The sequence below is a fragment of the Mandrillus leucophaeus genome, unplaced genomic scaffold (assembly GCF_000951045.1).
Source record: "Mandrillus leucophaeus isolate KB7577 unplaced genomic scaffold, Mleu.le_1.0 Scaffold641, whole genome shotgun sequence".
Lineage (NCBI taxonomy): Eukaryota > Metazoa > Chordata > Mammalia > Primates > Cercopithecidae > Mandrillus > Mandrillus leucophaeus.
Window position 1 is genome coordinate 50,387 of NW_012106931.1, and position 72,089 is coordinate 122,475.

The 72,089-nt window shown below is 47.1% G+C and overlaps 1 pseudogene; it reads left to right on the forward strand.

Moving 5' to 3' along the window:
- The first annotated feature begins 1,520 nt into the window (after positions 1–1,520).
- Positions 1,521–41,827, forward strand: LOC105554435 (annotated as a pseudogene).
- Positions 41,828–72,089: the final 30,262 nt, after the last annotated feature.

A 72,089-nucleotide genomic window follows, 5' to 3' on the forward strand; every position in this document is an offset into this window, starting at 1 on the left:
GAGTTTTACCCAGAGGTCAAACTCTGGAAAAACAAATGGATCCCCGCTCACCCCCTCCTGGGGTGCTGTGGGCTATTAGTGTATAAACTGCTGGCGGGTAGGTGGGAAACAGGCTGCCCACACTCCTCAGCAGCCTGGGCGCAAACTGCTCCTGTCCCCACAGGGCGATTGTGAGGAAGAGGGGGAAATGCATGGACCCACAGCTGAGAAGCTCCCACACTGCTCCTCCTGGTCTCTGCGCCCGGCACTGGGAGAGTTCTCAGCTCTGTTTCTGCTTCCTGGGCCTCTTGTGGAGGCCCTAACCTGAGCCTGCATTAACACGTCCAAGCTAAGGGTGCTCTCTGCACCAGGGACTCTGCCCCTTCAATACAGCCTGTGCCTGTGCTTCTGGATTCTGCCTTTTCTTCCATTCTGCCTGCGAAGCCTTTGCAGGCACTTACTATTCAGGGGCTGCAGAGCTGGGCCCCTGAGTCACCCTCACTCCCCAGCTCTCTCCTGCCCTCACAGTCAGGCCTTGTCCATACCCTTCCTTCCCACATTCCTTCCCCACAAAACATGCACACACACATTCACCCATTCTCTCCCAGACCCCTGCCACCATCCCCAGGCTCCCTCTCATCCCACCTCAACCAGATAAATTATCTCTATTATTGCCCCTTCCTCAAGGACCTCCTCATACCCCCACAAAGAACACGGGGACCCCGGACCCTGGAAACTTTTCTCACTCTCTATGAAGCATCTGTCTAGCTGCCCCCAAGCAGACTCCAGCCCCCCTGCAGAGCGTGAGCTCCTTCGTCTGATTTAGCCCAGATCTAATTGATTCCCAGGGTTTCTCAGGCATTAAGCCCCAACCACGTGTGCACATCCCTCCTTGAACTGACCAGAAAAGCCAGGAGCCGGCAGCCAATGAAGCAATCCTTGGAAGAGGCCAGGCAGACGGCACAGCGTCATCGAGGAACTTCTTACTTAGCACCAAGGGGCAAAAGCGGGAGAGGCAGCACCCCAAAGCCAACTCCCGGAGAAGACATCCTGAATGAGGCCTTGAGAGACTCCAATCACAAGGCAGGTTTTCCCTTAATGGACACATCTGTTTCCTTTTCTCACCCTGCCACCAGCTCATTCATTCATTCACTCACACATTCATTCACTCATAGGACCATTATTGAGTGTCTATCTCATGTCAGGGGCATTAGAGAGTAACAGTGCAATGAGATAAACCCTCTCTCCCATAAAGTGGCTGGCAACGCACATGGTTAACCCTCTCCATGCGGATCTGGGAAATACTCCAGACAGGGGATTTGATTTCAGCTTGAAAAGATGGGCAGGAGTTTAGCAGAGATAAATATATTCCAGGCAGAGGGAGCAGCAGGTTCAGAGGCACCCAAGCCCACTGTAGGTGGTGACAATAGGCAGATCAGTGTGTGTGGCACATAGGAATGTGGAGGCAGGAGCTAGGAGATAAGCCTGGAAGGGCATGTGAATGAGGTTGTGAATGGCAGACCAAGAAACCCACTGCCTCTGCCATGCCATCCAAGTTCAATCCCAACGAGATCAAAGTCATATACCTGAGGTGCACTAGTCAGTACTACATCTGCTCTGGCTCCTAAGATCAGCCCCCTGGGTCTGTCCCAAAAAAGGCCAATGAGGACATCACCAAGATAATTGACTGGAAGAGCCAGAGGATTCCAGTGAAACTGACGGTGCAGAACACACAGGCCAGATTCAGATGGCATCTTCTGCCTCTGCAGTGATCGTCAAAGCCCTCGAGGAACCACCAAGAGACAGAAACAAGCAGAAAAACATTAAGCACAGTGGAAATATCATTTGTGGTGAGATCATCAACATTGCCCAACAGATGCAGCACTGATCTTTAGCCAGAGAACTCTCTGGAACCATTAAAGAGATTGTGAGGACTGCCCAGTCTGTGGGCTGTAGTGTTGATGGCGCCACCCACCCTCGCGACATCACAGATGGCTTTGATAGCGGTGCGGATGGAGTGGCCAGCTAGTTAAGGGCTGCATATAGAAGTATTTCAATAAAGGATCATTTGACAACCAAAGAAAATTTAAAGAGAGAACTGTACTGAAGAAGGTAGGGAATGACAGAGGGAGCCAGTCAGGTCCTGGGAACAAGAGCAACTCAAAGACTATGTTCTAGCACTTGTTCCCCTGCAGACCCTCACCATGAGCGTCTTTGCAGCATGTGCTCAGATTCTGCCTCCGTTTACCCTTTCCACCTGGGGAAGCACGGAGCTCACTGACTCTTCCACAGGAGCCCTTGCTGAAGAAATATTTGTCATTCCGTCTATCCCCTTAGATTAGCTGGGAGGGTCAGTAGAACCTGCAAGCTTCCCTCTCCCTGCAGGGAGGCAAGGGACACAGAGGAACTTTGGGACAACTACCCAGGGCCTGGCAATATTTGCAGACAAGGGGATGGGAGGGAGTAGGGGTGGCAAGAGTGACAGCAATGCTCCCCGGGCCCCACACCAGCCACAATGCAGTCTCTGGAATTTTAGAGAAGGAGCTCCCAGGGGAGAGTTGGACTAGAGTTTCAGTCTCTCTCAGTGCCCACATTTCATGATGCCAGTGCTGATGCTCCAAAGCAGAGATGCCCATCCAGTTGCGTTTTTAGGCTGCTGCAACGCAGGAAACTTCCCTGGCCAAGCCTCGGCAAACCATCTGTAGCAGGACTCCCCATTTCTTCCAGGCTCTCCACAGAGCAGATTGTCCTGGGCATGGGACTTTCAAAGCCACAGAAGGAAATGGAGGACAAAACAAAGAGCAGGGCAGGGGAGCGAATGGTCCCCCGAGTCTTCATGTTTGTGATGCTACTTGGGACCTAGAAGTTCAATAACCTGCCGGCCACACATTTCACACAATGCAATTGACTCCGTGCAATAGATGTGTTCCCAGAAGCTGTCTGGGAACAGCTAAAATTTGAGTAATAATTGTACGTGGTGTTTTCATACAATTTGGATAATCTGGATAATTGTTACATATCGTGGTTTGGCTTAAAGCCAGGGTTAGCCCTAACAATAACAAAAGTGTTAACTGCTTGGGGCCTGGCACTTCCCACTTGGACTTGCGGTTTGTGAAAGGCTCCTCCTAGGTCTTGGCTCCCTACTTGTCTTCCCCAGAGTCTTGTGTCCTGGTGACTGCTCCGGAGTCATCCTCACAGCATCTTCCTCCACATGCTCTGTTGAGCATCCGAAGCTCAGGACGCACAGCAGGAAGCAGGGAGGGAAGACTCCACCCTGCCTTCAAGGAACTCCCCTGGGAGCTGGGTCTCCCCAGCTGCATTTCTGGGGGTGTCTGTGAAGCCCATAGCTGGACAGCCCAGACCGCCCCACACAGGAGGCGCTGGGCTCACCAGCTAAGGGTGGGAGCTCCAACTGGTCAGATCTTGATCCAGGTCACTTTTAAGGTTGCAGTGCAGGCACTGGGCACTGGCCTGCCTGAAGCATGCCTTACCCAGGGACTCATTTCCTGGCTTTGCTTCTCCTCTACCGAGCTTATGAGAGGAGCGCTAGGAGAGGGAGAGAAAACAGAAATCTAAACTTGCTCAGGGCTCCTATTTTGTATCTTCCCTCTGAGCTGTTTTGGTTTCAATCAAAGCATACTTCCCTTCTTTTCTGTGGACTCAAAACCCATGCCCCTCACTCAGACCAGGCCTTCCTCTTCCCACTTTGTCCACCAGCCTCAAGTCCCACGATGGAATCTCCCAGATAGTGTTTCTTTAACTGGGCTCGAGCCCCACAGTAAAGTCTCGGTCCTCCGCCGGCCAGAGCCCACATCTCTGATTCAGCAACAGGAGCAGGTGTTCAGGGCAATCTGGGTTAAGTCCACTGAAAACCAAAGGAAATAACATTGGTCTGATTCAAGGCCTTCAGAAATGAGTCAGCCCCTGAGCCCATCAACCATCACTGTTACCCAACATCACACCCACATTATTCATGAAGTATTGTCTTCGGCTTACTAGACAACAGAACCCCACCAGACTCTGGGAGGCTGAGGATGACTTATCGGTCTGCTGTGGGCTCAACATCAAGTACATGCCTTACCTCTGTCCAAAAACTGGAGTGGAAGAGCGCTGAGTCAGGAAGGCTTACGGCCCGAGGCATCTTCCCACAAGCCTCTGGTCACCCTGAACAGTCTGTTCTGGATTTCCCACCTTGGAAAAAAGTCCTCTGTGAGTGCCATGAGTGGAAAGAGTCCTAGAGGAAGAGTTGGGGCCAGGTGGCCAGGTATGTGCAGCACCTCTGCCCAGCCCTCCTTTGCCCGCAGTCTTAGGCTGGTAGCCTGCATCCTATGCAATAGCCAATGTTACTCTTGTTTTTCATTCCTTCTAAATGATCCAACTGAGGACCTGCCAAGTTAAAGTTGGATGTGACTTTCCTTCCAGTGAGACAGAGGGGGACTTTCCTGGGTGTAGTGGGAAAACACTATGGCCAAACACGTGACTCTCCAGTCCCTGAGGCTTAGACTCCAAGTTCCAGCCCTGCCATGTATCAGCTCAGCAAGTGACTTATCCTCTCTCGGCCTGTTTCCTCTTTGATAAAATGGGAATAATAACACTGTCCATCTGTAAGACTGGTGTGAGTTTTGAATGTCATAGTGCACATAAATGCCTGGCACCTCATGAGTGCTCCCTCAATGGCTCTGCCAGTGTTGTTGCCGCTGTTATTATTAGTAGTAGTAGCAGTAGTAGTACCACTCTCACTACCACTCTCCCTAGGTCGGAGTCTTCTTTCACATGAGAACCCTTGTCTTCCTGATTCTGGCATCCTCAGCAAACAGACACAGTCGGGTGCAATGAGTGGCAGTCCAACAGAACTTCTCAAGGGGCTGGCATGTTCAAAGGTCCTGCAGTGGGAAGGTGCATGGAGAATTTGAAGAACATGGTACAGAAAAAAATCCAATCATTAGCTACTGGCTCCCAGCAGCTACTTTAGCCAATTCTCCAACCTCCTCACTGGCATGGCAAGACCATGGAAGCCTGGAGCCCTGATGCCTACTCCAGCCCTTCTGCTCCTCTCACTGACCAGAAAACTTCCCTTACAGAAGCCCCAAGGTCATCTGAACCCCAGAAGACCAAGGAAGCAGAAATATACCAAATGAAGATCCTGAGGCCTTTGTGTTTAGTTACCATAAAGAAATAATTCCCCAAACCTGGCTATTTGTACTTGGCATTGGAAAATTCGAAGGTGGTTGAGGAAGGTACTGGGGAAGGAAGCCCAGGCAGGGGCTGTGGTTGCCAGGTGGGGAGGGAAGACTTTGTAAACTAACCCAAAAGCAAGCATGGGGTGCGCGCCTGTCTTCCATGTAGTTCCTCACCCCCTGCCGCCAACACGCCCATGATGCATGGGAGCAGCCCAGTGCCGCCAACCACAGTGAAGGCTTATCCTCCACCCCATGCCACTCTTCTCCAACCTCCTGGAAAACGGTCTCCGTTCCCATCCTTCCTCTGCAAGAGTCTGCCGTAACTTCAGCTATTAGCCCTCCCAGGAGCACTTACAGTTAATAAAAACAAGGACCTTAACACTCCACAGAAGGGGCTCGCTAATGGTTCCCTTTCTGGCTTTTGGAAACTGCAGGGAGCAAGGTTTCCGTAGGAGTTGCCTGAGGCCTCAAGGATGGGAAGACAGGGTCTGAGGAGGCAGAATGCCAATTAGGGACCAGGTTCAAGGTAGGTCTCCCAAACTCTGTCTTATGCCCTATAACCTAACTACCCTCTGTTGGTGGTGGTGGTGGTGCTAGTGGTGGTGGTCAGGTTTGTTGAAATTAAGTGTACATACAATGAAATTCATCCATTTTAAAATACAGTTGTTTGAGTTTTAACAAATGCATGCAATTGTGTAACCATCACCACAATCAAGATACAAAACAGTTCCATCACCCCCTAAAATTCTCCAGGGCTTCATTATAGTCAACCCCTTCACCCAGCCCCAGCCATTAAAAACTACCCATTAAGTATTTTGTCCCTTTAGTTTTACCTTTTCCAAAAGGCCATATAAATGGAATCATTGGGTGCACAGCACGCAATCTGCCTTCTTTCATTTAGCCTAATGCACTTGAGATTCGTCTATGCTACATGTATCAGAAGTTCCTTTTCATCAACCCCATTAAATAGTGGGCAAAGGACATGAACAGACACTTCTCAAGAGAGGATATGCATGTGGCCAACAAGCATATGAAAAAAAGGTCAACATTACTGGTCATTAGAGAAACGCAAATCAAAACCACAGTGAGTTACTATCTCATGCCCGTCAGAACAGTGATTATTAAAAAGTCAAAAATAACAGATTCTGGCAAGGTTGTGAAGAAGAAGGAACACTTTTACACTGTTGGTGGAAGTGTAAATTAGTTCAACCATTGTGGGAGACAATGTGGCAATTCCTCAAAGACCTAGAGGCAGAAATATAATTTGACCCAGCAATCCCATTACTGGGTATATGCCAAAAGGAATGTAAATCATTCTATTGTAAAGACACATGCACATGTATGTTCATTGCAGCACTATTCACGATAGCAAAGACAAGGAATGAACCTAAATGCCCATCGGTGATAGACGGGATAAAGAAAATATGATACATATACACCATGGAATACTATGCAGCCATAAAAAGGAACAAGATCACATCCTTTGCAGTTACATGAATGAAGCTGGAAGCCATTTTCCTCAGCAAACTAACACAGGAACAAAAAACCAAACACTGCATGGTCTCACTTATAAGTGGGAACAGAAAAATGAGAACACATGGACACACTGCAGGGAACAACACACACTGGGGTCTGTCAGAGGTGGAGTTAGGGGAGGGAGAGCATCAGGAAGAATAGCTAATAGACGCTGGGCTTCATACCTAGGTGATGGGATGATCTGTGCAGCAAACCACCATGGCACATGGTTTTGTTGTTGTTGTTGTTGTTGTTGTTGTTTTGAGACAGAGTCTCACTCTATTGCTTAGGCTGGAGTGCAGTGGCGCGATCTCGGCTCACTGCACCATCTGCCACCTGGGTTCAAGTGATTCTCCTGCCTCAGCCTCCCGAATAGCTGGGATTACAGGCACCTGCCACTGTGCCTGGCTAATTTTTATATTTTTAGTAGAGACAGGGTTTCACCATCTTGGCCAGCTGGTCTTGAACTCCTGACCTCATGATCCACCTGCCTCAGCCTCCCAAAGTCCTGGGATTACAGGTGTGAGCTGCCGTGCCCGGCTGGGCTGTTATTATTTAAGGATTGAGACCCCTTTTGATGTTTTCTGCTGTCAAGAAAATATGTGAGCACAGCTTCTTCCCCCCATCTGTCACCCCCACACACACACTCAGGCAGGGGTCAAGGCCACCTGAGCAGCTAGATGCAGCCACTGAGGCCCCGGCCCCCATTGTAGAGCTGCTGTTTCTAGGAGCCACATGCTAGGGAGCAAGCAGCAGCCAGCACTGGAAACAGGCTACCGCAGCCTCAGTCTCCGTGGGTACCACTCAGGTGCCCAGCACTGCGGGAATCCCTGCCTGAGGCAGCCGAGGCTGGGAGTTCACATCTTGGTGCCCCAGGGTCCTTGGAGAGTGATGTGTCAGTAACACTTCAAGCAGCCAGTTGAGCTACTCTGCAGGGAAGAAGCCCACTTGCAAGGCAGCTGGACGTTCCCCAGCCCTGGGAAACAGAGTCCTACTTGCTCTTGAGGTTGGGTCCCCATGAGAAGGGGGTCAAGAGAGGACCAAAAGCATCACCGGTTTTTTCTGGAGCAGAGGAGAGCCCTTAAAGCAAAGAGAACCATCTGCACACGAGAGCCACTGAAGTGCGGAAGGAAGGCCAGGGGAGGGGCATGGAGGCAGAGACAGGGGTTCAAGCCCCAGCTCCCCTTCTCTGTGTGAGTTATGTAACTTTCCTGAGCTTCAGGCTCCTCCCCTCTCCTAAGAGGATAGTGCCACCTCCCTTAAGGGGTACCCGTGGCTGTACGGAGCAATGGGAGAGCCAAGAGGAAACCCTCATGCATCCAGCCTTCCTTCAGAGATGGAAGCCACAGGCCCAGCCAGGTGATCTACCCAGGGCGGGCCAGCACATTCCTGGGAGTCCAAGTCAATGCAGACAAAGGGCTCTCTAGGGAACAAAGAACTGAGAAGAGGAAAGCCACCTCTGGTTCTTGGTGAGCCTGCCAACCTCCTGCAGCCCCTCATAGCCCAGGACCCCTGGAGGTGAGCCTGACTCTCAGCCCTGGCACTGGAGAAACTTACTCCTCCTTGCCCCATTGGTCCCCATTTCCTGTTTCCTTGGGCCCCTCTTCTTCTAGCCTGGGCAGAGCTGAGGAGGGCAGTGGGGGTTCAGGCCGCTGCCAGGTTGGGGAGCTCCCTGCATGGCTGGGAGAATATAGGATGGACAGCGTTTTGCCAGAGCCTCACAGGAAGCTTCCTTTCAGGCAGCTGAGCCCATTTCAGGGGTAGGGAGCACTGATGGGGCTTTCCCCAGGGTGGGGACATTGCCCTGGGAGGAGGACGAGGATGCTTCCCAGGCCTCCGCTGACTCATGGTAGTATTAGTCACTCCCTCACAAGAATCGGCCCACGTCCTTTAGTAGCCTCTTGTCTCCCAGAGGCCCCTGTCCCATGTTTACCTGCCTGAAGCTCCTCTCCCAGCTGCCCCCACCCACATCCACACAGTTCAGGCAGACACAAGAGCCCAGCATCACTTTTCGCTCAAGCCTCCTCTGTGACATCAGCTTCCTGCAGGAGAAATCTTCAGGAGGTTTCTCTTACAGATTTGGGGGTCAAAGGCTGAGTTCCAGTCTCAGCACTGCTGCCTTGTATCTCTGCTTCCTAGGCAAATTATGTCACCAATCTGGACTGTTGGTTTGTTTTTTTTTTTTTCCGCAAAGAGTAATAATAATACTATCTAGTAGGATTGGTATGACGATGAACTCATATAAAGTGTATGAAAGTTCCTGGCACAAAATAAGTGATCAATGCGTGGTAATGAACATTATTATTATAAATCAATAAAAGAAGAAATGTCCCTTATATATAGCTTTTTAAAAATAAGATAACAAAACCCTTGGCCCCCTGGCCTGTGAAACTGTGGGCTGACACGGAACAAAACAAAAGCAAGTAGAGGGTCAGGTGTGATCCCTCACACCTGTAATCCCAGCATTTTGGGAGGCTGAGGTGGGAGGATCATTGGAGCCAAGAAGTTGGAGACCAGCCTGGGCAACATAGCAAGACTCTGTCTCTACAAACAAGCTTGGCGTGGTGGTGCACGCTTGCATCTATGGTCCCAGCTGCTCAGGGCTCTGAGGTGGGAGGATCACTTGAGCCCAGGAGTCTAAGGCTGCAGTGAGCCCTGATCGCACCATTGCACTCCAGCCTGGGTGACAGAGCAAAACTCCATCTCTATTTATAAAAAAATTAGGAGATGGGGGGAGCAGGTAAAGAGTTCCTCTATTTTCATCCAATATCCCCTGGCTGCAGAAACTGCCCCCCAGCCCCCACTGGGGAGGTCAGGATGGCGGTGAGCAGTGAGACCTGGGACAGTCCGAGGAACTGTGGCTCCACGGGAGGAGCCCGGAAGGGGCAGAGAGGTTGCAGATGTGCCCTGAGGATAACAATCCACTCAGCTCAGGGAAGCCCACCTGAGCCCACCTCTCAAACATAAGGCCCCCATCCCGGCCGGCTCCACCTCTCTCACCGAAGCAGGGTTTCTCCCCTCAGCACTGCTGACACTTTGGACCAGATATTTTTTGTTAAGGGGCTGTCCTGGCCATTGTACAATGGCAAGCAGCGTCCTCAGCCTCCACACACTAGATATCTGTAGCACTCCTTTCCCCTGCCAGTTGTGACAAGCAAAGATGTCTCTGGACTTTGCCAAATGTCTCCCCCTGCACCCCCACTGAGAAGAACCACTGCTGTGGACGGTAGGCTGGTCCCTTGGTCTCCCCAGCTTCATCCCCCACCTCTCCTGAGCCTTCTCCCCACCTCACCCCAGCCCCGGCCTGGCTGAGATGTCTCCCCTAACACACACCGGAGGAGGCAGCGCCAACCAGCCCACTGCATCTCAGGAAGGCCGCCTGGCCCAGTTGCTGAGAACCAGAATGGAGAGGCTGTCTCTGTAAGCCAGGCCATTGCTGAGTCAGGGAGCGGTCAGTGGAGGAGTCTTGGGGATGAAAGAGGAATCAGTGCCTCCGAGAGGAGCCAGGAAAGGCGGAATAAGGCTGAGACAAGGCCACAGGTGGTGTTGTGTGAGTCCTGACCTGGGCACTTTCTGCTTGGTCAGACAGGGACCTGGGGAGGCCACCGGGAGCTGAAAGGTTGCTCAGAGCCCTAGCGGCATGGCACTGCCTCCCAGCAACCCTGAAAAGTCCAGGCCCCGGCTTGGCCCCAAGAATTCAGGAGCCCCAGGCTGGATCAGGAAGATGACAGGAACTGAGTTCAGAGCCTTATGTGGGACTGGGGCCTCGGGCATGAAGCTGTCAGTGCAGTGGGTTACATAAGTGCTCTCTCCCCAGCAAAGAAACAGAAGAGAGCCCTGAGAAGAAGGCATCAAAGGAGGAAACTGGCAAGCTTCACAGGGGAGGAGGCTTTGGAGCCAGTTTTGTCAGATGACAAGGAGTTCACCAGACAGAGAGGCAGGTGGAGGAAGGGCATTCCTGGGAAAGGGCGCTCACTGACAGGCAGAAGGTGCCCAAAGAACAAGGAAAGGTCAGCAGGTCCACACGCTGCTTCAGGAACCCTGGTTCAGCCCTTGAGTGATGGGGAGTGAGGGTTAAGTGGGTCTGTATCCCACGGGAAAGTGGCTGGCTGGCAGCGTGAGAATAAACGGCCAGTTCACCCAATGTCTCCCCTCCCATTCTCCTCATCAGTGAGGTTCAGGTCACCTTGATGCAAGGTCAGCGTGTGCTGAGGTGAGCTAGCTAGCCATAGTTCCCGCAGAAGACCTAAGCCCAAGTATGCCTTGGCCTTGGTCAGTTTCTCAAGGAACTGAAGCTCCCCTGCCTGCACAGCGACACTTGGCCCAAGACTTGCAGTCAGGAGGTCTGCAGTCATGTGTTTGAAATGGGGTCTGACTGTACTTGCTCGCACTGAGTACCCATCATCCTGCTGGGAGGTTAACATTCTCCCTTCCCACAATGCACTGGCCCACTGGGCCCACAGCTTTCCTCCAGGTCACCCTGGAAAGTCACCACTGCTGTAAGCCCAGCCCTCAATCACCCTAGGGCAGGGAGAAGATCAGATCAAGCCAGAGTACCCAGAGCCAGGCCCTGGCTGGAGGAGACTCCACCCCCCTGCCCTGCCCCTGTAGGTCTGTCCTGTCCCACCCAGTCCCAGGAAAGGGCTGGGACTGTTTCCATTTCCAACCTGTCTGGGCCGCTCCTTTCTTGCCCAGGTGGCTCTGCTGGGAAAACCTATAACAGCTGAGCGGGCTTTTCAGGATTGGCTTGATGCCAGGGCCAGGGCCAGGGATGAGCTGGCCACATAGCAGTAATCGCCCGTGCTGCTGAAGTGCTTTTCTTTAGAGGATCTCAAAACATTTTACCAGAAATAGGAGTTGTCCCAGCTATGAAAGGACACAGAGAAGAGGGGTCACTCACTAAGCTGGTAACAGCTTTGTCAGTAGAATGAAGGCTTCAAAAGACTGGCTCCAAGGGAAGTAAACAACAGAATCCAAGGCTAAAATTGTATCCTTAATAAATACTATCTGAAGTTAAAACAGGAGTCCACTATTTATGGAAATCTATGTAAACCTAATAAGCACAGAGTGGTGAATGTGTGTGTGTGTATTCAGGGAGGGAGTGGAATAGAACAAGATGTGGCACTCACTCTCTTCCTCCCTGTCCCTTCTGTGGTCACACTTCTCAGGGTGCTCCTCACATGAGAGTCTTCCCTCTGAGATTCTGTACCCATGGTTGCCTTCTCCTCCTCTAGGCCCAGCAGGGTCCAGGTCTCCCACTTGAGAGGAAACAGCCACTGTAAGCCATCTGTCCTCTTGCCAGATGAGACCATTCCTTTGGAATGTCCTTCTGGTCACCCTCCTCTCCCACTGCCATGGACCCCCACCCTCTCATGCTCAGTTCTCCACACCTACTCAACTCACGCACTCTTCCTGCCAATCTTACATGCCATCACCACACTCATCTTCCCAAAATCCTGCCAAAATTAGCCTTTCATCCTTGTCCAAGGACATTGTCAAGATTCCCTAGCAGAACCTTTGAGACTCTTCCCCCAGACTGATCTTCCACCTCCAGTCCTCCCTGGCATGAAGTCTCCTCAAGATATTTCATTGTCTGCTTGCTGGTCCCACATGTGCCTTGAGTCTTCCACCCTCTCTGCCCTTCCAGATCCTTCCCACCATCCTTAGGAACCAGCCCTGCCAGGAAGCCTTCCTATATCACAAGGCCCCTTCCAGAGACTGTTACTCAGGAGATCATGTTACCTCCCTGGGTTCAAATCCAGAACTTCTCCTCGAAAGACTTCATTATCTTACTTTTTACTCTGCCCTTATGGACACCCTGCCTGGGTTATGAGCCATCTTCCCAAAGAAATTGAGTTGCCAGATTTAGCCAATAGAAACACCAGACTTCCAGTTAAACGAGAATTTCAAATAAGCAACAACAACAAAAAATAGTGTTAGCATATGCCATGTAATATTTGGAACCTACTTATATTAAGAATTGTTTATCTGAAACTCAAATTTAACTGGGAATCCTATATACTCTCTGGCAACCTTACAAAGAAAGCATAAGCATGAAGCTTTCCATCTCCCTCAGGCTCTGACACTCAGAGGAGTTCTCAGGACCTGTATCGTTGATTAATTATTTTTTTGATTCAGCAAAGACTCCTTGGCTTTCATCTGCTCTTGGCCCCAAGACCCAGAGCCTGCTTAAATCCCTTTGGTCCAGTTGAATCATCTGCAACAAACTCCTAACAGGCCATCTAGGAGAATATCATCCTTTAGTACTTCATGTTCTCCTTAAACATTCATCCTCGAGACGCGCTAGCAGCAGATGGGTTTCAGGCAATAAAACCTCGAGTGTTTCTTGCTAACCAAAGGAGGAAGGAGCTCTGGAGCCAGGATGCTTGGTTTCAAATCCCAAGTCAACCACATGTGGTCCTGAGGCCTCAAGCAAGAGATTTACATCTCTAGGTCTCAATTTCCCCATCTACAAACCAGCAATCATAGCAGGACCTACCTGACAGATTGTTGTGATAATTAAATGAGATAGTACATGGAAATTGGTGAATACACTGACTCTTACATGGAAAGCACTCAATAAATGGCACCTGACATTGTCAGTGATTTCCTAAGACTGCCAGTGGCTGATGACATGGGCACAATCTCCTTTTGGGATCTCTTTCACTGGCTGCTTACTAAAATAGTGGTCATGTGTCAATCTCCGTAAGCAACAGAGTTACGGCAGAGTCACAGAAGAGGGTCCCCTGGTGAAGGTTCTCCGTGGGGAACTCCCACCTCTAGGTGAGGCAAAGCAAGACATACAGGGACTTCCTCAAGAGTGTGGTCTGTCCCTACTTCTCCAATTAAACTACAAATCATTGCCCTCCCTTTTCAAGTTCACATCTTTAAAAGACTGGTAAGAGCTGCTCTCCTTGATGAAATGGGTGACCGGTTTCAGACCCAACTGGATGTGGACAGAGGAAGAGCTACCACTGGCCTTCTTAGGACTCTGTGGGTGAGCCTTGGGGATTCAGTGGAGAGAGATCCCATGCCTAGATCCTCCTACATCCTACCAACCCATCTTCAGCCTCCGAGGTCACCAGCCAGCTCCTGAACCTCAGCATTGGGTGGGGGGTGCCTTGGGTTTTTCAAGGAGACTCTTGGTCAATTCAATAAAAGTTCAATCGCCAAAGGACCAATTTGCTAAATGGCAATTCTTTGAGTTCATGAAACTCACAAATTTCATAGGAACTCTTTGAATATTCTCTATGAATATGTGTTTCTTAACAGCAATTTAAAGAACATTCAATTTGTCAAAAGCTCAGAGGCTGAGAATGGTTTAGTTTCCTTATAAGTATGTTCTTCTTTTGAATATATTTTTAATGTGTCATTTTAATGAAAATATTTTCTTTTTCTTATGAACATATTTGTAAGAAATATATTCATGACAAATACATTTAATCAAATAAGAATACATTCCTAATGCATAGTTACTAACACATTCAGACAGAGCACAATCAGATGTTCATGGAGAACGTAGTCATTGAATGTATTTCAGAAAATCATTATTTCAAAAAAAAGTTTTGGCATATTGGCAAATTCAAAGAACTGGTGAAATGACTCCTAAGTAAGTTGACTTTCAGAGAATTGGCTGCTTCTCATGAGAGAAAATCAATTTCTGCCTCTTGTTGTCATCTGTTTACAATTTGATTCTGAGAACTTCTAGAACAGTGGTTCTCAAACATGAACGTGCATCAGAATCATTGCAAAGCTTGGCTGAACTGCCAATTCTTGGATGATGCCCCAAAGGATTCTGGTTCTAGGTGGGGTGGAGCCCAGAAATCAGTGTGTTGAGTACAATTCCAAGGTCACTCAGACACCGCCAGGTCCCACACCTCACTTTGAGAACAAGTTGAACGTAATGAAGAAAATGGTTAATCATGAGATGTTACTACAAGATTCTAAGGTAGGATTTTTTTCCTCTCTGAGTGTGCTTGAAAATTACATCCAGCCTTAACACTAATATTGTAAGATAATAAAATGACCTACATCCCACCATTCTTTTTGTTTGTTTGAGACAGGACCTCTCTGTATCACCCAGGCTCTGTATCACAAGTATAGCTCACTGCAGCCTCAAATTCCTGGGCTCAAGTGATCCTGACACCTCAGCCTCCTGACTAGTTACGACTACAAGCACGCACTACGAATCCCACCTATTTTTTGTAGAGACAGATCTTGCTATATGGCCCAGGCCAGTCTCAAGCTTCTGGCCTCAAGTGATCCTCTTGTCTTGGCTTCCCAATGTGCTGGATTATAGATGTGAGCCACCATGCCTGGTACCTATACCCCATTATCCTAACATAATTATCTTTTGCAAGCAGCCTTCAACATGCATGCCAATTGATTGCCAAAGGTACATACTGATTTATATTCTACCTTTTCTGTTTACTATAAGAAACATCTTCCACTATGTGGCAAAGGCATTGTCGTGATCATTTCTAACGGTTAAACAATATACCACACACAGATTTCCTATAACCTGCCCAATTAGTCCTCTAATATTTTATATCTTCTATATGTGCTGTATCATTTCCAATTGTTAGCACAGTGAACATCTTCAAACATGTAATTTTTTGCTTCTGTTGAATAATTGTCATGGAATTCATTTCCAGAACTGGAATTAGTGGTGTGGTAGGAATCTACAGTGGTTCCCTACAGTGAGAACACAGTAGAATAAGGACCAGGAATGGGATGACATGAAACACGAATATTGTAATCCCCTATTAAGCCACTTTCTTGAAACTCTAGGATAAAGGTCACAGTTGGTTTTACAGATCAATTTAAGGTCAGGTCATGGAAGAAGTTAGACAAGCAGGGGTTATGAGCTTCTTTAGAATCATGATTTTAATGTAACATGTAGGGAAGGCTTGAGACACTGCAGATACTTAACGTGTTCCAGTATTTGATGCATAATAAAGATACTGCACTTAGCTCATTAACAGCCTGGCATAATTGAATTGCATCATTAAATCATTAACACTCCTTGCCACACCACCCAACGCGTCTGGGAACTATCCAGAGGCGTCCCATTGAGTCCCAAGACCTTGAGAAGAGTAGAGCCAACTCCTCCATTCCCATCCTGCCCTTCCCCAGCTGCTCCACCAGTAGAAGACGGAAGTGGAGGTCTGGATGTGAGGAAGACCATTAGCCAAGTCTCACCTCCTACCTAGGGCTGCAGTTGTGACAGTGTGCCGAGGAACCACGGAAAACCAGGAGGAAAAAACTGGTTGCTCTCCAGATGTGTAATGTCAGGAAGTTATTCTGATCCCACTTCCTCGCAGATGGGATCTTTGTCTTATTGACACCTCAGTAGGTGCTCCACAAATGATTGTCCCTGGAGTGAATGAATGGATTGCCTTTGTCTAGGCTCATACTGATACCCCAGGCTGCCTCTCCCTGATGTATTCTGTAGGGGGCACTCTCATTACTGCCTTCACCGCAGCCACCTGTGGGGATGTAGGCACCTGTGTCTCCATCCTGGGCAGCACTGGTCTTGGCTTTACTTATCTCCTGGATCTGGTGTTTTGAACCTGACGAAAGGCAGGCATGTGGGTACATGAAAGCACAAACAATGTGCAGTGCATTTATTTGCTGGATGACCATTCCAGTCATTCCAAAGGCCCACTTGAGTGGGGGCATTACAGGAGCATCCTCTGTCTAGAAATCCGAGCCCTGGTTCTTCTTCCTCAACTGTCTTCTCCATCTCATTCCACCCTGCTTGAGTTCTCCTGCCTGGCTGTGCAAGCAGCCTCTCCCTTCAGATCTCTACCTCTCCTTCTGAGATCCAGCTACCCCAGCTAGGAAGTCCGTTGTAAACCCAGAACCAAGGATGTTTTCCCTTTCCCTGTCTCCTGCTTTTCAACATGCATAAAACCTCTTTGAGCCTCAGAAGAGACTGCCCAAGACCCACCTCCTACGGCACCTAAATCTTCAGCTCTTATTCTCCAGCAATAAGAAATCAGTTTGATACACATTAAGAACTTTGGTCCTGGGCCTCAGACCAGGGCATTGGTCCCATCAACCTCAGACCATATGTTCATGTGAGGACAGCAGGTGGGAGGCCACCTGCTTTCCTCCATCCGCTTGCCCTGCCTGGGATACTGAATGGCAGGTAAAAAGTGGAGAAGCGTCTTCCTGTCCCAGCCCAGCTGCTGAGAGATGAGCTAGAGAGGGCGGCCTCGATCCAGTCGGCCCAGATTGAGGCCCAGACTCAGACACCTCCTGGTTCCCACGCTCAGGCAGCAGGCCTGAAGCAGAACTGGTTTCATAATCTCACCTCTGCCCAGTGCTTTTTGCAAAATGATCTGCCATTTGGTTCCCACATCACAATCATACTATTTATCTATGCAAAACAGCACCTCATTAAAAAAGGAAGAAACACATCACCATTGGCCCAACCCCTCATTAAGGTATAACGCACAGGCCCTGGGCACACCCAGGGTGGAACCAGCACCCAGACTGACTGGGGTGTTAGGCCCATGTCACTAGCTCTGTCCCCACCCTCACCCCATTCCTCCTAAGTGAGCTGTGCTGCTCCTCAAATCTGTGTAGTGGGAGATGACAGAAAAGGGGTCCTTTGGAACTGAGAGATGGGTTCACTGGGGGAGCCCCTCCTCCAAGGGGCCTTCCCCCCTGAAACTATTATCTCTACTTAAACTTCTTCCTCTTGCCTTCAGCCCAGCTTCTACAATGATATTTGCTGATTACTGGCATATTTTTACCTTTGTTTCTCACTAGAACGGAAGGCCCCTGAGCAGATGAACTGTATTATGTTTTTCAGGGCCTAAACCAGTGTTTGGCACATAGTAGACGTTCAGTAAATATTTGCAAAATGCTCAATTTAATTTTTGACTTCATGATAAGGAATTCCATGATTGTTTTTCTGCCAGAAGTTTCCCCTCCCATTCTCACTGGAAATACACCACCCCTTTGGTTGTGTTAAGCAATGATTTCTACCCTTGAGCCCCAGGGTCTCAGGAATAAAAGTTGAAATGTTTTTATTTTGAATAATAATCTCGTGCTTTTTGTATTATCTGAATGGCTTTAATTTACTGTGCAACATTTAGGACATACAGAAAATAAATAAGAAAAATATCACAGCCATGCACTCACCACCCAACTTGAAAACACCCAAAGCATGATCACTACAACAGAAGACCCCAGGCAATTTTGATGCCAGGCACCTATTCCCCTTTCTCTCCTTCAGAGAAACCTATATCTCAAACGTGATGACCATCTGAATTTTTTACAGTTAATTTTTTAATGTAATAGGTATGAAGTTTGCCGTCGGTGTGTCCTGCAGGCTGAAGTCAGACTGTGTTCTCAACCCGGCCCCGCCCGCACACCGCACCTGCTCTGTGCCCCAGTTTCTCTATCTGTAAAGTGGTGATAATAATACCCGTCTCTTCCCCACTTCACTGAGTGTGCAGATGAGTGAGATAAACGTAAAGTGCTTGGAGCATCAGGAGAGAGAGGCTTTAGATAACCTCCAGCAGGTAGGTAGTGCAGGAAGTGCCAGCAGGCCTCTACCACGGGTTTCTCATGGCCGAGAAGGGTGTGCTGACCTGCTCACCTGACTGTGCCCTAACCCGGACGCCAGCTCATTCACACCAGCCAGCCAGTTCCGCCTCCTCTCTATGGGTAACCCTTCTTTGGTGCTTGTGGGATCCTGGAGCTGAGACAGCCAGCAGCCCCCTCTGACCATAGAGGACCCACTTGAGCCACAGAATTGGCAACCTCTCACTGTATTACCTGAGGGTTCTTCCTCTCTCCTTTCCTGTCATTCTGTGTGCCAGAGTTGTGCTGTCTACACAGCAAGCTCCTAAGCAATGGTGGTGATCAGGCTATCCGCACTCCCGAAGAAATGGGGAAGAAAGGGTCAGCAGGCATGTCTGAGCCTGGTGTGAACGTACTGAGTAAATAGGTCAGTGAGATCTACAAAGTTTAAGACTCCCTGTTCCCAGGACCAAAAGAGACAAATGAGGTTGAAAAGCGCAAACTCAACATTTTTAAAAACCATAAAATGAGACAATTCCCACCCAAGGCCATCTCCCACATATTCACACCAGAGGGCTTCAAGTGTGGGAACTGTGTCGGGAGAAGCAGAGCAAGAGCTGGCTAGCCGGTCCACGAGGCTCGAGAAGGGGGATACGGAGGTAGGATGGTCAATGGACAGAGGCCAGAGGCTGAGTTCATCCAAGACACTGTCACCTGACTAAACCAGTAGAGACTTCTGAAGCAGTCCAACAGTGTGGTCAAAGAAAATGGCAAGCTTGGTAGGTAAAAGAGGTTGCTGACACAGATGTTATCTACAGCAGAGAAGTCACTGTCATTAGAAAATATTCCCCCATTTGCTAAATGCTTTCAGCACTCCAGCCCGAGAGGCTATTCAGAATGCTGATATTGCAGATAAGTGCAAGGATGGGAGGAGCTGCGGCTCCCATCCTTCAATCTCAAGAATCCTGCCAATTCCAAGCACCTATGCTGTGTCTGCTATTCAGGACAGCCCTTGAGGAAGATGGTGCTCCAAGAAAAATCCCGAAGAGGTGGTCCAGAAAGCTGGCCACCAACAAGGGGCACTGATAGGAGAACTGGAGGCTTGGATCTCTGACCTAGGATGTCAGGAGCTGCCACAGAAAAGAACTGAGTCAGGGCTTGAAAGCAGGGCCATTACTGGGAAACTTCCAGTGGAAGAGAAAGAATCTTGAGTGGTGGCTGACAGAATTGAGTTCTAGACCTAGATCAGTGTGACCTTGAGTGAGTCATTTCATCTCTCTGGGCCTCAGTTTCCTCATTTGTAACATGAGGGGGTTGGGTTGGATTATGTCTAAGGTTCTATCACACTAACATCCTATGGATAGCGTCAGAGAACAGGGAGGGGACCAACACTGGAATGTCCCTAAACGTAATGCATTGGGGTCACCAAAGCTGAACGGAGTGTACAGTTAAAACTCATATTTGGAGCCTGGCGCACTGGCTCACACCTGTAGTCCCTGTCCTTTGGGAGGTCAAGGCAGGAGTATCACTTGAGGCCAGGAGTTCAAGACCAGCCTGGGCAACATAGTGAGACCCTATCTCTACAAAAATAAAAAAATTATCCAGGTGTGGTGGTGCAACCTTTAATCCTAGCTATCCAGGGAGCTGAGGAGGGAGGATCACTTGAGCCCAGGAGTTTGAGTCTGCAGTGAGCTATGATTTCTCACTGCACTTTCAGCTGGACAACAGAGCAAGACCTTACCTCAAAAATATATTTAAAAATAAAGGAACTTGTATTTGGCAAGCATCAGAGCAAGATGTAAAACTTTCCTAACCCTGCTTCCCAGAGTCACACACAGCATCCTGACCTCCTTGTCCCATGATCAGAGTATGAGCCAGTGGGCTCCAAGTTGGGCAACCCAATTCTCGGTCCAGTGCTTGTACTAGCTGTGCGACTTCAGGCAAGGCAGTTATCTTTTTGCCTTGCCTGTTTCCTCATCGCTAAGAATCTTCGCCTCCTCCCTGCCCCATGAGGAGGCTGAGAGAATTCACTGAGTAATGTCCACCTAGCATTTGGCTTGCAAGGGGGAAGAGTCCCACCTAAATAGAAGATGACGAGGGTTGTTGTGACAGCTGTTTGATTCCCTGAGTTCTTCCCCAGCCCTTCCTTTGCTGCTAATGGAAACTAACCTGTTGTGAGTCACTATTGTCTTGTTCTCAAAGTTCAGTTCAGAGAAGTCCCCTTGAGCATCACGTTCCTATCTAGCCTCACTGCCAAATGAGGAGACATTAGAGAACAAGGCTAAGAAAATATGATGCCACCACTTCCCTAACACCTGATTCCACTTTGCTTTTTACCCACTATACTGTACGTTTCATAAGGGCAGGGACATCTGGGCAACCATGCTGCACAACTGCAGGGGACACCATCTGCCAGCATTTAGTTGACACCCAATAAGCATTTGTTGAATGAATGACACAAACTGCGTAGCTAATATTTGGGTGGCAGGAAGAAAACTACTATTTTTGAATATGCACCATATGCCAAAAACTTTTTTTATTTTATTTATTCCTCTTAGCAGTCTTATGGAATCAAAACTATTTTCCCATTTTATGGTTGGGTAAACTGAGACTCAAGAATTAAATGATCACCGAGGTCTCATGCAATGAAAGCGGTAGACATAGAATTTGAACTCATGCCTATTTCACTGGGTTCTAGTCACAGTCCCGTGAATGTGGGTAGGGGAAGGGGCAAATACCTTAAACCAAGATAAGCTGAGACCCTGTCTTCAACAAAGGTTTTTGCTGGACCAACAGGGTAATAGTGCCGGAAGGGTACGGCCTGTTAGTGACAGAAAGGCCCCCCTCAAACCAGGCCTTTAAATGGTAAGTGCTGGCTGAGGAAAAGCCCAAGTTTCAGTAGCTTCTCAAACCCGTGAGGAGAGCCAAGAGAATCTGGGCCGTCCCTTCTCCCTTCCTTTCTGCCTGTTTTTACCTCCACTACCTCACCTTCGTCACACACATGCACACACAATCCCTGCTACAACGTCTCCCAACAAATATAAACACAGAGACACACAATGTCTATTCCCCTCTCCCTGCAAAACCCCTCAGTTCCTAGAAGACCTGCAAGAGCTGACAAGCAGGAATGTGGACAACAGGAATTACAGAAAGGACAAGAAAAGACCGGCGCAGTGGCTCACGCCTGTAATCCCAGCACTTTGGGAGGCCAAGGCGAGTGGATCACTTGAGGTCAGGAGTTCAAGACCAGCCTGGCCAACATGGTGAAACCTTGTCTTCACTAAAAATACAAAAATTAGCCAGATGTGGTGGTGCATGCCTGTAATCCCAGCTACTCAGGAGGCTGAGGCAGGAGAATCTCTTGAACCCAGGAGGCAGAGGTTGCAGTGAGCTGAGATCACGCCACTGCACTCCAACCTTGCGACAGAGTGAGCCTCCATCTAAAAACAGAAAACAAAAGCAAACGAAACAAACAAAAAATAAACCACAAAAACAAAGAACAAGAGGATTTCTTTGCCTCAACACTGCTAAAATTCAAGAGTACTGGAAGTAGTCTTTGTCCTCCAGTCTCTGCCTGGGACATTTTCCTAGCATGAACAGTATGGGCATGGCTCCCCCGGCACCACGGATGAACGCAGGCTCAACCCCTCCATTCCTGAGCTTTGTTGACCTTCATGAATTCTTTGATACGGGAACAATCATCTCTGGCCTAACATCAGAAGGAGCTGTGCTTTCAAACACCACAATCGGCCTTGTTTAAGGAGCAGTCCCTAGGACAGCCCACAGGGAGTACATATTTACTCAGGCCTACGGCACTTGTAAAGGAATTATTGACCGTTGAAAGGTGCTTGCAGCTGAATGTATATCCCAAGGCGCGGTAGCTCCCCTCACCAGGGGCCTGGTAACTGCCGGGTGCCCTGTCAATTGGCTGACATCTCATGGCTTCCCCAACTGCTGCCCAGAGTAAAGCAATGCGATTGAGTGAGTTCGTGGAATCCCTTTTATTCTTTCCAAAGATCCACCTTGCTCAGCTCTTTTTAATTTTTATTTTTTAATAAAATAGAGACAGGGATCTTGCTATGTTTCCCAAGCTGGTCTCAAATTCCTGGCCTCAAGCGATCCTCCTGCCTTGGCCTCCCAAAGTGCTGGAATTACAGGTGTGACCCACCATGCCCGGCCCTTACTCAGCTCTTTCAACCCCCAAAGATGAGAGTGTCTAAAAGGAAAGTGACCACAGCTTCACTTTCTAGAAGATAATGTCACTAAACAGGGAACCCAGGACTGAAGGCTGGTTGTTGCACCTGTGAGGCTAAATCCCAGCTCCGCCAATACCAGCTGTATTTGTGTACTAGGGCTACCATAACAAAATCCCACAGATGGGGTGGCTTAAACAATGTATCTTTTTCAGAAACTTATTATCTACCTCAGAAACATATTTTCTCACAGTTCTGGAGGCCTGAGGTCCAAGACCTGTGTATAATGAATGTCAAGGACAGAGTAGCAAGTAGTAAAGAGGCACCACAGGCCATCCTTGGAAAGCTAGCTGCATTGACAGGAGATATTTGGACAGTGCACAGCTGGAGACCTTCCTGTCTTTGCAGTTCTCTCTGCTCACTTCCAAAAATGTTGTATATATAGATTTTGATTTAGACACTTTCAGGTGCACGTAGGCCTCTGTCAGTAAAATAAAGAAAACAGAGCTGGGCCTGGTGGCTCACGCCTGTAATCCCAGCACTTCAGGAGGCCGAGGCGGGTGGATCACCTGAGGCCAGGAGAACAGCCTGACCAATATGGTGAAACCCTGTCTCTACTAAAAATACAAAAATTGGCCGGGCGTGATGGTGTGCACCTGTAGTCCCAGCTACTCGGGAGGCTGAGACAGGAGAATTACTTGAACCTGGGAGGTGGAGGTTGCGGTGAGCTGAGATTACAACACTGCACTCCAGCCTGGGCCATAGAGCGAGACTCCATCTCAAAAAAAAAAAAAAGAAAAAAACAAAGAAAGAAAGAAAACAGATTCCTGTCTCCATAAAATATCTGATGCTGCTATTTTTTTATTCATTTTTTTCTGGGCCGCCGGGGTAAAGAATTGAGTTAATTATCCTATTTGATTCATAACATCGTCACACTCACTGCATTCCCCTCACTCCAGTAGTTGCTATACTCATGTGTTTCAAGGGATCCCTTGATAAGGACATATTCTTGTGAGATATATGGTATTATTTTATAGGAGGATTGCTTTTTTAATTCATAAATGGTATGCTGTAAATAGCATTTGGTTTTCTGCTTTCTTCCAGTTCTAAGGTATCACCATGTGATAGTATGTGCATGTCATTCCCTGCTTCTAAGAGCCATGGGTATTCCATAGTGTGTGCTCACCAGTTAACCTATCCACACACGTGGTCATGGACAACTCAGCTGCCACAAACAAGGCAGCTGCAAGTGCCCTGGTGGCCGACACAAGAACTGCTCTGAGAAACCCAGAAGGATTTCTGTGCCCCAGTGGATGCATCCTCACTGCACTGAACCCTTCCAGACTGCCCTGTAACCAAGCAGATCTATGTAATAAGGTGCTCGGTGTAGTGCTTTTACCTTATCAGCTATTAACCAAAGAATCCCACACTGGGGCATCAGGGTTTCATCCAGCTCTGCTGCGGGGTGGCTGTGGGATGTTACATAAGTCACATCCCGTGTCTCGGTCTCAGGATCCTCTTCCACCAAGTGAGTATGCCGGACAAGGTCAACTCAAGGCCAACCCTAACCCCACTGGGAGTGCATCTGAGGGGCAGCACAAGATGATGAAGCAGAGACACCTTTGAACCCCAAGTCCTAGCTTTGGCGACCTTTGTGAATTGCAGAAGGAGCTCATTGGGAATATACGTGTTGTAGGAGTCCTTGACAATTAAGTGAAATAATGGACATAAAGTATCTGGCACTTTGAGTAGCTGTTCAAACTGATATCCATTCTTTTTATTACCAACCCATGCCCTTTCCCTGTTTTATCATTTTCCATTGAAGAATTCTGAAATTTTTCAGAATTCTAAATTCTGACAATTTACTGTTCTGTCTTCTTAATGAGGTGTAAATACATACAGTAAGGTCTAATAATCTTCTTTTAATAACAGCTTTATTGAAGTATTCACAGACCATAAAATTCACCCTTTAAAAGTATATAATTCAGTGTTTTTTTATAATACTATATTCACAGAGAAATCTCATGACTGCTTAATTTAAGAACATTTTCATAGACCCCCTCCGCCCCCCACCAAAAAACCCTCACTCTCCATTTCATCCTCTCCAGCCCCTGGCAACCATTAATCTACTTTCTGTCACTATTCTGAGCATCTCATACAAATGGAATCATTTACTATATGGCCTTTTGTGACTGGCTTCTTTCACTTAACATAACATATTCAAGGTTCATCCATATTGTAGCATGTGCCAATACTTCATTTTTATTGTGAATAATATTCCACTGTATGGACACAGCACATTTTGTGTATTCATTCGTCAGCTGATGAACACTTGGGTTGTTACCACTTTTTGGCTATTATGAATAAAGCTTCTGTGAACATTCATGTACAGATTTTCGTGTTTAATTATCTTGGGCATATACCTAGGAATGGAATTGCCAACCATACGGCATCTTTATGCTTAACTTTTAAGGAAGTACCAAAATGTTTTCTGAAACACCACTTTTCAGCCCCACAGCCATATATGAGGGCTCCAATTTCTCTACATTCTCATCAGCTCTTATTATCGTCTTGTCTCTTTTGTTTTAGTTACTCTAGTGGGTGTGAAATGGTATCACTTTGTGGTTTTGAAGTGCACTAATCTTATATTAGCAGCTCGGTCTTTGCAAATGTGTACACCTAAGATACATATACACAGATTTAAATATAGAACATTTCCCTCCTCCTGCCTCTGAGTCACTGTCTTCCTACCCAAGGTAACCACTGTTCTGCAGCAACATTGCCTGGTTTTCCTGTTCTTTAACTTTATGTAAATGAAAACATAGAATATATGCTCTTATGTCTAGCTTTTTTCCACTCAAAAAATGTTGTGGTATCAGTGGTTTCAGGTGCTTGTTCTTTTTATTCCTATGTAGTATTTCATTATATGAGTATACTGCAATCTATGTATTAATTCTTTTATGAGTGGACATTTGTTTCGGTTCCAACTTGGGGTCATTATGAATAAAATTGCAAAAACACTCTTGTACCTTTCTTTTGGAAGAAATATGAACTCATTTCTCTTAGGTCTGTACCTGGGAATGGAATTGCTGGATCATGGAGTATCTTTAACTTTAGTAGAGGTTACCAAACAGTTTTCCAGAGTGGTTGTACCAATTTACATGCCCATCAGTAATGTATGAGCATTTCAAGTTGTTCTATATCTTCTTTGGCACTTGAATAAATCAGTCTTTCTGTTTTTGTTTTTTAAGTGAGACACAATCTCATTCTGTCACCCAGGCTGGAGTGCAGTGGCACGAACATGGCTCACTATAGCCTCAACCTCCCTGGGCTCGAGTGATCCTACCATCTCAGTCTCCCAAGTAGCTGGGATTACAGGCATGCACCACCATGCCTGGCTAATTTTTTAAATTTTTTAGAAATGGGGTCTCACTATCTTGCCCAGGCTAGTCTCGAACTTCTATCCTCAAAAGATCCTCCCACCTCAGCCTCCCAAAGTGCTGGGATTACAGGTATGAGCTACCATGCTCAGCCTAAGTTTTTAAAGTTTTTCAGGTAAGTTTTAGTTTTGGTGTATAACGGTATCGCACTATGGTTTTAATTTGTGTTTCTCTAGCAACGAATCATGTTGAATACCTTTCTTCATTGCCTTCAGTCTGAAACTTAGCTGAAAGGATCTGACAAGTAATACTCAACTGTCCCTGGTGGTTGCTGGAAGAACTAAGGATTGAGGTGCTCCAGGGAGCCCCATCAAGGGTGAGGTCTTTTATCCCAGATCCTTGATCACACTCTACTAATCGAACACTAGTAAGAAATCCATTGCTATAAACATATTTATTCATTTTTGAATTAACAGTATTTTACTTTCAACTCCTAGAATTCTCCTTGCAACATATCCTCAATCCAATAAAGAAAGAGATGGAGTAAAGTAAGTGTAAAAAAAAAAATTTACCAGTCAATCTTCAAGGCAAAGAATTGACTATACTAAACACAAGAAATTTCCATTTAAATGTTAAAGTCAGGTGAAGTTATAGTCTAGTATATAAGGGATGTTTAAATTCATCTTTCTCTTTTTGTTTGGTTGGTTTTTGAGACAGAGTCACTCTCTGTAACCAAGGCTGGAGTGCAGATCTCAGCTCACTGCAACCTCCGCCTCCCAGGTTCAAGAGATTCTCCTGCCTCAGCCTCCTGAGTAGCTGGGACTAGAGGTGCATGCCACTAAGCCTGGCTAATTTTTGTATTTTTTGTAGAGACGAGGTTTCACCATGTTATCCAGACTGGTCTCAAACTTCTGGCCTCAAGTGATCCGCCCACCTTGGCCTCTCAAAGTGCTGGGATTACAGGCGTGAGCCACCAGACACACTTTCTCTTTATTTTTTTAATAGAACGTTTATATTCTTTATGATAGCTTAATGGAAGGAGCATTTGAAAAAGGGTCAGTTATCGTTAAAGAAAGTGTATTCTGTCCTCAAGTTGGGAGAGATCATGTGTGAGGTAAGCGTTTCAGAAGGTTCCTTAGGGTCATCACATTATACAGGACTCTGTGCCGTGGACACGGAATTGTAGGGGTTGGGAGGATCTATGAGAACTACCAAGGTGATTGGTGAAATGTCGGTCAGCCTCCAGACACCTCTGCTGCACCCACTAGGCAGAACTGGGGTAAAATGCCCAGGTCCTTTGGGCAGAGGAATTTCAGAAACAATGTGAGGCAAGATTTGGAGTTCCCAACTCCCCCATGCCAGTCCCCATGTAAGCAAGCAGGACTTTCCCACCCAACAATAAACGCCTCTCTCTCCCATCCAATAAATATCACTGATGTGTTTATGTCTTGTTAAGCCATTGGGGCAAAGGAGTAAGCTCCCTGTTAAAGTCAACAAAAGCAAAAATCATCCCACAGCTTTTATCAAACACTAAAACAATTTTCAATGTGGAAAATTTCTTCTTAATAGGGAAATGGAAAATTACAGATATAGAATCATCCAATCTTAGAGCTGGAAGGAACCTTGGAGGTCATCAGTTGAACCTCGAGCCCACTGCTGGAATTCTTATTACAACATCCCTGCTGTCCTCTGCTTGAACGGTCGTAAGCCTGGGCCCTTTCTCAGCACCTCTAAGGAAGTTTTCCACCCATTGTTGGGTGGTTGTTAGACAGTCATTCTTATGTTGAACCAAAATAGTCCTTCTGGAAACTTCACCCTTCAGGCACAGTTTGAATCAGTATATATCCTCTCCTCTGTGAGAGCCCTTCGAGTATTTTAAGGCTGTAAACCTCATCCCCTCTGAGTCTTTTGTCCCCAGACCAAGCATTCTCACTTCCTCCAAATATATAATAATCCATTCTAAAACCTGGCCAAGGACAGGCATCAAGTCACTGGTGTGTGGTCTTCCTAATGCTTCTTTCCCTCGTCTTGAAAACCAGATCCACAGCAGGGGCTGGAGCAGCATACCCATTCTCGGAGATTGCCCGAAGGTACAGATGAAGCTTCTGTGACACCTTTGCAAGTTCAGTGGATGAGGGATGCAAGTCGTACACTAACAGATAAGAGGTTGTTTTTTTGTAAGTTTTTAACAAGCTTGGGTATTTTTAGGAAATAAAAGTGACACTGTTGACCCCAATCTGGAGTGAGTCCAAGCAGTTTTCCCAGGAGATGGGTGGGTTCTTGCTAATCCAGTCACAAACTCTTAAGTATTTTCTAGGCACCCATAAGTATAGTACAGTAGTATGTTCAGAAAACTGCTAGAGCTTCCTTAGTCCTGGTCTTATCCATCTGGGCAAAGTGGCCCAACCAGGGCAGTGAGGACGAGTACCTGGATAATCGTATGTGTACAATTCATGTTCAAGCCCTACCTGCCATGCCAGTGAACTAGCTGCTTCACCATCCCACTCCCCACAGCCCAGACCCCAGTGGGAAGTAGTCTACTTGTGAGCAGGTGCACACACATGTATAGACACACATAAAACCCTCCCAAGCACACGCACATCCTTGAAGCCTTTTCTATCAATACCCCGACTTGTATTCAGCTATCTATCAGGGGTGAAAAAAATAAACAAGGTCTCTCCCTGGAGGCACAATGATTTTATGGTAGAGGTGCTTCTGAGCAGCCAGCAAAACAAGACAAAGGTCTTATTTGGTTTATCAGGCCCAGGTTACACCCATTGTTCATTGGGCCAGGCAGTGTTAATCAGCACCCAGACCTTTGAATAAAATCTTTGCCAAATAGATCTGTACAGATATTCTTGCTACGTAATGATAAAAGCACTACTTCTGGTAGGGATGCAAAATCACTAAGATTTTAGGCAATAATTTTTCCTTACTTACAAAACAGGGAGTAATGCCTACCCCAAAGATGTAAACAGTTTTTAATTCTTTGAAGGAGAATCTGTAACTTATGCTAAAACCAATTGCCAAAATAATGCTAAATGGAGCTTTCTGGAAAGAAGGCATTGTGAGTAAAAGTCCCAGAAGAAACCCTTCTCTCCAATTTCTTCTTACGTTTCTGTGCAAACCCACAAAGGAGGGAATTGCATGATTTTAAAACCAAAGTCTTCTGTTTTTAAAAATCATATATCAAAACTTGAGAATGCAAAAGAGTTCTAATTACAACACCCAGGGAATGGTTATGAAATACCAATAATGGTTGATAAATGCTCAACCCAGTCAGTGAAACACATACACAAACCTTTGACCAGAAACACGGACTTAGAAGGTCACCAACAGCGTGATGAAAGCCTTGGAGCACGCCTCTGACAAGCAAGAAGGGCATTAGAAAGCCAGGTGTTTCCCCTTTGATTAATGCACTCTCTGAGAAGCCCAGATTGAGAGGGAACTATAAATGATCAACCTTTGTTTTGGAAAGGGCTTTCCTTGATCTTCTTGGGTTATTGTGCAGCCCATTCTACAAGTCTCCTCCCATCCTCCCTCCTGATTGTCAAAACAAGTCTGTGGGAGAGGCATTCTCAGGAATGTATGATGCTCTGTTTAATATGGAAAATGATCCTCCCAAGGCAGGGGAAGAAATAAAGAAGCAGATTTCCTCCGCAGCCTTCACAATACAAACCCTCAAGGACACTGAGAGAAGGGTGGTTTAACAGGTGCATGAGGAAGATTAGGAAGTTGTGGCTCCTTCAGACATTTGCTTCCCAGTTTAATTGTAGGCATCTAAAGGGTTAGGTCAACTCTAAGGATGATTCAAGTATTCCCTCTCATTTTCTTTTCTTTCTTTTTTTTTTTTTTTTTTTTGAGATGGAGTTTTACTCTTGTTGCCCAGGCTAGAGTGCAATGGCACGATCTCGGCTCACTGCAACCTCCACCTCCCAGGTTCAAGCAATTCTCCTGCCTCAGCCTCCCAAGTAGCTGGGATTACAGGCATGCGCCACCACGCCTGGCTAATTTTGTATTTTTAGTAGAGACAGGGTTTCTCCATGTTTGTCAGGCTGGTCTTGAACTCCTGACCTCAGGAGATCGGCCCACCTCGGCCTCCCAAAGTGCTGGGATTACAGACTTCAGCCACCAGGCCTGGCCATATTTTCTCCTTTTAAGTTTCTTAGAAAGGTGAAAGGCCAGGCGCAGTGGCTCATGCCTGTAATCCCAGCACTTTGGGAGGCCGAAGCAGGCAGATCACTTGAGGCCAAGAGTTCAGGACCAAGCTGGACAACATGGAGAAACTCTGTCTCTAAAAACACAACAAAACAAAACAAAATACAGAAAATAGCCAGGCGCAGATGGCGTGTACCTGTGGTCCCAGCTACTCAGGAGACTGAGGTGAGAGGAACACTTGAGCCCAGGGGGCGGAGATTGCAGTGGACTGTGATGGCACCACTGCACTCCAGCCTGGGCACAGAGCTTGTGACCATGACCTTGTCTCAAAACAAACACACACAAAAAGTGAGAACTGTTTACCCCCTGCTTAGAGAAGGAAGGTTACTACTCTCAACTGGTATGGTTGAATGTTTTAAATATTAGCATATGATAAAACGAGTTGTACCTAATTAGGATTTTCTGAATCTCAGCCTGTAAACTTACTAACTGTGTGATCTTAATATCACTGAATCTCCATTTCCTCATCTATAAAATGGGGCTGAAATCTTCCTCAGAATTATTGCAAGGATTAAATTAGGTAAATGAAGTTCAAATTTAATTCCGGTACCTGGCCCATGGCATCCAGGAAACAGTAGATATTATTATGTAATTGACTGTTCCTTGCCGATTCATTCATAGACCGCAGGGATTTTGTGCACAAGAATCAATATTATGAAAATAATTATTGTGTAGATAGGCAATGCTAGATATCCAAGCATAAATAATTTGGTAATAAACTGCTGAAATCCATGTGACTCTTGAACAGATCACACTTTCACGAGATCCAGCTGGTACATGTCTGCTGTGATATAATGGGAAGGGCCTGGGTTTTAAGACTGGCATACCTGACTTCCGGTTCCAGCAATGCTACCATGTAGCATGGAACCAGGGAACCATGGGAAAGTTACTCAGAAAATAGTATATAAAATTTATAAAGCATTTACATACTTTGATTATTTTACAATGCAATATTTTCTTTTAGTAGTCAGTTTTAACTGTGAGGCCTTATATTTTTTTAAATGAAAATGTAAGCACTCTTTCAAATTATTTATCTTTAGAGAACTATATGATATGAAGTTTGGAAAACAGAAAAGAGAGAATAAAAGTCATAATTCCGCCCTCCTAACACAACCACCATCTTCATTGTGTATTCATTCTCTCCCACTAAAAGCATCCAGAAGACCACACTGTGATCCTTCTCACCTGCTATATTAGTCCATTTTCACGCAGCTGATAAAGACACACACAAAACTCGGAATAAAAAGCAGCTTAATTGGACTTACACTTCCATACAGCTGGAGAGGCCTCAGAACCATGGTGGGAGGCGAAAGGCACTTCTTATATGACGGTGGCAAGAGAAAAATGAGGAAGATGCAAAGGTGGAAACTTTTGATAAAACCATCAGATCTCGTGAGACTTATTCACTACCTTGAGGACAGTGTGGGGGAAACCACCACCATGATTCAGATTATCTCCCCCTGGGTCCCTTCCCACAACATGTGGGAATTATATCCGGACGAGATTTGGGTGGGGACACAGAGCCAAACCATGTTACCTGCCTTCGCTCCACCATCCGCTCAGTTGTTCTACTGGATTGTTATCAGGCTAACAAAAACAAACAGGCAAAAAACAAAAACCGCAACACGTACACACGTACACACACACACACACACACACACACACACCCCACATCACATGAAATGGAAAAAGGCAAAATTTAGACTCCATATAGCAAATGAATTTATGCTATGGTGTGGCTTTCCTCCATTGTGAATGTGCTTCTTAAGCACTTGGTTCTTAGGACAGGACCTGGAAAACCCTCAGGGAGTTTCCCCCCACCGATATTGAATCCCCTTGGGCCATCACATCCGGATTGGTGGTCTGTTGGATGTTACTCACTCATGAGTTCCTAACAAGAGACCTGAAAAAAGAAAACCATAAAGAAGGGATGGAGGGATGAGTTGGCCAAGAAAAAATTGTCTGATGTGTCCAGCATATTTCTGTTTGGGAAGCCCGATGCTGAGCATGGACCTCCATAGCATTAAGGAGAAAACGAGCCCAGCAGAAATACGCCGTTTTCTGAAATATGTGGGAAGGGGACACTTAGGAGAAGTGAAGACAAAGCATGGCACTGCTTCACAAAGAGGATAATAAACCTTGAAGCTCTTTGCCCCAAGAGGTACTTCATATGGACAGAAAATGAAAACAAATTCAAAGAGCTTTGGGTGTTGAGGGCTGGGGAGGTAGGAGTGCCAGATAAAATATAGGACATCTGGTTAACTTTTAATTTCAGATGAATAATAAGTAATTTTTTTTTTAGTTTAAGTATGTCCCATCTATTTTTTGTATGCCATATCCTGCATGTTTTAAATGTGTGAGGTTTGTGGTATCTATTTTTAAAATCTCTTTATTGAGATATAATTCACAAATTTAAAAATGTACTCATTTAAAGTGTGATTGTGCCATTGCACTTCAGCCTGAGTTGATCTCTTCCCTTCAAAAGCCTGTCCCCAGCATTCCTTTGTCATCTTCATTTTCCTTATAATGGAAACTCCATAACTCTCTGGGTGTGGTAGCTCACACGTGTAGTCCCAGTTATTTTGGAGACTGAAGTGGGAGTATCACTTGAGCTCAGAAATTTGAGGCCAGGTTGGGTAATATAGTGAGACCCCATCTCTAAAAGAAACAACAACAACAACAGCAACAACTTCTTTTCCCTTTTCTCCTCTCTCTGCCCTCTTCCCCTTCCCTCTACACCTTGACCTGCATGACTTACTGATGAATGATGAATGGAGAGGGATGGAAATTTTGTTCATCAGCTCTCCCAACACTGCATGCTCTTCCAGGGCAAATGACCATGCTCCCCTGTTTTTAAGTGCTTTTTGCCTCCCTGTACATATTCTGGCAACTTCTGTCTCTTTGGGGATGAGGTATTCCCCCTGGAAGTTCTGTGTGAGAAATCATGTTTAATGTGTGATTCCGCATGGATGGGTGTGTAGGAAATATGACCAGCATACGCACTGACGTGGACCCATACAAGTCTAGGCATCTGTTAAGTGTCTGGCCCTGTCCAGGAAGTAGCTGGGCCATAAAATCAGATATGGGAGGAAGCTTGACCATGGGAGGGGCCCCTTCACAATAGAGTCTGCAGGGACGGTGGGGGGAGACAGGAATGCTAGTTAGGTTGAGCGTCTGAGCAAATGTGGACAGCCAAAGGCAGCCTTGGCCAAAACTCTTTTTCCTCTGTCTCCAGGAACTGGAAGTGTCCCACTGAGGTGTCATCGTGAGTCCATCCAAACCTTACTGAATTACTACCTCCATTTTAAGGTGTAAGGTGTTCAGAGAATGTTCGTGATTCAATAGTTCTTAACATTTTAGTTCCTCAATTGTAAGTGTGTCGGTTTATGAAAGAAAACACATTGGTTAGCACATTGATTTTGGAAAATTTCCACTGATAACTGTGAGGGCAGACACAGACGGTAAGATTATAAGACTCTTTTTATTCACAGGGCCTTCTTAAAAATCTAGTGTGTTTTCCATTTCCCTTGCTGCCCTGTTCATGACAGGTGCTTGGCAAATATTAGTTGAATGGCTGAATAAATATATGTATGAGTGAATGGCAGACATCAAAGTCTTCCTGGATGAGGTCAAGACCAGCCTGGGTAATGTAGCAAGACCCTGTCTATACCCAAAATTTTAAAAGGCGTATCTGTGGTCCTAGCTAGCCTGTGGAGGCTGAGGCTGGAAATTGCTGAAGCCTAGGAGGTTGAGAGGCTACAGGGAGCTGTGACTGTGCCAATGGACTGCAGCCTGGGCAACAGAGTGAGACCCTATCTCAACCAACAAACAAACAAACAAATCAAAAAAATGTTCCTGGATATTTGAGAATGGAATTTGAGATCAGGAAACAGGCCATCGTGTGAAAAGTCCCAGAGTAGTCATAGCTTTGCCACATAGAGTCTTGTGATTGGAACATGTCACTTAAACTCCATGACCTTCAGCTTCTGTGGCTGTCAATGGGAATCACCTCCTGCCATAAGTGGTTTTAAGAGTCAAGTGAAATTTCAGATCTGAAAATGCTTTTCTGACTATAGGCTGCTGTATAGATTGAGGATAATCTGATAGCATTCAAAACCCAGTGCTCACCACCTCCAACCCTGTGATCTTGCTCAAGTTAGTTAACCCACCCAAGCCTCAGCTTTTTTCATCTACAGAATGAGAATAATCATCACACCAACCTCACTGAATTGTCTTGAAACTTACATGAATGTATATGCACTCGAGAGCGCAGAGGTGAGCTCACGTGAGTTTCTCTTCCCTGGGTTGCCATTGTCTGCGTATTTTCTGTTTTCTTTTTTCTCTTTTCTTTTTTTTTTTTTTTTTTTTTTTTTCACTCTGTCGCCCATGCTGCAGTGCAGTGGCGTGATCTCGGCTCACTGCAACCTCCACCTCCCAGGTTCAAGTGATTCTCCTGCCTCAGCCTCCTGAGTAGCTGGGATTACAGGTGCACACCACCACGCCCGGCTAATTTTTTTTTTTTTTTTTTGTATTTTTCGTAGAGACAGGGTTCCACCATGTTGGTCAGGCTGATCTCGAACTCCTGACCTCGTGATCTGCCCTCCTCAGCCTCCCAAAGTGCTAGGATTACAGGCGTGAGCCACTGCGCCTGGCGTCTCTGCATATTTTCTAAGTAGCCTGTTATTCTACATTGCCCAGACTTGTTTCTCTGCCAACCCACCAGTCAGTAAGTAAATTAATTAGGTGATAAGTGATTCCTTGATCTTTTTATTATTTCTATTTGGTTATGATGATTAAAGCAGATGGTCATCTGATTGGCCATAAGTCATGCCTGCAAAGCAGCTGCAGTTGTGTCTCAGGATTGTTTCCTTATCAGAGACCTGCCATCCAGGTGTTTCCTCATCTTAGGAGTTGCCCTCTAGGTTTCCTCAAATTGTGTCTTTCAGATGAGACCCACCATCAGAGCCAGGCTTTGAAGGAACTGACCCTGGTGTGCATGAGGAAGTACTTCACGGTGATGACCCTCGTCACCCCCTCAGGAAAACACAGTGACCTCTCCCCCAACACCCCCGTCCCACTCCCAGGTACCCCGGCAAAAGCAGAAGAACCAAGCAAGCCCTTCCACCAAAGCAGCCACGAACCCCATTCTCATCATCTCCAAGAACTCCCTGCTATACCAGATAGGGGTTTGGGGTTCTGTTTTCCATTTTTTAAAAAAATCGTTTTCAGACTCTCGAACAGTGTGTTGGTTTACACTATTCTCTCTTCTTAAACCACCATATCAACAGATTCACTCTGCTTCGTTTCTTTTCACTTGGCAAATGCCACACTTTTAATGGCAGCAATAAAAGGTGCTTCTATCAGCGCCAGGTGGGCAGCCCTGACCATCTAAAGCCTCAGAGAGGATTATACCAAGTCTCTCGTACACCTCCGTGCTAGTGACAACATGTGGGGACCTCTCATCCCAAAGTTTTGGGACAAAGTCTCCCGTCCCTTATCACTTGCTTTCACTGAAGCTAAATGTATCTGTTCAGTACATGGATAGATTTTTAAGCTCCTCTCACAAAGTCTTGTGCTTGAGACAAAATCAGCCCAGGTTCTGCACTTTGTCTACATTTCAGCAACTCTTCTGCTTGATATTAAAAATAGCCTTGTCTAGTCCATTGAGATCAGACCCAGGAGACAGGCGCCTGCTATTCTAATCTCTGCTTCACAAATAGCTCTCTACGGGCTCAAGCATCTATCAACACTTCCAGGGGTCTCCAGTTATAAAACAGGGCCAGGCCTAGTCACCTATAAAGGTAGACTCTGCTTAACTCTCCTGAGCTGTCCATGAGGTTAGCATGAGGCCTACAACAATCACATTTCCACCATGGACCAGAGACCTCCAATGGTGACTCAAAACTGAGAAGCAGTTAAGAGCACCCCCCACACTCAGGGGATCCTGTGCATTTCCCAGGCCAGAACCTACAAAAGGTTCCCTTGAGACTCAAACTCAAACATCACTGGTAAACAGGCTGCCCCTCCCCTCTTCCTCCCTCCTCCTGCAAACCTCCCCCATCCCTCACTTTCACCTCCCTTCCTCCCCAACCCATCTTGTACTCTGTGAAAAACTGTAGTCCCCTCAGTTGCCAAGGGAACCTAGCCTTTTATTCCATCCGTGACTAGCTGGTTGGGCTGAGGAGTGGGGCAACAACTGGTACCCAGGCCTTTGGAAGTCCAAGCCCTCCCTTTTTCCCAAAGGGGGAGGGGTGGGCTGCACCCCCGTTGCCTTTTCACCCAAACCCAGCTGGGTGGGACCGAGCCCTTGGGCTCTCAGGAGCTCCCTGGCTGTGGGCTCGGGAGATCAGTGCTCCCCAGGCCCTCCTCTGGCCCTGGCCCTTTCCAGAGGACAATAGCCTTCATGCAAGGGAAAATTCCATCGCCCAGGGTTCAAGTCTCCAAGGAGTTGCTGGGGCCTCTGTTTAGCCTGGAGTGGGCTCTGAGGAGCCGCTGCAGCTGCCCGGCTTGTTTTCCCCCTCGCTGTGTTTTATTTTTAACCCCTGAGCTGCCAAGGATTGTTTTTCCCCAACCAGTGCCTGGGAACTAAGGGAGGGAAGAAATAAGGCTTTGTTCCCTTTGGGGAACTAATTGGGAAAGACAGGCAGTGTGGCCGGCTTGGCTCTATTAGGGTGTGAGGCTCCCACCCCTCACTGCACAACATCTTCACCCTAACCCATGCCCAGGAGGCTGGGAGTGCAGAGGTGCTCCCCAGGCTGCAATCAGAGGCCCAGGGGCTGATGGGAACCCAAGTGCAGCTTCAAAACTGCAAAGGCAGCTCCAAGCCATTTTCTAGGGCTCCGAAGATACTTGGGAAATAAGATGTTGGGAGCTGGAAATGTCTACTTTTTCCCATTTCTACCCCCCAAACTAACCCCTGCTTTTCTCTTGCTGCTGCTGCTGCTGCTAGCGGTGGTGGCTGCTGCTGCTGCTGTTGTTGTTGTTGTTGTTTTCCAGACCTGCATAATGAACTCTGGAAGAAAAGTGAGGGAACTCAAAAAAGTAAGAAACCAGAAAATCAAGACATTATACTTTTAAACACTAGGCTAATCAATGGGAAACACCTAGCAACCCTGCTTATAAGTTTACTCCCTAAAAAATATTCCTTATACTCAGAAATCTAATTTCATTGCAAATTAGCTAGAAATTAATGAAAAATTTGTTCCACTGCCATTTTATTTTAAGATCAAATGGATTCCAGATAGGGACCCATTAAGAATGTAAGGACTATTGTGATCCCGTCTAGGGACAGAGCAAAGGTCTAAGGAATTACCCACTTGCAGCAAGCCCATACATTCAAGTTAGGGCTGGGGCATATGACACCCAGTGTGTTCAGATAAAGACTGCTCACCTATTTACCAAGAATATTTGAGAAAAGAAAATGCTCCTGCCTGGCAGACAATAGCACAAAGCATTTCTCTGTACCTGGGCACATCTGCTCCACTCGATAAAAGAGGACCCCTGACCCAGATACACAGGCAGTTGGAGAAGAGGACAACTGTGAACTGATACAAAGGCAAGAGGTTCCTGGTAGCATTGGAAGAACACAGACTGGTGCATAATGCACGGCGTGTGCAATAAAAGTAAGCTGTATTAAAACTTCAGCCTTGTTAATAGCTACAAAAAAAATTGTTAGAAAGAATGAATAAGATCTTGGCCAGGCACAGTGGCTCACACCTGTAATCCCAGCATTTTGGGAGGCCGAGGTAGGTGGATCACCTGAGGTCAGGAGTTTGAGACCAGCCTGGCCAACATGGTGAAACCCCATCTCTACTAAAAATGCAAAAAAAATTAGCCAGACAGGGTGGTGTGCACCTGTAATTCCAGCTACTCGGGAGGCTGAGGCAGGAGAATCTCCTGAACCTGGGAGGCGGAGGTTGCAGTGAGCCAAGATTGAGCCACTGCACTCCAGCCTGGGCGACAAGAGCAAAAAGAATGAATAAGATCCGGTATTTGATAGCACAACAAGGTGACTATAGTCAATAATAACTGAATTTAAAAATACATTTAAAAATAACAAAAAGAGCATAACTGGATTGTTTGTAACACAAAGGATAAAAGCTTTAAGTGACAGACACCCCATTTACCCTGGTGCAATTACTACACATTGTATGCATGTATCAAAATATCTCCCGTGCCTCATAACTATACTCACCTACTATGTCCCCACAAAAATTTTAAATATTTTTCTAATTTTTGAAAATTTGTTGAAAAACCATCAGCCCTGTTAAGTTGCTCACATGTGCTGTTGCAGCCCCAGCTCACTCCTGCTGACACAGGGTCCCCCACAGCTACGGGTCTATCCTTCCTCTGGTGTGGCAAGACTACATTTTCAGGAAGCTGCTGGGCAGAATGAAGCAACTCAAAGCTCAGGAGAAGTGTCTACGTGCCTTTTAGGGTTAGGGTTTAACCCGGCACCCAGGGATTTCCCAGCATGCAGACAAAGGCACTGAGAGTTAGAGCAGAAGCTGAAAGGGTGAGTCAAGCCAGGACTCAGCACCCTTGAACCCATCCACAGCTCCCACTCATATCATCCCACACTCCCTTTTCGCATTTACTCCAAGCATCTGGAGCCCCAAGCTCCTGCGCCTCAACCCACGCCCTCGGTAACAGTATCCATTGCCAAGCCAGAATTGACTCTGGGCCCACCGCGCCACTCACTCAGAGTCTGTGAGGAGTGAGCAGCGCACGAGACCGGAAACAGGCCAACTCAGAGGTGGGCTCCCCACTGCACGTCTTATCCGAAAAGATGCCCCTCAGTCCCATCAGTGTTGACTTTGCATTGCACCATTCGATTATTTCCTTCAGCTCTTCTTAAGACAAATGGCTGGCTGTTGGGAGACTGGCCAGGGTTAAGGTGGAGCCTCAATGTGGCCATTTTCACAGTCCCGGCAAAGCCCATGGTTGGTGCCAAACCCTCATTGAACTGAATAGAACGGAGGAAAGCTAACCAACTCACCAGAATAATAATCACTAATGCTTATGGGGTGATCACACACCAAGACTGCTCTAAGTGTTTTATGTGTATTCATTTATCTTTACCTCATCATAAGTACTATTATTTTTCTACTTTATAGATAAGAAAACTGAAACAAGGTCGCAAACCACATGATCTACAGGGGAGCCACCACTGCCTCCTGAAGAACCCCAGTCAGGAATCCCAGATTAATTTCCCCAGCATCCTGTTTGGAAACCACATGTCCGCCCTGCAACTGTACCTGGCTTGTGTCCCACAAGGGGAAAGATGCAGGGGCCTCCAGAAGCTAAAGAGGTAGATATGGGTTTACTTGGGTTAATGTGGCCAGGGAGTTGGGAGACCTGGATTCCCGTTCTGGCTCTGCCCCTATCTGCGTGAGAATGGCCAACTGTTCCAACCATGAGTTCCACCCTCCTCATTGCTCAGCCACCAGGTTTCCAGGTCCCTCAGGCCCCTGCACATCCTCAGCTCTCTGAAGAACAGTGACTGGTGTGACGACAGGGCCCCTTCACAGAGCGAACCTGACAAAGAACTACTCACCGCACACACCAGCCTTAGAATGCACATGTCAGTGTTTTGGGAAATACGTGCTGTTTTGAAATGTGTCTGGGCCATGAGTAAGTTTGGGGGGAGACGGGATAGGAGCTTTTCTTCCAGTTAACGAAGTGAGGCTTCATGGAGGAAGAAGATTTTCTTAGTCACATTTCCTGTTTCACACTGACCTTTTAAAAGGAAACCCACAACTGAACCTGTGCTAGGGCCTGCTTACAAAACCTACCCACAGGTATAATAAAGATGATCTAAATAAAGCCAAGCTTAACCTGAATCAGTGGAAATAATAAGATCACCAAGAAGGGCTGATGGCCTGAGATAAGGGACATGGTGGTGCTCCGTAAACTGCAAATAGAAGTGACACGTGAGAGATTTAATGATTATTAAACAGGAATCTAAGCAGAGAGGCAGAGATAAACCATGCAATCTTTTCATCAGTCTCTATGTACTCAGGGCTTAGCCACTTGTTATAAAATGGAGACTCTGAAAACTTAGGAGAGATGGATGCAGTGATTTCAAAAGAAGTTGTGTTGATTGGGTTATAAAATTAATTATGGGAATTAAGATTTCTTATCTGCAGAGGGAAAAACCAACAGATAACTGAAGAACTTAAAGTTGGTAAGGGGCCGGGCTTGGTAGCTCATGCCTATAATCCCAACACCTCAGGAGCCTGAAACAAGAGGACTGCTTGAGCCCAGTAGTTCAAAGCTAGCCTGGGCAACATAGTGAGATCCCACATCTATAAAAATAATGTTTTTTGTCCCCAGATGTGGTGGTGTGTGCTTCTAGTCCCAGCTACTCGGGTGGCTAAGCCTAGGAGGTTGAGGATGCAGTGTTCTGTGATCATACCACTGCACTACAGCCTGGGTGATGGAGCAAAACTCCATTTCAGAAAAAAACCAAAAAGTTGGTAAGGGATCAGTTATTGGATGACACATTGCCATATCTACTGACCAAAGAATGACAGGCCCAAACAGTAGCAGACAGATGTGGGATACTCAAGGATGTCCCAGAGATGGCCAGGTATGGTGGCTCATGCCTGTAATCCCAGCACTTTGGGAGGCCAAGGCAGGCAGATCACTTGAGATCAGGAGTTCGAGATCAACCTGGCCAACATGGTGAAATCCTGTCTCTACTAAAAATACAAAACTTAGCCAGGCGTGGTGGCGCATGCCTGTAGTCTCAGCTACCCTGGAGGCTAAAGCAGGAGAATTACTTGAACCCAGGAGGCAGAGGTTCCAGTGAGCTGAGATTACACCATTGCACTTCATCCTGGGCAACACAGTGAGACTCCAACTCAAAAAAAAAAAAAAAAAAGAATGTCCCAGAGACACCTGCAGAGCAGTCTCCAAGGCCTGAAGAGCTTCACCATCAGGCAGCACCCAATGCCATGGCTGTTTACACTGATTCAGGGAGACGTCACAGAAATGTTAAGTTTTGAAAGCTTTGTTTTGTTTTGTTTTTTTACTTTTTTATTTTAAAAAATATGTAATGCTTCACAAATTTGTGTGTCTTCTTTGCTCAGGGGCCATGCTAATCTTCTCTGTATTGTTCCAATTTTAGTACATGTGCTGCCCAAGAGAGCACTGTTTTGTTTTGTTTTAAACAAGGAGGCCTGGAATTGGACTGAAGTAAAAAAAAAAAAAAAAAAATCATACAAAGGAAACAGTAATTACGTTAGCAAAAATAGAGTGGGGAATAGGGTTAGGCCATGACAGGCAATGATCCTAAGAGCTAGAGGTCTCTCCCACCCCAACAGAGAGCGACACACACACACACACAGAGACAGAAAGACACACACACACGCGCGCGCGCACACACATACACACACACACACAGAGACAGAGAGACAGAGAACCCTGACCGGAATACCTCAGGCTCTTCCCAGCCATCTTCCACATTGCTCTCCCAGCGTCTTCACACCTAATTCTTCTACCAAACCCTCTGTCCACCCCAGGAGATTGTGAACTCAGGCACCAAATCCAACAAACTTCCCGAGGAGCTTATAACAATCTGTTTTACAGAGAAGTAAATGTTGCTGAGAGGGAAAATTGTCAGGCCTCAGTGTTCCAGAGCAGGAGGCATTCCTTCATTCCCAGAGAGGCCCTGGGCCTCAACAAGCAAGCCCGACAAGCCCTCCGCAGGCAGAATCCAAGCTTCAGGCCACGCCTCCCTCACTGCTGGGCCCTGGACAGCGAGGTTGCTGCTCAGAACCCCTCTCCTCAGGGGGACAGTCCTCAGGGCTGCCCCACCTAACCTGTTCCCTCAGTCACTCAAGCCCTCCATCCTCTGTCACAGCCTGGCTCTGTCCCTTCCCATGCCCCAACCCCCAACCTCCCAGGACCAAGTGTCTCAGGGTTCCTACCCTCCTCCAGCCCTGACCAGCCTGGAAGCCAAGTGGCGAGCACGTGGTCAGCCGGGTGGGCCCTGAGAGCCGGTGGAATGGTGTTCACGATGCAGGGAACAAGAGTGGGGGAGGAGGGAAGGTGAGGGGTACAGGGGTGCCTCTGCCAGGCCACCACTCTGCAGCTCATTCTCCTCTGAGGTTATTCCCTGACCCATACCCCTCTGGAGCCCACCCCAGCTGCTTCCTCTTCCTAGGGGTCTCCACCTGCTGTTCTGTGACTCCCCTGAAAATAAACTTTTGAAAGGCAGCCTGTGTGGTGATTGTGAGCATGGGTTTAGGGTCAAGAGGTAACCCCATAGCCAGACTTCATCCTCCTCCAGGCCTCCATCCAGGGCTGCAGAAATAGCTAGCAATTGGCTGGCTAAGCCGGCAGTGGCTTACATGGAAAGAGGGGCCCTCTGCAGCTGTCACCTATGCTTATGGATTTGGTTTTCCAGTGTCAGGAAGGAAAGGTGATTTGGGAGACACCAAGCAAAGAGCAGGAGGACCTTTTCTGTCCCTTGAAATTTAGGAGGGAGATGACCACACCGAGGCTGAGCCTTCCAGCTCCACTGGCGCCTGATGCCCTCCCTCACCTGTGACTGCCACCCTGGGAGGTTCTTTAAGGCTCTGTGCACAGCTCCCCTGCACAGAGGGGAGGGCGCATGCCTGTCATGAACGCTCAGGTGCTGGAGTACACAGGACAGGTAGGAGAGAAATGACTGTGGCCACTCAGCAACCACTTATGCCAGACACCCTTTTAATAGAATCACCTTCATCCAATCCTCACAGTCATCTCTTGAAATAGGCACTATTCTCATTTTGTAGACAAGGAAACTGAGACTGTAAGAGATGAAAGTGCTAATGCAGATCATACTTATTAGGGACGGAGGCAGGACACAGCCCCACAAACACAGGGGGCAGCTGCCAAGGGGCCTCTTTTTCCATATAAGCCACCGCCTGCTTACCCAGCCAATTTCTAGCTATTTCTGAAGCCCCGGGATTGAGGCCTGAAGAAGGATTGAGTCTACTATGGTGTCACTTCCTGGCAAACTCTGAGAGGGACTGAGAAGGCCAAGTGGGGGCCTGCACCAGGCACCCCCAGCACCCAGGACGCCCCTCCTCCCACTGAGCCACTCAGAGGCCGGGTGCCGGCAGGGTCCTCTCGCTTCGCAGATCCTGCACCCCAGGCCAGACCTCGCATAAAAAGAGGTGTCCACAGTGCTCATATCCCACCAGGCTCAGACATGGTAGCCCCAGGAAGTCACATCCATCTGGGATCTTCCCACCCCAGTAGTCTTTTTATGGGGAGATACAACAATATTAACCATGAGCACTGCTAGGGTCACTGTTCACAGCAGGCAGGAGGACCCCAGTGCAAGGTGTTTCTGTGGGGCCGCCTGGCATGCTGCATGCCCAGCACTGTAGGTGGACTGGATGGTGGAGGAGGCCCCGTTGGAACCTGAACAGAATGAACTTCTGGGAAACTCAGTCACTCTGGTCCTGGTATTCCTGGTATTCCAGTTGTATGTTTCAAAGCTGTCTTGGCTTAACTACTTCTATCTCATTTTAGGATCTTCCAAAAGAATTGGTGAACCAAGGTGTTAAACAGCCAGATCCATTTGGCTCCTGAGCTCTGGAGGGCTAGGACACAGGGTAAAAGGACCCAGGGTCCCAGCACCTTTTACCAGCTTTCCTAGCCTGGCCCTTGAGACCCTGTTTGACAGGTTCCTGTCCACTGACCAGCCCATCTCAAGTCATCCTTGTGCCCTACCTTCAGTGCCTCTGGATAATCCCTCTGTGCCCTACCTTCAGTGCCTCCAAGCTCTGTCTCACCCACCTTGTGCCCTCCTGCCTGGGGATCAACCCCTTCCTTTCCCCAGCTAACCCCTACTTCACCTAGCACATTTCCATGTGAATTTCAAAGGCTAAGTGCAAGGATTACATTCCTCTGAACTGGTTGAGATCTTTCAGGATTCCTATCCATCCCCCAGTGTCCTGCCTATTTATCTCAATTTATGACACCCACACTTTCCCAATAATCCTGTTGTCTTTCTTGGTGTGGTTGTTGCTCCCTATAAATTGTCATTAAAGAGGTTGGATAGGAATGAGCCTGCAGCCCACTACTAGAGACTTCTCTTCTAGAGGTCGACATCGATCCACCCATCTTCATGCTAATGGCGGAAGGATTAGGTGGTTTTCTAGTTATTGATTACTATGGAACAAATGACTTCAGACATGCTGATGAAAAATGCCAACCATTTTCTTCTGCTCACAGATTCCTGAGTCAGGAATCTGGACAGAGCACAGCTGGGATGCCTCTTCTTTGGTTCATGTTCAGGGCTTCTGCTGGGAAAAGTAGACAACAGGGGTGAGGGAATGAACTGAGTGGTTAGGGGCTGGAATTATCTAGAGGCTTCTTCATTCCATGTCTGGTACCTACATTGGAAGGACTCAAAGACTGAGCTGAGCGGTACTGTCATGTGTCAAATGACATGTGTCCTCTCCACATGGCTTGGGTTTCTCAAAGCATGGCAGCTGGGTCACAAGAGTGAGTATTCCAGGAGAACCAGACAGAAGCTGTGGGGTCTTTTATGGCCAGGCTTCAGAAGTCAAAAAACATTACTTTCTCCATACCCTACTGATCAAAGCAGTCACAAGACTGTCCTGATTCAAGAGGAGGAGCATAGGTCCCACCGCTGGATGGGAGGAATGTCTAACAATTCTGTAACAGCCACAGCAGCACTGGAAGCCTACACCCAGATGCAGAATGACTTGGGAGTCCCTTTGAGTCAGGGCGTAGGCACTACCTGACAGGCTACTCAATGGTGATAAGTCATCAAGAATAAGCAGTGCTGAGAGGCCTCTGACATTCCTGCAGAGAAGCTGGGGTATAGGCCAGACTACCACGATAAGGATTGTCTAACAGAATGAAGCCTCAAAGTGGATACTCAGTCTCCTGAAAAAGGCAGAACCCCTATTATCACAACTGGAGCATGCAGGATGTCAGACCAGCAGTGTGTGACATGATGCCATCACACAGGTTAGCTGAGCACCTTCAATCCCTCCTCCTGTGATCACATGAGACCTTGTCAAATGCCCATGCTGATATTAAGAAATACTATATAGCATATTCCTGATCCAATAATTCAGTCATTGCCTTTCAAATGTGTGGATTTTGTTTGTTTGTTTTGTTTTTTTCTGAGTTTCGTGCTTGTTGCCCAGGCTGGAGCGCAAGGGTGCGATCTTGGCTCATAGCAACCTCCGCCTCCCATGTTCAAGTGATTCTCCTGCCTCAGCCTCCCAAGTAGCTGGGATTACAGGCATGCACCACCACGCCCAGCTAATTTTGTATTTTTCTTAGAGAAGGGGTTTCTCCATGTTGGTCAGGCTGGTCTCAAACTCCTGACCTCAGGTGATTTGCCCACCTCGGCCTCCCAAAGTGCTGGGATTACAGGTGTGAGCCACCATGCCTGGCCTCAACTATGCATCATTAGTCATCTCGACAGATATATTTCCAGTGATCAGTGTGGATCTCACCAAACTGGGAAAGGATTAGGAAGTATACACATCAAGAGGGAAACAGGAGAAAGCAAATGGAGGCAGTCATTAGAATTATTCCTGAGTTCCTCTAGAGATGGTAGAAGGGAGGTGGGATTCCAGGGCCAAGTGGTTCTAGGTGGTCTCAGCCTACCAGCTTTCAGCTCTTCATTAGTGTCCCTTCAAGGCAAGACCCATCTCTTTCAGAGAGCAAACATTTACACTGGTCTAGGGTCGCTGGAGGCCATTTTACCTTGGAAGTATCTGGGAGTTGGGAGTTGATGAAGGGGCAGTACAGAACAAATAGCTCAGAGATGGTCTGGGAAAGAATGAAGAAAGTAAAATTGATTTTTGTGGTGAGGGGTGCAGCTTTTCCTGTGGAAGCAGGGCACTGTCACTGCTGTGAGTCATCGATTTCTGGGTCTCTGGCTCAGACAATCTTAGAAGGCCAGAGCTGGGGGGTGCCTGTTCCAAGGTCATCTAGTCCAACCCTTGCATTTGAGAGATGTGGAAACTGTTGCAGAGTCCATTTGTGCCCACTGAATATCCATGTGCTTCCCTGAATTTTCCAGCCTTCCTTGCAGTTAGGTGATTAATTATAGCCAATGACACATGTCATCTCCAGGCCCAAACACTGAAGACAGGATGTGCCTCCTCCATCCCTCTTATCCCCTGCCACTGTGACCAGACAGTCCATGTACCCTAGACGGCACACTTACAAAATGGAGGAGGATCTGCCCATCCTCATCAGAGCAGGAAATACAAAGCTTCACTCTGTGAAGCCACTGAAAACTGGGGGCTTATTTGTCACTGCAGCATGGCCTGGCTCAGCCTGACTACTATGGAAATTGAGGCATAGAGAGGGGAAGTATGGATATGAGTAGCCCTGATAATGTATGTCAGATCCCTGCTCATTCAGGAAAGCAGATCAAAGCAGGTAACATGGTAGGATTTTCTGCTCTAGGGTGATGATCATGCAGCATTGATCCTCTTGCTGTCATGCTTTATAATTTACAAAATCTATTCTTGCCCAGAGTCATACAGTGAAGGGATAAGGGAGTCAAAACTAAAATCCAGGGCTTCCCCCACTCACGGCCTGATTGCCTATGCTTTTAGAATACTGATATCTTTTTAAAGGGTTATAACTCTCTTTTATCCTCCCCTCTCCAAAAAACAAAAACAAAAACAAAAAAATCTGATTGGCATACGCTTCTTTTTTCCCACAGGTTTATTTCCATAGAATATTTATTTCAATATTTAAATTTTGTCTTGAGAAGGTTCCAATAGCCTGGAGATCATTGGAGGTACCCAAGGAGTCACAGGTACCAGGGCTGGGAAACTCCTCCCTCATGGGGGAGATCCCTGGCTGAGAGAATCCCCTTGGTTGGTCCCCACAGAGGTACAGCACCCATCGTCCCACTCAGACCAGCAAATGAAGAAGTTGGATGAGACCACATCAAAGCAAGATTTCTTCAAAAAATCCAAATCAGATCCAGGTTCCTCTTCTTCAGACCACATAGAGTGGGTGAAGGGTGCCTTCTGACTGCTTCCTCTTTCAACAAAAAGGGGAATGGCTGTAGGCCTGAGGGTGGCCATTTACGTCTGAGAGAAGGTGACAAGTTAAAGGCCAGGGTTGGGGACTCAGGCTCTCTGGGGCTCTGTGATGTCCAAATTGCAGCCTCTATCACCGGGAACCCCAGCTCTCCTGAGAGGCCCAACCCCTCTGTAGCCCCAACCCTGGCTGCCCAGCCAGGCCCACCTGATCTGAGATGTCGCCTCTGACCTTCATCTGCCCTCCCCTGCCTGTCAACAGCCAGATGGGGAACCCACCCCTCAGGTCCCATTTCCCCTCTGGCTCCTTCCTCCTGGGGCCTTCATGGTCTGACTTCCATCTTTACCTTGATTCTAAAACTATTCCAACCAAGGATATCACTGAAATGCTATTGCCCAAACAGAAAGACCTTAAGTTCAGGCCCCATCACTTACAAGTTTGTAGCCTTCGTTCGGCAAGTTATTTTCCTACTCTGGTCTCAGTTTTCTCACCTGTAAAACAAGAATGATAATAACAGGACCTACCTCATAGGGTTATTGTAAGGACTAAATGAGGTAATGGGAGTAAAGCACTTAGTAAAATGCCTCCTTCACATAGTCTATCATGCGATGAATATAAGTTAACAATCCTTCATCCAAAATCCCTGGGGCCACAAGCCGGCATTTTTCCTTATTTTAGGAGGTAATATGGTGCCTAGGCTGTCTTTAGTGTATGTCCCCCAGTGGGTGCCAAGGCAGGGCCTCACAATCAGACACATTCATGATGCTGCAGTGACCATGTCAACTTTCACTTGGAGGGACTTCAGACTGCAAATAGCCTCTCCAGTTCAGATCAGATTTTGCTGCCAAATGAGAGTTGGCACCAGATTGACAAAAACAAGAAACAAACAACAACAGCAAAAGTAAAAAAAAAAACCTTTTTGTCCCTGGGATCTTTGGGTTTCAGGCTTACAGATAGGGAATTGTGAGTTTGTGTTAGTATTATTCCTATTTACACAACTAGATTTTTCTGTCACCTAGAACATAGAATGGACTCGATGACTCCTTCCTAGGAAGCCCTGACTCCAGAGATCTTCCAGATTCTCTTCCACCCTAACTCTCTCCCTTTGGATCCTACAGCCCTGGAGCCAATGTGATGCAACCAAAGATAGTTTTATACCAATACCTGCTGCGGAGCCCCATGTACCTTAGACAAGTCTGTGAGGGCAAGAATAGCGTTTTCTACTTCTCTGATCTTCTTAGTGACAAGTAAAGAGCTGAGTACACAGTCAGTGCTTAATACATGCATCCTACATGAACACTGCTGACCTCTCTATGCCTCTGTTCTAATCTTGGCTGACTTGGTGCTGGAAGAAATAGCATAGTGTACAGAAACCATGTAGCTTCTGGGTTCAGCCAAGCCTGAATTTCAGCCTACTCAGGCACCTCACTGGCTTGTATGTCTCTGTCTACCTAGAAGGCTCCACTTCACATCCACAAAATGAACATAGTAACCCACTGTGAAGGGTTTTCCCCATAAGAAGCCATCTGTGTAATACACCTTGCACAAGGCCTGGCGCTCACTGGGAAAATGATAGCACTTGAGTCATAAGATCATTGTGAGGATTACATGAATGAAAGTTTATATGGGTCTTAAGAAAGGTTTTAGCATGTTCTGCATGGTCAATTTTTTTTTTTTTTTTTGCTATATTCGAGAGATAATTTTACCTCTTTTTTGTGATAAATTTATATAACATAAAATGTGGCCAGGCGCAGTGGCTCACACCCGTAATCCCAGCACTTTGGGAGGCCGAGGCAGCCAGGTCACGAGGTCGTGAGTTCAAGACCAGCCTGGCCAACATGGTGAAACGCCGTCTCTACTAAAAACACAAAAATTAGCTGGGCATCGTTGCAGGCACCTGTAATCCCAGCTACTTGGGATGCTGAGGCAGGAGAATCACTTGAACCCAGGAGGCAGAGGTTGCAGTGAGCTAAGACTGCACCACTGCACTCCAGCCTAGGTGACAGAGCAAGACTCTGCCCCCCCACCTCCAATAAAGTATCACTTACCCGTTTTAAATGTACAGTTCAAAGGCATTAAGGACATTTACACTGTGTGCAACCATCACCACTTTCTATTTTCAGAACTTTTTCATTTTCCCCAATTGAAGTTCTAAATCTATTAACCAACAATTCCCTGTTCCTTCCTACCTCCTTCCCCCAGTTACTTCTAATCTACTTTCTGTGTCTATGAATTTTATTGCTCTAGTTACCTCGTGTAAGTGGAATCATATAATATTTGTTCTTTTGTGACTGGCTTATTTCACTTTAACATAATGTTTTCAAGGTTCATCCATGTTGTAGCATGTGTCAATGTTCTTCCTTTTTAAGGCTGAAAACATTCTAATTTGCTTATCCATTCATCCATAGTTGGAAACTTGAGTTTCTTCCACCTTTTGCCTATTGTGAATAGTGCTTCTAGGAACATGGCTGTACAAATACCAGTTCAAGTCCCTGTGTCAATTATTTTGGGTATGTACCTAGGAGATCATCTAGTAATTCCATGTTTAATTGTCTGAGGAACTGCAACACTATTTTTCGCAGCAGCCTCAATGACACTTTACTTGTTATTTCTCCACGCATCCATTCATTCAACAAATAATTAATGAGTGTCAACTATACGCAAGAACCACACTAGGTTCTGGGGATACAGGGAAGTCCAGTGTGGCAGCACACAGCAGGCCCTCAGGGACCAGCAACAGCTACAGATGCACCCCTTGGGCTTCTCCCCTGCTTTCCTGCCTGGTTAATTTCAGCACGGTCTTCCCCATTTAATTCACCTTACCTGGTAACTCCTCCATGTCTTTCCTGGGGCTGTCCACCAATCTGAGGCGTCCTTCTTAGCATCTTTCCCATTTCACAGTTGTCTCTCCCACCACACTTCTAAAACTTCTTCCTGTGCCCCTAGGCTGAGAAAAAGCCCTTCTCAGACTCCCCTCGCTCATGCCTTTCTACCTCTTAAGGTTTCTTTGAACCAAATCACCCTCCCGAAGCTTGCAGAAGCTCTTGGCTATTATTGAGCTCTTCCTTGCTAATCCTGGGTTTTACCCTTTCTCCCACATCATCGGTCTTCTTTACTGTCTAGTCCCCTAAGCAGGTTCCCCAACATTCTCACATACCCCTCGCCTTTCATTTGTCCCTTTGTCACGCATCTCCCCAGCTGCCCTGGAATCCCTGCCAGACCCAGCCTTCCTTCAAAGTGCAACAAAAGCTGGATTTTTTGTCCAAACATATGAAATCCAAAGTCACATTGTTTTGTGAAGTCTTTTGAGATGAATCCCCCAGAGCTTCAGGTACTCCCTGTTTCACAAAATCAATTTGGTTTTAACAGATTTCTGTTTGCGAATCCTCACCTGATTCACCTGATGTGAATCCTACCTCTGATTACCATTATAAATTGGAAGAAGGGTTTGAAAGAAAATGAACTCCTGGAAGGCCTCTCAGAGTTCTGCTGGGGTAGCTGTTCAATAGCATTCCATGGGGCACCATGGCCTTTCGCCATTGCCCTGTGCAGCCCTCTTTCTGCAAGGGTCTGCAGTAGGGGTCTGCTCAATCTTCCAGAGGTGAGGAGCTGAGCCCCTGCCAGCAAAACCCTTCCTCCTCTTCTACTCTGCGGTGGAGAAATGTTCCTGATGCTTTCTGCTTTCAAAGTTTTTTAAGCCTACCTGCCTCTGGTGTCCCCTGAAGGCCTCCAGCTCACATCAGATCCCAGGTTTCCTAAATCCTAGCCTTCTTCAGCTACAACAATGGGGATCTTTTGTCTTGCCTTCTCATCACCCCCTTGGTTCTCACAGCTTCCTCAACCCATAACTGGTTGGGAATTCATGCTTGGACAACCTGAAACATTAGCATACCTAAAACTCACATTTACATTTTATTACTTTGTAGGAAGACAATTTATAATACAGCCTACAATACACTGGGGGAAAAGAGAAATTGACAGACAGAATTTCTCTTTGGTGGGGAGAGTAGGGGATACATACCTACGTGTTATTTTTTTATACTTTATTTTCAAGAGAAAGTGGTTGATGAAGTAAACCAGGACTGTGGGATGCTAGCTGTCTTATACCTCTGGTGTGTCTGCCTCATTTACCCAAATCCTTTTTTTTAACCAGAGGAATTTTTCCCCAATGGGAAATCCCTGATTTTGTATTCAGAGCTCTCCCAGTTTCGTTCTCCCCCTTTTTGTTTGTGTGTTTATCTGCGAAACACAGCTAGGCTGAAGAGGTGCGCTCTGGAGAGCCAGGGAGGAATAGGTGCCTACTTCAGGCTGTGAATTTCTTAGATTCAAACCTTGAAAAAGTATAAATCACCCCCAAGGCCCTAATTGGCCAATTTTGTGCATCAGAAATTCTGTGAGGAGCCTGGGCAACACCACAAGACCCCTGTCTCTACAAAAAAAATTTAAAATGATCTGGGTGTGGTGGTGCTCCCAGCTACACCGGAGGCTGAGGCAGGAGGATTGTTTGAGCCCAGTACTTCGAGGCTGCAGTGAGATATGATCACGCCACTGCACTCCGGCCTGGGCCACAGGGCAAGAACCTGTATCTAAAAAAGAAAAAGAAGGGCCGGCATGGTGGCTCACGCCTGTAATCCCAGCACTTTGGGAAGCTGAGGCGGGTGGATCACGAGGTCAGGTGTTTAAGACCAGCCTGACCAACATAGCAAAACCCCATCTCTACTAAAAATACAAAAAATTAGCCAGTCATGGTGGCAGGTGCCTGTAATCCCAGCAACTTGGGAGGCTGAGGCAGGAGAATCACTTGAACCCGGGAGGCAGAGGTTGCAGTGAGCTGAGATCGCACCACTGAACTCCAGCCCAGGCAACAATGCGAAACTATATCTCAAAAAAATAACAAATAAAAATAAAAATAATTTTAAAAAGAAGAAGAAGAAAGAAATTCTGTGAGGTAAGTTTACATAAACTTGCTGGAATGGGGTTCATAGCCATTTTGTGTGTCGAGTGGGTGGATACTATGTCTGTCACATGACAGCAGGAATCCCTTGACCTGTGTCCTCAAATCCCCAGGGCTCCTGAAGAGCAAGTGCCAAACAAGCCTTTAAGAAAATGACTCTCAGTGGATGCAGCTCTCTCCTCGCACTCAGTTCACAGCTTCACCAGGAACACAGCCGAGGCTGAACCCCACCGTCAGCGTCCCTCCTCTCAGCCTGCACCAATTGGCAAAGGGTGGTGACACCTGGGGGGACAGAATGCCTAGGGATGCCCTCTAGCTCTTGCAGCATCCAGAGAAGAAGGTTGCCTCCCTCTCTTTGTGGCTCTGCTAAGATGTCAGAGAGGACAAGGGGAAAATCAAACCAGCAGGCTCTGGAGGAGATGTTGGTCAGGGACCTGCCACTGAAAGCCGGTACACAACCATGCCCATGCCCAGGCGGCTGCATACAACCATGCCCATCTGTTGTCAGCCCATCTGCCATGCCCCTGCGGCCACGCACCTGTCTAAGGCCACCCTCATTCGACCTTGGATTCCAGCCCCTGGTGTAGCCCAAGGCCCTCACTCTGTGTTGGGTGCTCTCTCTGCCTGATTGGCTTCTCCTCTGCTGAGGCATTCCTCCTGGTGCAAAACATGTTTTACTACCTCCCTCTTAAAAAAGAAATCCCTTGGAACTAGATCACCCTTCGGCTATTGCCCTACTTAGCTTCTTTCTTTTAGAGACAAATTCCTCAAAAGAATTATTATCACAGTCACTACCTCCTCTCCGCCTATCTTTTCTTGAACCCTTGAAAATTGGGCTTTGCACCCCATGACCCCCGCTAAAATGGCTCTTGTCAAGCATCACAATGATACCACCAGTCAATCCTCAGTCAGTCCTCATCCTCCCCCATCAGTCCAAAGCATTTGGCCAACTGCTTGCTCCCTCCTTCTAGAAATACTTTCTTCTGTTGACTCTCTACCCCTCTAATGCCTGTTTTCAATCTCCTGGACTCAGTCCCCCTTAGCACAGGAGCTCGCCCCGGCTGCAGCCGAGGGCCTCTTCTTTTCTCTGCCTGAATTCACGCAGGGGTGATCCCTTCCCCTCCCTGCTTTAAATACTGTCCATAGGCTCATGTGTTTGGATCCTGGCTAAGACTGTGCCTAGCAGGGTGATCGTGGACAGGTCATTTCACCCCTCAAATGTAAAATGAGGTTTCTAATAGTACCCGGTCATAGAGTTGTTAGAAGGATTAAATGAGTTAGTATGTGTAAAGCATTAAAACAGTGGCTGCTGGGTTTATTAAATAAATACTCTTCCCCACTTCTTTCCCTAGACAACTTCAGCTCCCCCTGTAGACCTCAGAGTGCACGTTTCTTCTAGATATCTGCAGCACCTCCTCCATGGTTATGCTGAGAAGACTGTGGTCAATGCATTATTACCTCTGTGACTGCTGACTTTCTCTCTCCACCATGCATAGGCTCCTGGAGAGCAAGGACGAGGTCTCCCGTGATTCCTGCTCTGTCCTCTGCACCTAGGGTGATGGGGTCAGGGTAGCACCTCCATGAATAGTCACTGGATGAATGAACGACCAAATACCTGAATGGATGGGCTCTGCAGCAACTGCTGTAAGCTGGGGACTTAACGAAGGGCATGGGCCTCTCCCAAGGAAGAAGCCACAGAAGGGTCTTGGGAAGGACACGCAGGAAAGCCTGAGCCATGGAGGAGTCTGAGAAACATGTCACCCATTACCGTGGCAGAGGCCGCTTTGTCCCTCTGTCCTTCCATGCCTGCCTGCTCTGTGCCCTGGATGACATGACTTTATCCCACAGGAATGACTAGCATTCCTGAGACACCTGACACTTGGTGGCTGGACAGAGCCCCAAGCTAGCCTTCAAGGGGCAGGACCAGGGGTTACTGTTTATACTCAGTTCTGGAACTCAATAATGAGCTGGCGTTCCTTTCTGAAATGACCGACTCCAGGAAGCTTATGCCGTGGAGGCGGTGAGTGGGACCAGAGCAAGGTGTGCCATCAGGCCGGCCTGGGTTTGAATCGTGACCCCACCCCTTGTCACCTGTGACCTCAGGAAGAAATGGTTATAACTCTCTGATTCTTGAGTTGCAAAACAATATCCCTAGTGCTGTTGGGAAGGTAAAATGAGGCACTGGGCTTAGTACATTGTAGAAATGCAAATGTTTACTTCCCTACCTCTAACATGGACTGGAATTCTTCCATAGGTAATGAAAACGGCAGATATTAAGAAGCTCTAGAAAGGAGTGAAGCTTTTACCTTTTGTCCTGTCATGAATTACACATTTGACCTTCCATAGGGTGAATACAAACATGATTCAATTCACTTCAACTCAACTCAAGGAAAAACTAGTTATAGTTATATATATGTATGTATAGATATACATATTTACATTTACTGCAGGCACAGATATGTGCTACAGCCCAAGAAGAAGATGGTGAAATTCCAGTTTCATTCCTGTCTCTTCTTTCTCTAGAACTTTGTATATAAAGCAACAAAGCACTTCTTAAAGTCTTTAGAGTCCTGTTCTGCTAATCCTGTGATTCAGATAGGATGAGCTTGTAGTGGGTAGGAAATTAACCTTGCTGAGCACCAACACTGCTGGCGCCTTCACATGCTTTCTGATGAAATCTCCATCCCCACCCTGTAATGCAGGTCTTCTGAACACGGAAACGAAGCCCCATCTCTAGAATCCCAGCAGACAGGGCCTCCATGAAGGACTGGAAAATTCCAGCACCTCAGAGAACACTTAACCTGTCATGATTGCGGGTGGAAGAGGCAGGAGGGGATACTGGCAGACCTTTAGAAGTCCTCAGCTCTAAAGATATAGCATTGTCTGCAATGTGATTCAAGAGAAAAACATAACAGACTCATAAAATGCAAAACTTACATGTATGCTGCAGTTAAAATGGCACCTTCTGGATATTTCTGAACACAAAATCCTGGATCATTTTATCAAAGGTGCATTTTCTCATAGCTCTGGAACCTCTGCTTTGCTGCTGCCCTAATGAGGCCCTTGGTCTGCCCACTGGACTAGGCAGCAGCCAGCGTCTGCTGTGTTCCATGAGATTGAGGGGTAAGCAAAGTTAGGCAAGGCCAGCTACTTCCACAGCCCCACTGCCCCCCGCCACTGGATAAGGAGTTGATTGTCTCTAAACATTTCATACAAGCACCCCATATAAGCACTATTTACAGGGCATTCAGAGAATCAGGAAAACTGATGAGGCCCAGGAGATAACTAGATAGATGGATGGATGGATAGATAGATAGATAGATAGATAGATAGATAGATAGATAGATAGATAGATAGATAGATAGATAGATTAGATAGATAACTAGAGAACTGCTTCAAGGGCACCGGGTGTGATTACATGTTCAAATCTGTCTTTGTTTACTTTTTCCCCCTCTCACATGAAAAGAAAGACAGATGTGTAGCTTCTCTATGAGTTGGTGCAACGTCTGGGTTCAGGTAGAAAATCCTAGGCCCCCTTGAATACGCTCCCAGAGCTTAGTGGGTTCCTTGGAAAATCTGTTGACAATTTCCTGTGATCTTGGATCCAAATGCTATTTTCCAAAAGGCCTTATGATCATGATTTTAAGTATCTCTGGAAACATATTGAAAGAACACACTCTCAAAATAATATTCAGCCTCGACATCTTAACAAATTCAGGGCCCAATGGCATAGTGCTCATTCTTGGCAGGGATGGGAGGAAACAGGAATTTTCATAAACTTTTGGAGAGAGTGTAGATTGATAGCTTTCTTTTTTAGAGCAACTTATAAAATCTATCAAAATTTTAAATACATAAATATCACCTTAGGTTATTTCATGCCTAGAAATGTATCCTACAGAGAGCCATTCACACAAGGGTTCAAAGATACATGAGCAAAGATATTCATTTATAATCAGGTTTGTCACATTTTTTACAACTGGAAACAACCAAAATGTCCACCAATGAGTTAAATGGTACATGGTGTATCTATAATGTGGTATAGACTATGCAACAGTTTAAAAAAGTAACATGAAAATCCCTGTGCATGAACTGCCGTGAAAAGAAGCCCACAGTCATTCATTAAGTTAGAAACACAAATTTTCAAACAGTATGAACTAAATCATGAGCATGTTGGTTTTTTAAGTATTTACATATATGTTTTGTCTACGCATAGGAACATCTGGAACAGGTCATTCACTGAGGGGAGGGGCTTTTGGTGATGGAAAAGAGGTAGAGGGCTAGAGAACGGGAACTTTTACTTTTTATTCTTCTATATCAAACTTATAAATTTTCATATATGAAGCATATGTCAATTTCAAAATAAAGATGGGGTTGGTTTGTTTGTTTGAGTTGGAGTCTCACTCTGTAGCCCAGGCTGGAGTACAGTGGCACAATCTCGGTTCACCACAACCTCTGCCTCCTGGGTTCAAGAGATTCTCCTGCCTCAGCCTCCCAAGTAGCTGGAACCACAGGCATGCACCACCATGCCCAGCTAATTTTTGTATTTTTAATAGAGATGGGGTTTCACCATGTGGCCCAGGCTGGTCTCCAACTTCTGACCTCAGGTGATCAGCCCACCTCAGCCTCCCAAAGTGCTGGGATTACAGGCATGAGCCACCATGCCCGGGCATTTTACTTTTTTAAGAATGTATGGAGGCCCTTGGCAATGGACCTTCTGAAGGTTTTCTATCACCACCACATATGCTACAACTATTAGGTTGGTGCAAAAGTAATTGTGGTTTTTACCATCACTTAATGTCAAAACTGCAATTACTTTTACACCAACCTAATAGTCATTGCCACCTCTCCTCCTTGAATACTGTTTCAAGTTCCAGACTCCTCCAAGTATAATTTAACCTGTAGGCTTCAAAGACAGCATCATGATCGGCTGCTGCAGGTGAGCAAGGATGTTCAGAGCTCTGTCAGCTTGCTGGGGACAGAAAGAGCTTGGCAATTTACTGAGCGTCTTCACAATCTTGCCTTACAGCAGCCTTCAGGACTGGCAGGACAGTCTCGCAGGGAATTCTTATTCCCATTTCTCCGGGGGAGGCTTGCACAGGTTACCGATCTTGGTCCCAGTCATGACTTGACATTCAGAGAGCCACAAGTGGATCTGGTTAGAAGCAAGTTAAGCTGATGAGTTTGTCTCTACTACAGGGGTACCTGCCTTTCCCCAGGATGAGCCAGATGGCAATTCTGGGCCCAAGCTCTCCCTCCCTGATCAGGTCCCAAAGGAAACAGCCCACATTGCCTCTCACTTTTACTTTCCAAGCTATCTGACAGTTAAATCAGACATGTCGGGAACCCATTCCAACTCTTTAAGAGTCTGCACAGCTCTGTGTCCTGCTATCGGTCGCTTAGCAATGCATCATTATAGGGTGACTGGAATCACCCAAAAAAGTCATATGTTGAAGTCCTAAGCCCTAGTATCTCAGAATATGACTTTCCTTGGAGATGGGGTCTTTAAAGAGGTAATTAAGTTAAAATGAGGTCATTGGGGTGGCCCTACTGCAGTATGACTGCTGTCTTTATAGAAGACGAAATTTGGATGCAAACACATACAGAAGGAAGCCCAGGAGAAGACACAGGGCGAAGACGGCCATCCGCAAGCTAAGGAGGGAGACTTGGAGCAGATCCTACTTCACAGCCCTCAGAAGGAACCAATCCTGCCAACACCTTGATTTCAGGCTTCTATCCTCCAGAACTGGAAGACGATGAATTTCTGCTTTTTAAGCCACCCAGGCTTGGAACTTTGTTATGATGGGCCTAGCAAACTAATACATACAGCTCTCAGCAGACAACTTTGTTTTCCTTATTTTCAACTTCTTGACACAGGGCCTCACTGTCCTGTACAAATTGTAATATATATATATTAAAAAAAATCCTCAAGAGAATGACATTAAGATAGTTCAGCTCTACAAAATAAAGTGCAATCCCAGGCTAAGTATTCTTTTTATCTTAACAACCACTAACAGGACTGAATGCGCCTTCAGTAACTCCAGAAGCTTATCAAATGTCTACAGGTAAAGCCGAGTGTGAAGGCACTTCCAAAAGGGGTTTAGCCCATCTGAAGGTGAAGAGACCAGCCTCACTCTGCTTCAGGGTCCTTCAGCCTCTTCAAAGAGAAAATGGAACCTTCCAGCATATAAATCCCAGGAAAGAGGGTGAACAAGAGAAAGCCCTTGAATTTGTTCCAAGGAGGATACTGTCTGTCTTAAAAGTATGAGCCTATGGGTGTTTTGTTTGTTTGTTTTTGTTTTTGAGACAGGGTGTCACTCTGTCACCTGGGCTGGAGTACAGTGGCATAATCTCAGCTCACTGCAACTTCCGCCTTCTGCCTCAGTCTCCCTAGTAGCTGGGACTACGGGCATGAGCCACCACGCCCAGCTAATTTTTGCATTTTTTGTAGAGACGGGGTTTCACCATGTTGCCCAGGCTGGTCTCAAATTCCTGGGGTCAAGTGATCCACCCACCTCAGCCTCCCAAAGTGCTAGGACTACAGGCATATGAGTTTTTATGATAAAAATAATGCTTGCTTTTAGAAATTTTGGAAAATATAGAAAATGCAGAAAAAAATAAGAAAATCGCCATAACTCTACCATGCTGAGACCACCTGTGTTTATATTTTTGTATATTTTTGTTTTGCTCTATATAGTTGTATTTCATAATTGGATGCAGTTGTATACACAATTTTCATACCTTTTTAGTTATAAAGAATTCCTCCATGTTATTATAATCTCTCTGCAAACATCATTTTAAATGACTGTAAAATATCCCATCAAGTTGATCAGTTTTCTCAAATGTGAACTGCAGAACATCTGCAACAAAATTATATGAGGTATGTTAAAAATGCAGATTTTTGGATCTCACCCCAGATCCATTAAATCAAAATCTCTAGGGGTGGAGGCTGGGAATCTTCATCTTAGTAAGTGTCTCAAGCAACTCATGAACTTACAAAAGGTTGAAAACCACTAGAATTAGTGCAACTGTGGTTGTACATAACCTTATCTGAAATGCTGGACATTTTGGTTGTTTCCAGGGTTTTCTTTTATAAATACTTGTGTGGAGAACATCTATGTGCATAAAGCATCTTGCAAATTTTATAGCATTTCTTTAGGACAGTTTCCCAGAAGTGATATTATGATGTCAATGGTGTGAACCTGTTAAAGATGCTTGATGAACACACAACACACCTGCACACACGTTTAACCACAAGGTCTGCTCAAGTTCCGGGAGAAGTGTGTTGCCAATTACTTAACTGTATAACTCTTATTTTCCAGTTCTTTTCAACAATGTTCTACCTTTATTACTGAAAATAATGAGTCGGGTCACAATCAAGTAGTTAAGGAACGAGCAGACAGTCAATAAAATGTCCTTTATTGATACAAGAAGACTCTGGCCTAACCGCATGCAAAACCAGAGCAGCAGATAGCCACAGGGACTCCAAGGACTCCAGACATCAAACGGAACTCCAAAGAACACAGTAGTACCCCATTGTACCCCTGTCCTACGTGCCACCAGGACAGTGTTCTCCTTAGTTCAAGGTCATCACCAACATTTGGAGGCAGCTGCACAGCAAGGATTCGTGTGTAGGTGGGGGCTGGTCTCACCCTGCCCGACGTAGAGGGATTTTTTCTTTCTTTCTTTCTTTCTTTCTTTTTTTTTTTTTTTTTTGAGACAGAGTCTCACTCTGTTACCCAGGTTGGAGTGCAGTAGCGTGATCTCGGCTCACTGCAATGTCTGCCTCCCGGATTCAAGGGATTCTCCTGCCACAGCCTCCCGAGTAGCTGGGATTACAGGCGCCCACCACCACGCCCAGCTAATTTTTGTGTTTTTATTAGAGACAGGGTTTTGCCATGTTGACCTCAAATAACAAAGGTCACAGCAGCAGACAGAATGTGGGGGCCCCAGAGAGGAAAATGGGCTCACAGAACCCTAATGTGCTCAGAGGAGGGCAGCTTCTAGATATGGGGAGAGCTACAAAATGTAATGTTAAGTGCATAGCAAGCACACTGTTCTTACTGTGTGTTAAAATGGCTTAGAGGAGAGGAAATCATATAGAGACATGGGCAACCAGTCTGCTTAGGGCAACCAGAACTCATTCATTCGTTTAACCAGCATTTATACGGCATTTATTATGCACTAGGCAGTGGTCTAAAAGCTTTACAAATATTAACTTATTCCATCCCCACAACCAACCTATGAAGTATCATCACTCCCATTTTACAGATAAGGAAACTGAGACACGGAGAGTTTAAGTAACTTGCCCAAAGTTGCACAGCTAGGCCAAGTGCTGTGGCTCATGCCTGTAATATCAGCACTTTGGGAGGCCAAGGCAGGTGGATCACTTGAGGCCAGGAGTTCCAGACCAGCCTGGGCAACATGGCAAAACCTCATCTCTACAAAAAATGCAAAAGTTAGCTGGGTGTGGTAGCATGCGCCTGTAGTCCCAGCTACTCTGGAGGCTGAGGCATGAGAATTGCTTGAACCCAGGAGGCAGAGGTTGCAGTGAGCCGAGATCGCACCATTGCACTCTAACCTGTGTGACGGAGTGAGACTCTGTCTCAAAACAAAACAAAAAAATAACCAAAGTTGCACAGCTAATACGTGGTGGAGCCAATATTTAAATCCAAGTAGCCTAGCTCCAGAGTCCATGATTTTAGCCTTGGAAGGAAGGACTGAGAAGCATTAGAAACCAATATACAGCAAGAAAGGTCAGTGGGTGACCCCTGGACAGGCGTCATCAGCCATGTCATTGAGTCTATCCTTGGGGGACCTTCACCTCACGCTATTTTCAGTTCATGCATCCCAAGATTAAGACAGTTCATGAAACCAAAGTGGGTAAAGCTGAAGCCACAGAGTCTATTAAAGTGTCATTTAGAGCAGAGACTCTATCTGCTAACCCTTACGCACCAGCACATATTAGAAAAATGAAGTTGTTCAGTATAAACCATCCTTTCAACACCGGTCTCCACCTCTCCCCCACCCCAGCTGAGTGGGCACCACATTAGTGTAGCTGGTGCATGCAGTGGGTTGGCTGAGCATCTGGTATCTTCTGGAGCAGCACGGTAGATCTGCCTGTGAGAAAGCCCCAGACACCTGCACACTCCAGGAATACAGGCATACATGTGCAGCCTGTGTGCAGCACTCCCCACGCCTCCCCAACTATCTGAGACAGCAGGGGTGACCCCCTTGGTCACCCTGCCTGCTGGCTTCAGGCTGTGGTGCCTAAGCCCCTGGGGCGCCCTTCCCCTAGTACAACAACTCCTCCCTTAGAGAACACCTCTGCCTTTTATGTGAAGGACTGCAAAATCCATCATCAGAATCCATCATCCCTCGCCTCCAAGGCCTTCCACCACTGCAACTAATTATTTGTGTTGTAAACTCCCATGTGGAAACAATCTACAGGATTTCTCATCAGACCTGGCCGGCAGGCTAGCAGCTCACACGCCTGCCTGTAGACTGCAGCAAGCCAGCCTCCCCCTTTTAAACAAACACATTAAGTTAATAATAACACCGACCAAGTTTGACAGCCACGTTTACTAATTAATTCTCATTTGCTCCTTCTCTCAGGAAAGCAGGTAGGACTTGTCCGATTTACAGATGAATTAAGCCTCCAAACAGATTTCTCTTAAGGTGGCACCAAAAAGTTTAACCTGGAGCCTTCCTCCCAGTCAGCCTTCTCCACTTCCCTACCCCTAGGGTGATTCACTTTACCTAAGCTCCCCAAGGCAGTGTTCAGGATGGAGAAGATCCTAGTGGTGACCAGTCCCTGCCCCTTGACAGAGGTGTAGATGGCTCATCACAGCACCCCCTTTCATTCACCTGGCCATGCAGAAGCACGTGGGGACCTCAGCCATCTCATCATTCCATTCTCACAACCCTCCTCCAGGAGAGTTGGTTATGATCCCCATCTCCCAGAGGCGTAACCACAGCTGAGAGGTCAAATGACACAGCAAGATCAGAGGGCTCAGAAGCAGAAGGCCAAAAGCCCATTGTCTGCGGCCTTCCCCTTTACCTGGGGATGACTGGTTAGGAAATTTGTCCCAGGTGACGAAACAGCCAGCTTCAGGAAAACAGAATTCTCCATGCCCAGCCTTGGCTTCTGACCACAGAACCCGCTCTCTCCTCACACCTGTCTATAAAGGCCTCTGAGCTCTGGGCATGTAGGAGCTCACTTGTTTGTGGGCTTTGGTGGAAGGAGGGTGGATCTTTCTGGGAACCTGCTTCTACTCTGCAACTTCTATTCCTTTAATCCAAATAAGAATGCTGTTGCCCAGGCTGGACAGCCTTGGACTGATGTCATCAGCCATGCCATTGAGTCTGTGCTTGGGGGACCTGCAGCCCACGCTATTTTCAGTTCATGCATTCCAAGATTAGGACAGCTTGTTGCGATGTTCTCTGTCCACATATCTTAAACTCTCATCCTAGCTTCTCTCCCTTCTATTTCACTTTCTGAGCATTTTCTACACACCTGTTCTACTAGGACCATCCATTAACATTTTAGATGATGTTTTGTTCTTGCAACAACCCTACAAGGCATGTATTATTCTTTTGCAGTGCTGGTTTTACAGATGGGGAAACAAAGGCATAGAGAGCTTTCATTCCTCCTAAGGATTACGTGGCTGGTGTGCAGCAGAAGTGCAATCTGCCTTTGGACTCTGAGTTTAAGGCTCTAGTCTCCAGCTGATAGGAGGCACCTTTTGTAAGCTCTGTAGCTCTTACCCTCCCACTGCAGAGGGTGCTGAACTCTCGGGGCTAATGGCCCCGCAGTCACATTTTTTTAACGGGTAATGGCCTGTACAGCTGGCGACAGCATGCGTCATTTCCCAAGAATACTCAGGGGCCCAGATGCAGAAACTGACACCCCCACCTCTACCCCGGCTACTGGGCAAGGGGCATCAGCTGACTCTGAGGGCTGAGAGCACCAGGTTTCTGAGATTGTTCTAAAAAAAGAAAAAAAAAAAAAAAAAAAGGAAGTTCATTTGGCTTCCTGCTCAGTCTAGGACTGGCTAACCACGTCCCGCCTGGGATCAGCATGGTGGCCAAGACTTCATGAGTAATAAATAACACCACCGGGCTCTTCCTGAACCTTAGATCCCCATAACCAACAAGAGCAGCTGGTGTTTTCTGAGGGCCTCCCTAAAGACCCACAGCTCTGTGATAGACAGGACCTCATGTATCCCCATATGTCCTCATGAGCCAGGGGGAGACGGGTGGCCAAAGGGACTCTCCTCCTTATTTTAAAGGTGGAGACACTGAATCACAGAGGGGAGACAGGGCTTGCCAGAAGGGAGTGGCAAGGACTGAAACAGGTTGCATTATCTGCCAGGATACCACAAGACCTCTCCACTCCTCACCCGTGTCCATGAAAGAAAGAATACATTCCTAAGTCTCCCAAAGCAGCTGGACTGGAGGTGGCTCCACAGCAATTGTTTAAAGAAAAAGCAGTGGCCCTGATGGGAAGGAGCCCGATGGCCAGGGTGAACACAGTTTGGCCATAATCTGCAGGCTGGCCTCCCTGTGAGCTGCCCTGCACCGAGATAACACAGCAGGCTGTGCTGGACACAACTGGCTGCCTGTGGACTCCACCTTTCCCCCATGCTGGGTTCCAAACACAAGATAGCAAAGACACTGTTTGCCTAGAGAGCCTGGTTTTAACCCCATGCTAGCTATGGCAAGGCCCAGCTGGGGGATTTCTCTCCTTCCCTGCTTCAGGCGGGGAAGGTCCACTGAGCAGAGAGCTTGCCGGGTGAGCCTGCCAGGTAAGAAGGCTCATCTGCCTGCGCAGAGGGATGTAGCTGACTACAGCCTCCTCAGAGGGTCTCCCCAGGCAGGACCTCAGGCTTGGACTCTAGGAACCTCTTTGGAGATAGCCCAGATAGATGGGCAAGGTCCTGACAGGTTAGCCAGGCATCTTGATTCCCTCTTCCCTAATTCCAACTCCTAACTTCCAGCCCCTCCCCCTGACCCTTCCCCTCCACTGGCTTCTATCACCCCCAGCTCACCCACAGGGTCCCCTCGTTCAGACCCATGTATGCAGGCCCTAGTCCTCACTTTCCAACAGTTCCTTCTAGCCCAGGCCTGGTGACTGGCTTCTGCAGAGAATGTTAGAGCTGAAAGGACCCTAAAGAGCCACCACTCTGCATTTTACACACGAAGAAACCATGACCCAGAGAGACTGTGACAGATCCAGGGCTACCATTTGGTAATGGCAGAGACAGACTGGTTTCCAGGAATTCCGGAAACGTTTGCTCCACCAACCTGCACACAGAAAGTCAAATTAAGGTAAGTTCATCCCTTTACAGCTGAGCAAACTGATGCCCAGAGAGGTAAATGGGCCTTCCCAAGGCTCACATTCACGCTGTTTGTTAGTATGATCTCTTAGATACAAACTAAATGGAGAGGCCCCTAAACCTATTGGTGACAGCTGATGCGCAGACAGTGTGATTTTGCAACCTCACTTAGTCGCCTGTTAACAAGCAGCTCTGAAAATCCTTCTGCAGGGCTGCCCTGAGGTCCCCATCTGCATGCTGCTATTCCTCGGAGGGGCACTGCCCCCAGGAAGCTCCTCTGCATGGATATTAATGCCCAAGTCAGAAAAGAAGCCGATGAATCTGAAAAAGAAAGAGGGCCAGAGAGTCTTTCTATTTTACCTTTTTTTTTTTAAATGGAGGAAATTCTAAATTATTCTAGTACCCAATCTACTAGTTGCCTGGAAAATGCCTACTGATCCTTCAGTTGCAGGTACGTTGGTGCTAGAAGGCCAGGTTTGCGTTCCAGCTTGGCAGCTATATGCATGTGGTCAAGTTTCTCAGCCCCTTTGAACCTGCATTTCCTCATTTGTCAAGTAGGAATATTACCTCCCTTTCCCTGCCTCTTAGTAAGGTTGACATTAGAAAATCGATGTAAAAGAATGCTCTGATTTGAAAATGTTCTGAAGACATAAGCGATTACTCATTATGAATACAATATTCTCCTTTCTCTATTTGAGAAAGGCCCCCTGTTGGCTGGGGGTGGCGGGGGACTCAGGTAACTCAGCCAGGTTGCTCCCACCAGTCTGATTTAATGGACTCCTCTCTTAATCACCACAGCTTCTCCCTTCTTGTGCCTGGCTCTTTCTGAGCTTTCTGAACTTTGCAATCCCCAGCTCACCCCACCCACACACCCCACAGTCCTTCTCCCCAACAGTTGCCAGTCCACCCTGGCCATAAACCGGTAGAACCCACAAAGGCTCTCAGGAAACAACTTCACCCTTACCTTCTCCCACTTCCAGGTCCCTCTGACCCTGGGGAAGCTCACATGGCCCCTCCTTTCCCCATAGTGGTGTCAGCAAAGTAAACTGGAGGCTGGTTGACCCCCAGCCTCTAAAGTAGGCCAGAGCCCTAGTGCTCTCAGATGAATTCCAGGGCTTACTATGGGAAGGTGGGAGGTGGGCTGGGGGCCAGTCTGGTGGTACCAACCCCTGGGTACCTACCATCCTCTGAACCCCACACTGTATCAGAGGGAGAGGCTGGGAGCTGGCATTTATTAATCCTCTATTCTGTGCTGGGCACTTTGCCCACATTAGAGCTACTTCTCATAACCCATGGAGAGGGTTAGTATCCTCATTTAACAGGTGAGGAGAAACAGATTCCAAGAAGCTAAGCAACATACCCACAGTCACACAAGACTTCAGGGATGAACAGGAATCCAAATCCAGAGTTCTCACCTGTAGGCTTGGGCATGGGCGTGGATCCCACACCCACAGTCATTTACTGAGTCTATATACATAGCAGGTTTACTGGAGTAGATCAAAAGAAAAGAAAGCATGCAATTCCCCAGACTTCTGGATTTTTTTTATCATGATCTCAAAATAAGTACTGGAGGCCGGGCGCGGTGGTTCATGTCTGTAATCCCAGCACTTTGGGAGGCCAAGGCGGGCAAATCACGAGGTCAGGAGATCGAGACCATCCTGGCTAACACGCTGAAACCCCGTCTCTACCAAAAAAAAAAAAAAAAAAAAAAAAAAAAAATTAGCCGGGTGTGGTGGCGGGCGCCTGTAGTCCCAGCTACTCGGGAGGCTGAGGCAGGAGAATGGCGTGAACCCAGGAGGTGGAGTTTGCAGTGAGCTGAGATCATGCCACTGTACTCCAGCCTAGGCGACAGAGCGAGACTCCATCTCAAAAAAAAAAAAAGGTACTGGAAGTGAATATTAAAAATAAAAATAGTTGCTGTTAAGGTAGATACCTTTAATGTTACTGTGTCGCTTTCTCAAAAAAAAGATTCCTTCCTAACCATTTCCTTTTCCCAAAGTGAACAGCTGATGTATATAAACAGTAGCCACTAGTATTCATTGACCACTCACTATTCTCAAAGCCTTTTATGGGAATGCTGTCATTTCATCTGCCAACAGTCTATGCAGTAGGTACTACTGTTAACTGGTTTATAGATGAGGAAACTGAGGCGCAAAAATATGGAGAGATTTGCCCCAGGTCACTGAGTTAGAGACTTTGAACTCCAGGAGTCTGGTGTTAGAGCCTGTACCCTGACCCATTAAACTTAATATTCCCAGCTGTGGGATTTCCTGGACCAAGGTACGGCGCCTAACCCAGTGAAGGTGTGTGTGCTAGTGCCAGAGAGTCAACAGGCCTCAGTAACTATTGAGTGGAATGGAGTGAAGGAAGGAATGAGTAGGGGAAATGGATGATTTGCTGCAGGTCTTGGGAGTGACTTGTGCACCTGGAAGTGGGGTGGGCAGTGGGGGGAGGGTTGGCCTTAAGCAAGGAGTTCTGAATCCTTCTCACTGCCACCTAGGAGGGCACAATGGGGATGGGGGGCAGTTGCAGACAGCTTCAAGGGAGTCAGGCCCTCCCTAGATGAGCTGCAGCTCAGTCTCAACCCTCATCCCACCCGTCCCACCTGGGAGATGCTGACCTCCCAGGACAACACCTCCAGGCTGGTGTCATCTCCACCCAACCAAGGCGGGGCTGGGAAACCAGATGTGCCTGCTACAGGTGGGGCTGAGGCCAAGAGGACACCCACGGGAGGAAGCCCCAAACCCACAAGCGTTTGCTGGGCTTGGACACAGAAGGCAGCCGGGTGAGGTTGACAAGCTTCTGCTCCAGGAGTCACCATCTAAGAATACCTCAGAAAGGACCATGGCTCCCGCTTTCCTGCAGAGGAAAGTCTCCCGGAGTCCTCCAGTCTGCCCGCTCTTCTCCTCTCTCCAATCCGCTTTCTGCCTTCCACTTCTACCCCCAACCATAATCTAGCCTCTGCCCACCTCTGCTCTGCCTGCACCCTCCTCAGGGTCCCACTAAACACTGCCACTTTCTTCTCTCCCCAAACACCCCATCTCTTTTGCTTCTAAAATGCTTTTCCCTGCAGTGTTTTCTCTGTGTGGGATGTTCTTTCTCTATGTGTCTCTTGCAACTCTACTCAATCCTGCTTGTCTGTCAATCCTCTTATTTTTTTTTTTTTTCTTTTTGCTGGGTAGGGGATGGAGTTTTGCTCTTGTTGCCCAGGCTGGGGTGCAATGGCACGATCTCAGCTCACTGCAACCTCTGCCTCCCAGGTTCAAGTGATTCTCCTGCCTCAGCCTCCCAGGTAGCTGGGATTACAGGCACGTGCCACCACCATGCCCGGCTAATTTTTGTGTTTCTAGTAGAGATGGGGTTTCACCATGTTGGCCAGGCTGGTCTCGAACTCCTGACCTCAAGTGATCTGCCTGCCTCGGCCTTCCAAAGTGCTGGAATTACGGGCGTGAGCCTCCGTGCCCAGCCCAATCCTTTATTGAGATGCCATCCCTCCAAAAAGTCTTTCCCAACCACCTGAGAGATTAGATTCCCTGCCGCATTTCCAGAGCATATGCTGCCTTGGCCATGATTCGTAGACTCACTTATCTGCTTTTAATGTCCACCAGGGCATGGACTGTGTCTCTCTGGTTCATGACCCGACCCCTATTCCCTAGCACAGGACCTGGCACATGGCGCTTGCTCTTCCGCAGCTTCCAGGGCCTCAGACACAGCACAAGTCTGACCCAATTTGTTGCAGGGAGGCTGAGGAATAGAGTGCAGCGGATTCTCGAATTCGCTTGAATATATGACTATAAGCTCTGTTGGAACTAGAAATCCTTTATCAGATGCCCAGAGCCCCAGAGGCCAAGTGAGAGACAGAGCTGCCATGTCCACTGTTTTCAGGTGAAAGGCCCCCCCCAACTCCACGTGTGGAAAGCCTTGCATTTCAGCTCAAGCCTCCACTCAACCAGCTTCTTGCAGGAAATCTGGCGCTGGGGATGGGGTGGGAGGTACGGGGAAGATCTATAAGCCAAGCAGGCCTTGGCCAGCAGAAAGCAAGCCTCAGTCCAGAAACTCACACTGCCCTCCACCCACGTAGCTCCTCCACCCCCACCCCAACCCCAGGGACCAGCCGGCAAGAACCTAAGCTTGTGTAAACAAGGCCACAGGAAAGCAAGCCCCTTATCTGTTATCAGTTCTCTTTCTCCAGCTCAGCCACTTGGCTGGAACAGCAGCCGGGAGGTGGGAGCTGGCCAGACTCCTCCCCCTTCTCCTTTATCTTTCCTCCCTAGCCAGCTTCTCCTCCCCCGGAGGTGGCTCGGGCTCCCCGGGTCACTGCTTCCCGCCAGCTGGAGAAGGGAGGCAGCAGCTATCTTAACAACCCAAGTCAAGGCCGAGTCTCTGATTGTCTGTGCCGGGGAGGCTCCCTCCTCTGTCCTTCCCTCCCTCCCTCCCTGGCTCCCTCGGGATGGGGTCACAGATGTGTTTATCTTGTTGGAGGAGGTGGGGAGGGATGGTGGGCCACAGTCTGCAAGCCACTGAAGGCGCAGAGGGCCCACTAGGGTCCTAGTGACATCTAGGACAGGAGGGTTGCATTTTGGTCTTCATGATGTTCAGCTCTTTAGTTGGAAGAAGATGGATGAGAGTTCATTAGGTGCAAGGTCTCTTCCTGCTCAAAAATTCTGTGACGACCAGATAGAAGGCTGCGGGGGAAGGTTATTGGCTGGGTGAGTCTGACTGTCTGACTCGTCTCCACTTTGGACTTTTAATTACATAAGCCTGGTATTGACCCAGAAAGAGTGGGCGTCTGGCTAATACTCCCCAGAATGTTATGTTACACCAGAGGCATTCCAGCCTGAAGGAAACCTGTGAGTCTAAGGCATCAGTTTTAATAAAATGAAAATATCTGAGCCACATCCCTAAGAAAATAGATTTCTGTACTTCTCAGATCAACTGAACTGGGAAGATGGAGGGAAGAGGCAAGTCTTCCTCCCTCACCCAGCCACATGTGCTTCCCTTCTCCCACCATATTCTAGGAGGTCCTTGGAGAAGGTCAAACAGGGAGAATGGACTCCACTGTCACTGCCCCAAAACAAGACAAATGCGGATACCGAGGGGATGGAGTACCTGGGATTTACAACAATACAGCAAGATTCAAAACCTGGCTGAGACCTGGCGCAGTGGCTCACATCTGTAATCTCAGCACTTTAGGAGGCCAAGGTGGGTGAATTGCCTGAGGTCAGGAGTTCAAGACAAGCCTGACCAACATGGTGAAACCCTGCCTCTGCTAAAAATACAAAAATTATCCAGGCGTGGTGGTGCATGCCTGCAATCCCAGTTAGTCTTCTCAAGATTCTTCCCTTGTGAAGCTTATATTGTATTTTGGGTTTTTTGTTTTGTTTTGTTATTTTTTAAAGAGAGGCAGGATCTTCTTCTGTCACCCAGGATGGAGTACAGTACTGCGATCATAGTTCACTGCAGCCTCCACTACCTGGGCTCAAGCAATCCTCCCACCTCAGCCTCCTGAGTAGCTGGGACTATAGGCGTGCGCCACCGTGCCTAGCTAATTTTTAAGAAATTGTTTTGTAGAGACGGGGTCTCGTTATGTTTTCCAGGGTGGTCTCAAGCTCCTGGACTCAAGCAGTCTTCCCACCTCAGCTTCCCAAAGTGTTGGGATTACAGGCGTAAACCACCATACTCAGCCATTATATTTTATTCTTATATTTGTTTATAACTCCATCTCAAGACAATTGTTCACCAACTGGATTTTGAGGTCTCTGTATCTTCCAAGAATTTAGGACCCCTTAGCCTAAAGCAGGACTGACTTAAGGACCCTTTGTGTGGTAGACCTTACTATTGGACAAACATTATACTTCCCTGCCCCAGGAGAGTTGAGGTTTGGCCATATGACTTGCTTTGGCCAATGAAACGTGAGCAGCAGCGACAGGCGTCACTTCTAGACAGAAGTTTTAAGAATTAGTGAGTGATTCCATGTGTCGATCTTTTTTCCCTCTGCTGTGAAACCATAAGTGCTCCAGATCCAGGAGTCCCGGTGTCATGCCATCAGCCCAGGAGTGAAATCAACAGAGCAGTCCATGACCGACTCATAATGAACATGTATTACAAATGAAAAATAACCTTTCTTATTGTAAGCCACCAAGATTTTATGATTGTTATCACAGCATAACCACACCCACCTTGATGTTGTTTTTGTACACTAGTTGTGTCCAATAAAGTTGATTAGACAGGTTGTTTTCTATCTCCCTACTGACTTTTTTTTTTTTTTTTTTTTTGAGACAGGGCCTCGCTCTGGGGCCCAAGCCGGAGAGCAGTGGCGCAATCCCAGCTCACTGCAGCCTCAACCTCGCCAACTCAAGCGATCCTTCCACCTCAGCCTTTCAAGGAGCTGGGACCACAGGTGCATGCCACCACACCCGGCTAATTTATTATGTTGCCCAGGTTGGTCTCGAACTCCTGAGCACAGGCGATCTGCCTGCTTCGACCTCACAAAATACTGAGATTATAGGAGTGAGCCACCGTGCCTGGCCTCCCTACTGACTTTTCACTGGGAAATGATCGACTGATTCCGGTAGATGACACTAAACCTTCCATAGACTACATATAGCTTCATTTGTTATATTCATGGCTCTCCCACACTGTTCTTCCTGCCACTTCTAAAGGACAAGGCTTTATCAATCTGGGTTGTAGTGTCCCATTTTTTAAATTGGTGGGACCATTTAATTCACACTTTCATGTATCCTAGCCTGAACATTCAAGGTGAGTCGACTGGTTGTATCAAGGATACCCACATCCTCATCCTCTTCCCCCACTCTGAGTTCAGAGCATTCTACATTGGCCCTCTTTGTCCCTTGGGCCCATGACAGTACCCTCCCCTGTGGCCAGCCATCCTTGCTCTTTACTGCATCTCCCTGCTTTCTTGCCAACAGCATTTGCCTTTGGGGGCTGCTGTGCACCTTTCCTCTTTCTGTTACTTCCTGACCAGCCTGAGACAGGCTGCAGATGTTGGAGTTTCTGAAGTTTGAAAAGATGGTATGCTTATAGAGAAATATTGAGTGTTGGCTGGGCGCGGTGGCTCACGCTTGTAATCCCAGCACTTTGGGAGGCCAAGGCAGGTGGATCACCTGAGGTCAAGAGTTCGAGACCAGCCTGGCCAACATGGCAAAACCCCCGTCTCTGTTACAAACACAAAAAAATTAGCCAAGTGTGGTAGCAGGTGCCTGTAATCGCAGCTGCTTGGGAGGCTGAGGTAGGAGAATTTCTAGAATCCTGGGAGTGGAGGTTGCAGTGAGCCAAGATCACGCCACTGCACTCCAGCCTGAGCCACAGAGCGAGACTTTGTCTCAACAACAACAACAAAAAAGAAATATTGAGTGTGTTTATCCAGGCAGGGATTGAGGCTGCCATCTGTGCCATTTGGCAGGAAGGAGGCTGAGACCTGGGTCAATGTAGGAGACGTTTACTGACTTTTGCCTCACATGGCAGACGTACCCACAGAGCAAGATGGAAAGCCAGGGTGGACTCAGCAGGTAGGTCAGGGGAGGAAAGAAACAGGGGTTATTGTGATGCCAACAAAGTACCAGGAGCTCTGGTCCATCCCCCTCCTAGCCCAGAGCTCCTTCCTTCTCGGAGACACAGGAAGGGAAGTTCTATTTTCCTTGCCTTCTCAGAAACCCAGATAAGCCAGATATGGGTGCACATGTCTGAGAAGGAGAGGGACTCAGGACCACAGGAGAGGAGGAGGTTGCAGG